The sequence below is a fragment of the Semicossyphus pulcher genome, unplaced genomic scaffold (assembly GCF_022749685.1).
Source record: "Semicossyphus pulcher isolate SPU_LCO1_2020_fin unplaced genomic scaffold, fSemPul1.0.p SCAF_20, whole genome shotgun sequence".
Taxonomy (NCBI): Eukaryota; Metazoa; Chordata; class Actinopteri; order Labriformes; family Labridae; genus Semicossyphus; species Semicossyphus pulcher.
In genome coordinates, this window is record NW_027211694.1 from 4,185,934 (window position 1) to 4,257,412 (window position 71,479).

General features: G+C 42.7%; 4 protein-coding genes across 4 annotated transcripts in view; 2 read left to right on the forward strand and 2 right to left on the reverse strand.

Annotated features, from left to right (window-relative positions):
• Nucleotides 1–297: 297 nt before the first annotated feature.
• Nucleotides 298–11,858, reverse strand: LOC138599310 (endosome/lysosome-associated apoptosis and autophagy regulator family member 2-like). Its single transcript, XM_069670910.1, has 22 exons — nt 11,653–11,858; nt 8,454–8,574; nt 8,180–8,369; nt 7,912–8,059; nt 7,316–7,405; nt 7,125–7,230; nt 6,858–7,007; nt 6,518–6,606; nt 5,888–6,068; nt 5,382–5,510; nt 4,773–4,863; nt 4,543–4,645; nt 4,247–4,384; nt 3,884–4,156; nt 3,176–3,349; nt 2,527–2,716; nt 2,357–2,453; nt 2,153–2,254; nt 1,853–1,979; nt 1,458–1,636; nt 935–1,097; nt 298–760 (listed from the first exon to the last, which is right to left on the reverse strand). The coding sequence occupies exons 1-22, from the start codon at nt 11,758–11,760 to the stop codon at nt 692–694; spliced, it is 3,018 nt and encodes a 1,005-aa protein (XP_069527011.1). The 5' UTR covers nt 11,761–11,858; the 3' UTR covers nt 298–691.
• Nucleotides 11,859–13,235: 1,377 nt separating this feature from the next.
• klhl42 (kelch-like family, member 42) lies at nt 13,236–18,430 on the forward strand. The gene is made up of 3 exons (XM_069671247.1): nt 13,236–14,345; nt 14,426–14,619; nt 15,975–18,430. Exons 1-3 carry the CDS (start codon nt 13,582–13,584, stop codon nt 16,427–16,429), a joined length of 1,413 nt encoding a protein of 470 aa, XP_069527348.1. The 5' UTR covers nt 13,236–13,581; the 3' UTR covers nt 16,430–18,430.
• Nucleotides 18,431–20,958: 2,528 nt separating this feature from the next.
• On the forward strand, nt 20,959–53,080 carry nrip2 (nuclear receptor interacting protein 2). The gene is made up of 6 exons (XM_069671419.1): nt 20,959–21,594; nt 39,972–40,283; nt 46,155–46,237; nt 46,775–46,881; nt 50,566–50,618; nt 52,223–53,080. The coding sequence occupies exons 1-6, from the start codon at nt 21,439–21,441 to the stop codon at nt 52,337–52,339; spliced, it is 828 nt and encodes a 275-aa protein (XP_069527520.1). The 5' UTR covers nt 20,959–21,438; the 3' UTR covers nt 52,340–53,080.
• Nucleotides 53,081–70,444: 17,364 nt separating this feature from the next.
• itfg2 (integrin alpha FG-GAP repeat containing 2) overlaps nt 70,445–71,479 on the reverse strand; it is an 11,305-nt gene continuing 10,270 nt past the window's right edge. Inside the window, exon 12 of the mRNA XM_069671375.1 lies at nt 70,445–71,368. Coding sequence (XP_069527476.1) covers nt 71,301–71,368 — 68 coding nt within the window. The 3' untranslated portion in view covers nt 70,445–71,300. The remainder of the gene's footprint in view (nt 71,369–71,479) is intronic.

The following is a 71,479-nucleotide window of genomic DNA, read 5'->3' on the forward strand; positions in this document are numbered from 1 at the left end:
GTACCGCTCTGAGCCGTTGCCTTCAGCGATCAATGTCGGAAAACGGTAGGATTTCATTCCAGTGTCTCTCGCTGCGCCGTTCCTTTTAGAGGGAGGGGCGCAATGCATGCTGGGTGTTGTAGGACTGTAGAATGGGTGAAACCACGAGCTGTTTTACGACTTTCTCCACAGCTATGGCGCCAATTTCAAATATTATTGCTTCTATCGATTACAGAGAACACCAGCTTTGACTGACAGCGGCTTTTTACAGGGGAGAACTGCTCCTTTAATACCCGTCATACATTTCTTTTACTGCACATGTATTCCAAACATAAATCCCAAAGTCAAACAGGACTTTAATAAAGGTTCATCAATATAACATTAATATAAATACATGACTCTGAACAGAAAATACCAAATAAAAATACAAAACATACAAAAAACATTAAAAGCATGTTTCTCTTTCAGTTGCTGCCCTGAAGCATCCACAGCGTTAAAGCAGCTGAGTGTTTCCTGTGTTTTCTAAGGGAGAAAAGCCTTTGTCCAGTTTCTGCCAGCATCCCATTTTCCAGTGTAAACTGGGGTCTGTAGTGGTGTCCCCCCCCCTCACAATGAAGAGGAGGAAAAGGGCACATTAGGAGGAAGGCAGCGTGACTGTCACTGACTCATGTTCCTCCAGTATTTAACTCTTTCTCTGTCTGTTGGCGTCTGGTTATCCCAGGACCCATCGATCAGACTGGGAGTTCAGCTGCACAGACTCGCTGCTGTCTCCATCCTCATGCTGAAAGATATAAAAGGACATATCAGAGATGTTTGTCAAATGTATTACTACAACAAAAACGTACATGTTTAACACTTTATTCAAAAAAGAAAAAATGTGGCTTTATAAAATATCTGAATACATGTGAAACAGTGTCACGTAAAGGGCTACCGTAGAAGCGGAATCTGAGTATACCTTGTTAGCGATGGCCCGCAGTTTCCCCAGCAGCGAGGGTTTCTTGGTGTAGACCACGTCGTCGTCAGGCTCCTCCCCCTCAGCCAGAGCACAGCTGTCTGCAGCCGGCAGCTCGCACTCCTTGTTAGCAGACATAACCAGACGAGAGTACTTGTACTCCAGCCTGAACACAGCAGGGACACAGTCGTCACGAGACAAGACCAAATGTCAAAGTGCTTGAGGGCAAATAGTGATAAAATGTTCCTTTTTAACCAGAAATGCTATAAGCTAATATTTTAGGACAGCGGTTAAAATGATTCTATGAAAGGTTTGTTGTTCTAAAATGGTATTTAGATAAGGATGAACCTGAGGGGGTCACAGGATGAAAGTAACAGTAGAGTAAAAATACCATAGAGTACTTCTTTAGCCTTTGCCGTCACAGATAAAAAGCTGCTGACGTCTCTACCTTTAATAACACTTTAAGGTGATCCTAATGAGTATGTTGTCCCTGACTGAGAGCGTTTGATAGGCAGGTGCCTCTGACCTCTTGTTTTTCTTCCAGAAATAGCAGGTGAGCGCGACGAGCAGCACGGCCATGAAGGCGCCTCCACCAACCCCGACCTTCAGCCACAGAGCGATGGCCTCGCACGGAGAGGAGCGTCTGGCAGGCAGAGAAACACCTTTGGTGCACAGCTTGGGCTCGTTCCACATGTACAGAGTTTCCTGGAGGAAGAGAGGTTATTAACAATTATTATTAATTGATTATATCTTTGAATGGTTTAAACATCTTGCCCTTTAATAACATATAATGAGCGTTTAGATTGGATAACGTCTCAAGTATTTTTATAAATTTTAGGATTATGTAACAGAATGAATGCAGGAGTCATTAAAGAGAGTGTAATTTAATCTGTGTTTGTATATGTGTAAGGTGTGTGTTACCTGAACTCCTCCCTTGCATGCGCCCTCTATCTGATGGTAGTCGCCCTTGGAGCAGCGAGGACAGGCGCTCGCACTCTCCCACAGGAAGTGAAACGTGCACCCGTCACATGTTCCTGCAGGACAGGAGCTGCGAAAAACACACACAGATGATCTCTTATGTTCTGGTGTGGAAAACAGTGCTTTTATATCTCATACTAGACATTTTAAAGTCACATATAACATTGTACTTTCATGGCATATGGTACCAGAAAACTACAATCGTTTGACTACATATTAGTAACAAAATAAAAACAATATTACCTGGGCACAGAGACCTCTCCTCGCTCAGACTTCTCGGGGTTACAGCGAACAGTGATGACTGAACTGCGACCCTGATCACATGAAGCTGTTGGCTGCGTCGACCTGAAAGAAATAAAAGACACAGTCAGGACGTAAACTCACAAAAACACACACACACACACACACACACACACACACACACACACTGTGTCTCTCAGCCTGTACCTGTAGAAGAAGTTGATGTCTGGAACATCCTTTGAGTTTTCAGGGAAGAGATCTGGTTTAGCGTTCACGCCGTTCAAGACGGTGTCCACTGTTGCTCCTGGAAACAAACAGACTAACATTAGCAGCTGATGGTAAGAGAGCCACATGCTGCTGTTGAACAAGAGACATACCGATGAAAGTTTCCGCGATGCTGATGGACTGGGAGGAAATGGCCATCCTGAAGCCCCGCCCATCTGCAGGGATGATGGTTGACTGACAGATGAAGCTGTCGACAGAGTTAACAAACTGAGCCGTGTCGCTCTGGTCGTCCTTGTTGGACACGTCGGTGACGTTATCCGTGCAGACAGCAGCTCTCCTCCCCTGGAGCAACGCATGCAAATTATCAGTCAGTTGCTATGGTTACACTCCATGTTTTTCTGCAGGTTTTGTTATCATTTTATCAGACTGGGGTGGCAGGCATGTGAAAAATTGGATTTCTTTTTCTCATTGGGAATTCATCTTCTGTATTTTAGCTGGATTAATAAAAGAAGTCTGGTGGAAACATCAATTATCTAAACACAAGAGGCTTTAAGGTGTTAAATACCACCTCTTATTTACTGAATATTTTAGGCTCTTGTGTTGTTTTCATACAAGAATAAGTCTCAGTTCTTCTTTGAACATCGTCTACACAACCAAAAATAGATCATCCAGTCATCCAAAAGTAGGTCAAAGATTAAAAATCAGGATAAATTAAGATGTTTTCATAAAGAAGACGAAGATCTCTAAAACTGCACTGAAATAGTGACGACATGAGATGATACCAAAGTATGTGTGACTGACCTCATGGCCACACAGGCTGATGTTGAACAGGTGAAGGTACTTTGTGCCTTTGGAGGTGAAACTCGGCCCGATGGTCAGCGAGGCAACGTCGCTCAGGGGGCTGAGGTCAAAGGTCAGCGTACGGTTGTTCTCTCTGTAGGAGAAGGAGCAGTCGCTGTAGCAGCGAGAGTGTTCCTGAAAGAAGAAATATCTATACATTATTTCTTAAAGTAGGGCATAAAAAAGTGTTGATTTGGCATCATATTCGCACTAGTATGGAATATATCAGGGTGCACGATATTGGATTTTTAGCAGATTTCCGATGCCGATATTTTCCAACTCTTTTGCTGATTGCCGTCAATCACGTCTCCCCTGTAGTGGAATCGATATCATGCCTACTCTTACTCTAGCGGCCAAAAACTGCCATCCTGCAGACATCTTGCACCCGTCTTCAGGCTTAACGGAAGAGGCGTGGTGCAGGCAGTGCGCGCGCACACTTGTGGCGAGTTAATGTAGCATTACATCAAGCTTTTTTAGGAAATCATCGAGCATTTAGACAAAATTAAAGTGTTATTAAATCAGCGGAAAATGTCGGCAGAAAAATGACGATGCTGATATGTCATTTTCAATCCATAATCTACAGATAACGTGCCGGCAATATCGTGCATCCCTAGAATATATATATGTATATAAATATATACCCAGTCCTGACCGTGGTGGTGTCTTTACCTTGTTGCTGATACTTCCAGGCCCACAGGAGACACAAGCCTCCTTGCCGTAGGTGTCGCGCCCTGCCAGGTGTGTGTTTGGCGGACACTCCTGGCAGCGGTTGGGGTCTCTGTCGATGTAAAAGCCAGCAGGACAGGGGACGCAGGAGGAGCCGGCCTGCTGGGAGTTCTCGGGTATCAGAGCGCAGGCCCGACATGACGACGCCACCCCGTCCAGGACGTTTGTCACAGTGATGGAGTACAGCTTCACCATGTCGCTCACAAAATGACGCATCTATAAACAAACAGGAAGATGATCATGTTTGCACGTTCTCCAACAAGAAGTAATGCTTGTAATGATTTGTTGCTTTGTGCGTTCACTTACATCCAGAGCATGGTTCGTCCTCTGAAAGGCCCATGTGTATGTGACCGAAGCGTTCCTGGTCATGCTGTGCGTGTACGACTGTTTCCCCTTACTGCCTTCCCAGGACTCCACCACTGTGGTGCTCTTCCTGTTCACATCCTGCAGGTGGCGTCACAGTAAAACACATGGGAATATATTGATTCACTTGGACCACAGCAGGAGACAAATGTTACTATTCTGGCTTGCTTTAAAAATGTGTCACCTAATTACTACCCTATGCTCTTAACACACAATCACACACTCTCGAGCACACACACCGTCATGAAGTAGAGCTCACAGTCGGCGGAGCAGATGGTCTCGAACACAAAGGTTATCTGGCCAAACTCATCGCCGGTCATCCCTGCGAGTGAGGCTGGGACCCTGTGAAAAAGGGCAGACAATAAGATGATACACTTTAATCATGAACGTTTCGCTGCGTCCACGTAGAAATGCAGGATTGTTAGCAGGAAATGTCCTCCTATAAAACCTCTGCCTTCCGCATACTCACTTGAAGCCGGGCACGTGCAGGCTGAGGATGAGATAGTCGTTATCTGAACTGCCCGCTCCACTGCGGATGTGGTCTCCTGCGACCTCCCACCCTGATGAACAGACATGATGGACAAACATTAGAGCTCAGTGATTGTGGATTACAGATTGCTGCATGTACAATCTTAAAGGAGCAGTTGACTGTCACAAAGCTGGTGTTCTCTGTAATCGATAGAAGCAATAATATTTGAATTTGGCGCCATAGCTGTGGAGAAAGTTGTACAAACAGCTTGTGGTTTCGCCCATTCTACATTCCTACAACACCCAGCATGCATTGCGCCCCTCCCTCTGAAAGGAACAGCCCAGTGAGAGACACTGGAGTGAAAGGCACAGAGCCAAATTGCATTTTTTTCCTACTGTAATGACGTTAGCTCCCCAGAATAGCTTGATAGGACTGAGGCTGAAAATCGGCGAACTGGCCCTTTAATTTATTGCATTGCATTGTTGAAATTGGAGTCAATTTATTGATGAGAATGGTGTGATATTTAAAGCTCCAGAAAAGCTTCCTTATCTTGGAACATTTAGTTTTATTTCCTTTATGTCTCGCTAAGACAGGTTTTATCGCTCTCACCGTTCATGTCGTCACATTTGGAGTTGCCCACGTTGAAACAGGAAGTCTTCATGTTGGACGGCAGCACGTTCCACCATTTATACTTGTAACCCAACACTGGCTCTGTACCTGCAGGGCACTGAACGCAGACTGGGACAAAACACACAAAAGGTTCATTTAAGATTACATAATGTTTACCTCCTCGATACTAAAATATGTTTGCACAAGAAGCATGTTTTCAGGAGTGGATTATCCAGCCGGGCTGCCTCTTTTAGACTCATTTCATAAAGAATAACAGACAAAGCGGATCAGCGTGAGATCAAATGAAGAGGTTTATAACTTCTATGAACTAAATTGATATTGCGAGGGAGTGCAACAGGAAGTCCTGACTGTGTCAACATGAAGCAGTGGGTGTTCAGCTGTCTTTTCTTAGATAACTACAGATTAAAAAGGTAAATTTATTCAATACAGCACCAATGCTTTGGTAACAACTCATGCCAGGTGTGGACGAGTGAGAGCAGGTTTACTGTAGTAGCCGTCTGAGTGGGTCCCGGGCGGGCAGGGCAAACAGGTGAAGTCGTTGCTGTTGTAGTAGCCGGGGTTGCAGGGAGGGCAGGGCTCTCTCTGTCCCGTCGCAGGCAGCTGAACGGCCCCGGTGACGTTCTCCACGCAGATCTTCGGCTCGACCCAACGATACAACACCTGCATCTGGAACCGAGATGGGGACCGTCTGTGATTTAGTCTAATAAATGAGCTTTACAAAAGAGACGTAAACAAAGGACGGGTGTATTTGTTTTTCGTTCTTTTCACAAAGAGCTTTTCAGCAAATGTGAATCAAAACAGGCTAAGGTCGTGGACGAGCGCCAAGGAAGTTGACTTTGGATCAGATGACATGCAAAGTGCTCACAAAGCATTTCATTGTTTCCCTTCTCATCGCATTGTGTGACTTCTCCTGTTACTAATACAATGCCTAAGAGAGCTGACAGCACGTCTACCCTGTTAATAATCACGCAAGAACCAACGCATCTCTAATTTACACCTTCTGAAAAAGATGTGTGTGTGCAAGTCAAAGAAGGTTACGACGTGTGTGTGAATCATTGACTGCATACATTATACAGTCTGTGGTGTGAAATGTGAAGCGTGTGGATGCTGCTGACCTTCCCGTCGCTGTCGCAGGCCGTGTGGATCTGGAAGTAGTCCTTCTCTGAGCACGGCGGCCTCGCCTTACACTCTGCCCACCCCTCCTCTGAGAGAGGAAGCAGAGACATGGAGATGTGACGATCCAGCATGCAGGGGGGCAGAGAAAAAACATGCATAACCAGAATGTGGCGAGACTCCGAATCAGAAAGGGGTTCACTGCCGAGCTGGTTTTCACACACATGGAACAAAAAGCAAATACTGCAAAGGTCAAGAATCATAAATATTAAATAGACAATAGTGCACCTGAGTGCGATTATGAAGTCTGAAGGTGCATGCTCTCGTTCCTAGTGTACATACGTGAGTAGTGGTGTTCAGGGCAGGGTATACAGGAGGATGCGTCCTTTATGGAGAAGGTGTTGCTGGGGCAGGGCTGACAGGACGAGGAGCCGGGGGTCGAGCTGAACCAGCCGGGACGGCACGGGAAACACTCTGACGTGTACGCTACACCTGTGTGTTCATTAAAAAGCAGCACAATATGCACACACAAAGTCTTTTTTCAACTTTTGAGCTGGATTTTTAGAAATTGCATGTTGTTCATTATTGTGTGTTTGAGTTGAGCTCTACCCTCTATCTGGATGTTCTTGAGCAGCACAGGTTTGACCATCTTCCCTCCCACCAGGATGCCGGTGGTTCTCCAGTACAGGATGTTCGTCCCGGACTTCAGACTTACCTTAAAATAAAAACGGAGTGGTGAAGCACTCTCAAACCATAAAACTCTCCCGACTCACACAAGCAGAAACATACTGTACACTCACTGTGTGTGTGTCCCATTCTCCATTGTTGGTGACTTTAATCCACTTCTGGTCGTCAGTCTGGGCCATTTCCTGACATTGCTCGTTCTGGACCTGAACACATGTAGACATGAGAGCAATTAGCTACAAAATAACGGTTTCAGACAATTTAGTAAAGTAAGCTAAGACAAGCACAAACTCTGTGATAATAATTTTACCAGAAACTAGTTAGTTTAATTTGTCCAAAAATTTAAGTGTAAAAACAACAATTAGATATATAACGTAGCAGATTTTGTTACCTTGGGACCAAGACAGACAAGCTATCCTCTTGTTTCTTTATGCTAGGCTAAGCTAGCCAGCTGTAGCTTCACATTAAGCCTACTGACATGTGTATCAGTGTATTTCCCAAAATGTATAACTATGTTTTTCATCAATTATCTCTCTTAAGATGGAAAACTGTCTGAAATCGCATTAAGAAAAAACATAGCAACCTGAAAGTCTCCATAAACTGGATAACTTGGCCTGAGCAGTTTGTTTGATGCTTTGATAGAAAGATCCCTGATGATTTCTGTTGCATATAATCACAATATATGTGATATGAAGCAATTACAGCTGCTTACATAGAACTCAAAGAAGATGTTGTTGTCTGGATACTGGTAGGTGAAGGAGACTGATCCCTGTTTTTCCAGGTGGACGGCGTAAACCAAAGACACTGTACACTCATCGCGGTTTGACTCCAGATACACTCCCTGTGGCGTCCATGAAGAGCTGCAAGGACAAAACACAACCATCAAAATAAAAAAGTATACAACCAGTTTAATTTAAGTTTAATTCACTTGAATTCAACTCCATCTGTCTGACCTGTGTGAACTGCAGTGTTTGTGTCACCTGTTACAGGCCTGAATGTCCTCTCCGTTCGGCCCCGGGTCCAAGAAGCTGGCCATGCTGGTGAATCCTGCAGGGATGGCGTCCCATTGGTCAAAACGGAGCCCGCTGCCCAGGGAGTAGGATCCGGCCGCACACGGCGTGCACTTCTGCGTGGTCATCTCTAAAAACATCCCAGCCGGACAGGAGAAAGCTGTGGCACGGAGAGGAAAAAAGACGGTTATATTTACATGTAAACACACACACACATTTGAGCACACACTCTGGCAGTGCTTACAGCAGTCTGTTCCTCTGGTCGGGGGTGGAAGGTCTGAGCAGGAGCCTGGATTGAGTGGGATGGCGACTCTCCATCGTGACCCTGTGCTGTCACACTCTGTGTACTGGTAGAAGTAGTCCGTCTGCAGAACACACAATAAGATACATACAGGGATCAATACCCAGTACAATATTCTTGTTTGTAGCCACGCTAGCAGCATGGCTAGTCTACATTCAGGTGTACTTTGTGCTACTTAGCAAATGTTACCATGCTAACGTGCTAATCTTAGATGTTGAACACGGTAAGTTCTGAACCTGCTAAACATAAGCACGTTAGATTTGTCATTGTTAGAATGTTAGCATGACGATGTTAGCATTTAGCTTCGAGCATCACACAGAGCAGCTAGCATGGCTGTAGACCCTTTAGTCTTTTTGTTCTACCGCACTAATTATGTTTATATCATTATCACCATTACAAATACAAACACATAGCAACCGCATATCTACTCTACCTGGAAAACCATGCTTTTTTTAGTCATGTACAGCACTAAACACACATGACGGCTGATTTCATATGACAAACGAAAGCCGCTCATACAAAAAGGGAACATCCCCGCTGACCCCGATCACCACGGCAACCAACTGCTGGAACACTAATGGTCCATTAAGAGCAACGACAGCGGGTCATCTGTACGATCGCTTCTTTCCAAGGACTGCCGGTCGTGACATTGTGCTCATCACTGAACTGAGTGAGTTCATCGTGTAGGGGAACATTTTGTCCAAATTAACATGAATTAATTGCTTTTATGCTCCACAGGAACAAGGTTAAGATGGCGTCATCCAGAGTTAAAGATGACATAAAGAGTTTGTTAACTCTCTCATTTAAAGTGTTTTTTTTCTAGACCTAGTAGGAGTTATTATATACTGAAGACTTTCTTCTAGATTTTCTCCCTTTGAATAAGTTTGCCTGGTTTGTTTGATTTTCTCATTATCTCTATAGTTCTTCTAGTACACTGCTTTGAATATTGCTTGTTAAATTAGGTATTTTCTTGCTCTAAAATTGTTTCCTTTTCCCTCTATTTTGCCTTTGAATATGTAAAACAGTTTCTACTTCATGCAACTGTTATGAAGGGTTTGCTTTACAACTTCCTTAAAGTCCAAAGCCCGGCTCTGGCACATCTCCATCTCCTCCCCCGAACCTGCTGTTCAGCTGGGCAGACAAATAGTCAGAGCGCGCAGGCAGCTGGCTGCAGCACAGCACTGACATCTAAGTAGCAGCTAATTAAACGGGAACAATCACAGAAGTGACCTATGTTGTTTGTACAGGGGAACAATCAGAGATAGAGAGATGGCTTGCAGTTGTATGAGTGTGTGCAGTACAGATAAGCGTGTGCTCTTTCAAATGTATAATCACCTCGCTGCAGCAACAAAAAAAGGACGTTCATGCTGCCCTCCCCCAGCACACTCACGATTTGCGAATAGGTCATGTGACATGCCAACCACTTCATTAAAATGTAAACATGGCAACCTGCGCTGTGATTCACCTGCTGATTCTTCCTGTGTAAATGGACAAATAAGAGGGTTGGTATCTGTGCTAATGTTTTGACAGTTGGGGTAAAAGGTGACTGAAAAAAGGACATGGGCTAACATGCCTCACTAAAGAAGAGAGACAGGGAACAGGGGATGAAATTCAGCACCATGACAAGACATCCTCTGAGTAAAGAGATTAGATGACTGGACGAAAATAGGCTTATTTTTTGGCCAAGAGTAAGATGAGTAGATCTCTTCCTCACTAATAACTATCCAATCAGTGTGAAGCTAAAGCAAAAAGCAGCTTAGTTCAGCAACTCTGTCACATTGATTTCTCTGTGAAAACCATAGTGAGGAAAAAACATTATTTTGAACAGATGTCACTTTCCTTCTAGGATGTGAAAAAATTCTGAAGGGGGCTAAGACACTATTTTAATCCAGCCTTTTCACATGCTGTGCCCTGATTTTCAGCATTAGCACGTCGAACATGGCCTCATAATGTTCAATCCATTTCAGAAGGAAATATGCACCTTCACTGCGTTATATTCATCTGACAACTTAAGTTGGCAGTTCAAATTATTTTAATTATACTACTTCTGTACTTTAATGAAGTACAAATTTTAATGCAGGGTTCTTTTCGAAGATCATTACAACACTCTGGCATTGCCACTTTTACGTTAGTAGAAGTAAATACAGGGCTAGCCGTTCGTTAGCTAAAGTTAGCATAAAATCTGGAAGCAGCTAGTCTGACTTGTCCTGATATAAAAAAAAATCTACTACCAACCACCAACAAATATAAAGCTCATAAATTTACACCTAACATTTGTTTGTTTAATAATAACAACACTGAACGGTAAAAACTATGATGTGGGGGCTTAGCTTTATGCTCGTCCAATTCAGAGTACAGTTGGCGGTTACCAGGCAACCAATGGCTGACTATGGCAGGCTGAAGTAAGGTCTATTTCTTGTATTTGTTTATTAATAAAGAAATACACCAGGTGAAAAATGTTGTTATAAAAATGTAGTTAATTTTTAAGAGCTGAAACTTCCATCACTTCTACATTGTATTAAAGGAGATAGGATTTGTTACAGAGTCAGAGACGTCTTGCTCCGGAAGTCGTTTAAAACCATGCAAACTGGTTTAAAAATAAAAACATTAAACAGTCCGTAAACAATGATTGATATAGTTTAGGCTGCACATTGAGATAACACCGATTCCTGACAGCACTGCCCGGTTCTCTCTTGTCCACAGCGGGTGATCCTGGCCCAGTTGGCCGGCAGGTGGCTGCCCAGAGGAGGGATGGAGGCCAGCAGACAGCGTCATCTCTTTATGGAGCGTGTTTATGGTCAACATGAACCGTATTTTAAGCCGAACAGGGCCGTCAAGAGGACCGTGTGTTCTCGTATGAGATCATTATTTAAGCTTGAGAGGAACTTGCAGTAGCAGTATTTTTTATTGTGAATTAGAAGAAGCAGTTTTAAGATCTGGTTGTTTATTTCTGCACGCATTGCCATTTTAATGCCTTGATCGCCGTGCTAAAATAGCTGATAAACAATGGTAATTTCAAGATTAGAAGAATGACCATTGAGACCCCTATATTTGCCACTTAAATCGCAAAATCTATCACAAATTTAGGCTTACAAGAGTAAGGGGGTATTAGCAGATAATGTTAATAGTAAAAAGCGCTCACCTCATCGCACGGCCGCAGCGCTCTGTCGGTGGACACTGATGATGCGAGAGCGATGATGAAGAGTAAAAGGCAGCGGGGGAACCAGGAGGCCCACACCTGCTCCCGCATCCTCAGCTCGGATCACAAACAGCCGGCTGTCCGCTGCCTGGAGTCACAAACATGAAACAGGCCGAGCGGTGAGTTTTTATGCGCTGCTGTCCCTGTCATTGATGACTCCTGCCTGCCTGTCTCTCAGTTACCCCCCGCTGTCAAAATACACGGTGTACAAATGACTTTTCCGGTCATGGCTTTCAAATTAAAAGTCCACTCATGCCGAGATTAAAATGAGAATTAAAAAAAATGAAATTAAAAAGCTAATATTCTTTGTTATTGTCCTTATTTCCCAATATTTTCTTTATTGATTTTTTTTTTTTTTTTTAATATTCTACGATTCTTTTATTTTCGGTTTACATTAAACAGATTAATCAGTTGACCAAGAATTTAGACTGTATGAATCAAGTCATTTGAACAACCCACCCTGGACTCCTGGAAGACCTATTTTCTGAAAATAAAAGTGAAAAATAAATTACACTAGAGAAAATTCTTCGGATATATCAATGATAAAAAATTCTTGCATTTGTAAGAGACAGTGCTATAAAATTCAACACCAATGTTAAATATGCTAATGAAAGGAAACGGTTCTTTTGGCTTGTTAATATCAGAATTAGCTTAAAGCTAATTTTCTTCTGCATCTGGACGATTTCTTTTAATGTATAAGCAAATAAATTATACATACAATTAAAACTAACTGTTTCAGGAGAATTCTGTCATAAAAGACAGATGATGGCCGCGTCTTCAACATGCTTTTATTTTGAAATTACCAACGCTTGTCTCGTCTATTTAATTGTTGTTCGTTTAACTACTCTGTCAGCACTAAACCTTCACTCAGACAGTGACGCCACGAGTGTGATAACGCACGTTATCTTGATTGACAGCTGAAGATAGACGCAGGCCTGCGGGCTGCAGAGCTTATTATAACTCCTGCTCCTCCTGACATGTTCACTATAGTTAATGGGTTTGAAGCAATTGTTTATAGCCTAGATGTCTAAAACATCGCTTTTCAGCTAATTTAGCCCAATGTTGTCTCAACTCTCTCATGTTGTGGCCAAAATTAAACATTATGACAAAAACGTTTAAACTGATCTCATCTTTCTGATTGAGAATCTCTTATTCTTTATGTTTCAATATGTTTTTCTGTTCTTGTGCATGAAAAAAATTATCTTTTTACATTATTTCATTATCTTATTTCATAATTATTGTACAATTTGTATTTAATGCCAGTTAAGTAATTTAATTTCGTTTTATTTTCATTTCTTTCACATGTGTGCAATTTAACACTGAATTTATGTTGATATATTTTAGTTTTATGATCAAATCAAATATGATGAGTAGCTGTTTGTTTATTTACCGTTAGGTTGCAATAGCATACAATGGCGGTACAGAATTATCCCCACGAAGAAGAACCCGGAAGTGACGTAAAGTGCGGAATCAAAACAGTTAAAATTTGACAGCTCGGCTCGGCAGCTCATAAGGCTTACAAAATGCAATGGGAACTGTTACTGCCAATGTCGGAAACGAAGTACACTATTTAGTCGATGTCTTTATATACTGGGGCGACTTTTTACGGAACTGTCGAGGAATGCTAATGAGAGGAAAATGTTCTTTTGGCTAGTTTATCCACTAGCTAACTACAGCAGCTTCATCTAACTAGCAGGTTAGCTTCTTCGGCTAACGAAAGTTGCTCCATGGCGATCTATGGGCTGAACATTACCATATATAGACCGACAACAGAGCTCCCTCGTCGGTGAAATGTAAACGGAGACTCGCCGAGGAGGCTGACTTTGGGGCAAGTAAACACAAAAGAAAAAACACTAGCGCGCCAGCTTCACCATGTCATCTGACCAGATTATCGCCATCGTCATGGATGACAAAATCTACGAGGTGAATAAAAAGAAGCTGATAGAGAAGAGCGACTACTTCCGTGCACTGTACAGCTCCGGGATGAGGGAGTCCACGGAGGACTCTGTGCAGCTGCAGGGGCTCAGCGTCCCCGGTCTGGAGCTGGTCCTGGAGTTCATCAACACCTCCAAGGTCCAGGTTGTCAATGAGACTCTGGAGGACCTGATTGAGACCGCCTCCTTCTTGCAGGTCACCTCCATCCTCAAGCTCCTCACCTCGGAGATCCGACAGGACAACTGCGTGGAGCTGTACAGCCTCTCTGAAGTCTACGGGACCCACGATCTGCGCCATGCTTGCCTCAAATACATGAGCTGTTACTATCATCCCATGGTGAGGAGACCTGAGTTCAGCAGTCTCCCCTCTGCTGTCAGAGACCAGGTGAGGGAGATGCGCATGAAAGGCACCGCCACTCTGGTAGCCATTGGAGACTTCACCTGCCTGTCCCTGGATGTGCCGGATCAGGATGAACCCTGGTCCATGCTGAGATACGGAGAGATGGAGCAGCGATGGAAGCCGCTCGCAAACAACCTGCCTCCAGATATGATCAACGTTAGAGGATATGGCTCAGCCGTGCTCGATAACTACCTTTTCATAGTTGGGGGATACAGGATGACAAGTCAGGAGATCTCTGCAGTGCACTGTTACAACCCCTGCAGGAACGAGTGGAACCAGGTGGCCCCACTCAACCAGAAGAGGTATAACCAGATATACACATTTCCTTTTAAAATAATCAGTAGCTGCTGTCATGTTTTACTCACGGTGTCCCTGGCCTCAGGTCAAACTTCAAGCTGCTGGCAGTGCAAGGGAAGCTGTACGCTGTAGGAGGCCAGTGTCTGGGCACAGTGGAGTGTTACACCCCGGAGCAGGACTGGTGGACCTGCGTGTCCTCGATGCCTGACCCGCTGGCTGAGTTCTCAGCGTGTGAGTGCCAGGGGATGATCTACGTCATGGGTGGATACACTGCAAGAGGTTAGTTTAACTCAGTCCAAGGATTCAAGGTTATATCAGTATGGAATAAAATACCTCTGCTCCATTTACATACAGTAAAAAACATGTGTATTTGCTGCTCTACAGTCATAATGTACACTGTGAACAGACATATCATATACTGCAATATATAACAGATATAAACTTGCTTCTCAGTATCAGATATCTCCCACAGGGGTGGCTCATTGCTCCTCATTATGTCCTGTTTCCAGAGTCACTTCTGTGCAAGTCCTAGGTCATTCAGTAAGCTCTTTACAAAAAGGTCCTTGAGCAATGCACTGAGGACCAAACTGCCCCTGATGAGGAAGCCAGCACATTAAGAACATAGAAGTACTTCATATGGCTGGTTAAAGATGCTGCATTAAGGGCAGTTTATCTCCAATTTCTAATTCAATAAGAAAAATTAGAAGACAGTTTACTAACAATATTCCACTTTCTTTATATTTTACATCTTGCAAAACAGGGTTTATAAAGGAGAATGTTGTGTTAGTTAATACAAGCCTCCGGCCATTTAATCCTCTGACTCAGCAGTTCCTGAGCTAAAGCTTGAGACTCGTCAAGGAGAGTTCAAATTATGACAAAAGGGATAAGAAAGAAAATGAGCTACATTTTCCCCCCGGCTTTAGTCTAAAGAAAGCTGTCTTTCTTTCATCGTTGACAGGCTATTTATAGATCTTTTCCTTTGTCTTTATGAAAAAGAAAAGTGTGTGGCATAACAAACACCTTTTAAAGAAAGCAGAATCCATTCTGTCTGAAAGCACCCACCACCTGCACTTTGACTTTCAGACCTCACCTTCCAACTGCCAAAACCAACAGATATAAATCCTTCATTTCATTGCTAAACTCTGATAGTAAAAGGTAATATCAGCTTGAGCACCGAACTACACTGGGTAAATATTGTGTTAATGCCATTAGTGCTTGTGATTTGGTTTGATATTACCTCATTGGATGCACCGTGACACATCATAAGTGATGTAACCTGGGGTCATGTGGTGCTACAGGGCTTTTTAATGTTACCACCTTCATCCAGGCGACCCCAGCAGGGTTGATTAAGTCCTGGCTTGAGTCCCAGAAGCACTCACACTCTTATACGGCTCGCTCTGTTTGATCCACAGGCATCTAAAGGATCTGTTCTGATGCCTCCTTCTGATAGCTTTTGTTTTCCTAACCCGGTCAATCCAGACGACTGAGCACTCTGCTGAGTTTGTTGTGGAGATATAAGTGTATATATATGCAGGATATGTCATTTAAAGTTTGTTTTTTGTTAAAGAACCTTTGATTTAGACTAAAGAATGAAGGAAAACATTAAACATGTTTTAATTTCTTTGTGCCGACAGACAGGAACACAAGTGTCCTCCGTTACTGCCCGACCTCCGACACGTGGACGGTGTTCCGATCCTGCACTGCTCACATCCGGAAGCAGCAGATGCTCTCCGTGGAGGACACCATCTACCTTGTTGGGGGCTACACCCACGAGCTGGAGTTAGCCCAGCGGCAGCGACGTCCCAGCCAGACGGAGGACGTGCTGACGGTGCAGTCGTACAACGTCACCACGGGGGAGTGGCTCCAGCTGAAGGAGAACACGTCCAAGTCGGGCCTGAACCTGACGTGCACGCTGCACAACGACGGCATCTACATCATGAGCCGGGACGTCAGCCTGCCCACCAGCCTGGAGCACCGCGTCTTCCTCAAGTACAACATCTTCTCGGACGCCTGGGAGGCCTTCAGGCGCTTCCCGGCGCTGGGACAGAACATGCTGCTGTGCTCGCTGTACCTCCCCAACCTGCTCTGATGGAGACGGAGCTGATTGAACACTAACACAGAGCGGAGCCATGCAGCCTCAATTCAGGCCAGTTGCTTGTTCTCGCACAGAGTGGGTTTCTGTGGCATCAGTGGGAACAGTGTGCGGTTGCCAGGTTGGAGGCCTTGTGACCTCTGTGCCTATAAAAAAAAGCACTACATTGTACATACTGCTGTGGATGCAAATACAAAAGCTACAATGACAACAAGTATTACAGTGATGCAGCACCATGGCCAGTTAGATCAACAACATCAGAGCAGCTGGCCCCAGTTTGTGCCTCTCGTGTGTTAACATAAATACTACATTCAAGTTACTGAGGAAAACCAAATGTTTCTCTAACAAATATTTACCTGGAAAGTTTGAAAAACCCAGAACTTTGTTATGAAAAACACACTTACTGCTGCTCTGGAAGTATCACCAGAATTCTCAAAGACTCTCTTAACCATCAGGATAGAAAAATACTTCTTCTGCTGCATCAATTAAAGTAGCAGTGTGTTAGATTTTAGGAGGATCTATTGGCAGGGATGAATATAAAATATAAAATATATTTTTTATTATTGTATAATCACCTGAAAATAGGAATAGTTTGCATGTTTTTCAACGTGAAACTCCATCTCTGTTGCTACATTTGCAATTCAGGAAATGGGTTAAAAATCTATTTTATTGTGCAGCACACGTTTTTCCTATCCACACGAGTGTTTAAGATTCTGGAAAGTTCTTTAGAACACCTTCTGGGTTTTTCAATCATTGTCTGGTTATTATTTTCAGAGAAACATTGTTAAAGATGTTAAAGAAGAAGAGATGTTAAAGTTATAATCTCAAAGATTTTTGTTTAAATAAATGTCTGTTAAGTCACTGTCTATCGCCGAATGAGGTAACACAAAGGTGATTGAGCCGATGACCCACTGATGAAAGCCTTTGCATTTGCAGTATTACAGACTGGGTGTCTGGGGCCCAGTTAGTGACGTGTTTTCCATCAGACAGCAGCGGTTGGTCTGCCAGAGAGGGTAGGCGGAGCTAAGCGGCTGCTTTTCCCGCTCTCTGCAAGTGTTGCAAGTAAACAGTAATCTACTATGGCTGAACAAACAAAGAACAGATGGATGACTACAGATACAACTTCAACAAGAAGTGAAAATCCGAAAAAGAAAGCGACCGTCAGCCAGGAAAATCAAGAGTTACAACCATGACAAATGGAGCCAGCTGTAGACGTCTGGTTAAATTAGGAAGTGTCCTCCCCCAGTTACCTGAAATATTTGAGTTAGTCAGTTTAAGCTTTGTTGAATGTGCTGCTGACACATGACAGGAACAAACTGGAGCTGCATAACAGCATGCTTTTTAACCTATGGGCCACAGTATTCTTGATGTTTACACTCCAAATGTGGCATTGGCGTACAAGTTTAATCTTAATCACTACAAACCTTAAAAGATCTCAGAAACGTGACGTCTTAACGTACTGTACATAGCAGATAATCATGAGAAATGGCTTTGGTTTTACACTGCCAGATTAATGAGAGTTACCGTTGGGATGAGGAGGCTCAGAGGGAGCTTCATGTGTTCTTTGTACTCTTGCACTTGTTTTATTTTTTCCAGAGAAAACACTAAGCAAAGCTTAAAGCGCAACTCCATGAAATGATGCACATGTGCCTTCTGCAACCTCAGTTTATGGGAACTTGATTAAAAAAAAAAAAAAGCACAAAATGCAAGACTTTGTTACATTGCCAGCGACTGACCAAAACTGCTGTGTTTTCTGTTTCCTCTCTGCTCGAGCAGATTTGATTTCTCGGAGGTACTTTTCAGTCCCTTGTTTGAATATTGAGGGTGTGTTGACGTGAGAAACGAGCCTCAAAGCAGATTTATTTTCCCTGAAACTCTTGAAGTTTTGGTTAAATGCAGCACTTAAAATGTTTGATTTGGTGGTTTCAGATTCTCTCTGCATTACTTCTTTGTTTGACAGTTTGGAGATTTAAGGTTATGATAATAAAGACGATGTTCAGGGGTCTGTTCTGCTGTTTGTACTTTAGTGCAACTCTTGTTATTGTGTCATTTCTTCAAGTGTATTATTTTTTATTTCAAAATCAAGCAAGAGAACAGGCTGATCAGAACACATGTAGCTTACCTTTATTATAGCCATGAGGGGAGCTTAAAGCCTTCACACAGCCAAACAGGTGTTCCCACCTGCAGAGCTGTTTGAACGCCGCCTCTCTCTGTGGAGGGAAAATGACATCATCAGTCGTGTTATGATTTTGATAACATCCTTTTTCACAGCTGACATTTTGAATTTGTCACAGCAAGATGAGCGCAGGTGTCTCTAAAGTAATGACATTAGTGATGGCTTCATTTCAATCAGGTGTCCCGGTGTGACACGACAGCGAGCCGGGATGCAGAATACAAAGAAACTGGGAATAGAAGAGGAAGTTACAGATACTTTCCAAATGTAAAAATACTTAAATGCTTTAAAATGGATCATTAAGTTATTATAACACATGCATTTGTGTCAAAGCAGGATTTCACTGTCATAGCTGATTAATGAGAAGCCCTTTTTGATCTAGGCTTTTAAACTATTAAGTATAAATTCATATTATTAAAATCCTAAAAGGAAAAGAAGCAAATTGTCACGTCTGAGAAGCTGGCACCATGAAAAGTGTGTGCATTAAAGGTCACTTAAACAACTACCAAAATAATCTGTCTAAATGTACAAGATCATTTTATTTTATAAGATTGTCATTTGTTTTTCAATGCAAACATAATAGTAATAACTTCAAAACAGATGTTTACAAAGTGCTTCGATAGGCAAACAAAAGCAGGAAGATTACAGAATATAGAACAGATTATAGAACATTAAACAATGAGGCCAAACAGAGAGGCAAACAAAAGGCAAGAACACAAGGCCGACAAGAATATGTAAATAAGAGACATAAAACAGGCAGACCTTGAAAGGCAGTTAGAGGAATAAAGCCAAACAAATAAAGAGAAAAATAAAGGGAAAAAAAGCAATTTGGAGGACGCTATCCGCTTCTCCAAAGGGCCCTGGAAAACCTCCGCCAGAATATGTAAACCCATCATCTGGAGCTCGCTAAACCACACTTCCTCAATCTAGGACGCCCGCCTCCGATGTCATGTCTCGTTCAAAATCGTCAGGTTTGAAATGTAGACTGCAGACCTGAAGATTTTTCACACGATCCACCGGTATATTCTCGTTGTATTTCAGATTCTGTACGGCTCTGAGCTGTCGCCCGCAGTGTAAACGGTCGTATTTCACTCCAGCGTCTCTCGCTGGGTCGTTCCTCTCAGAGGGAGGGGCGCAATGCACGCTGGGAGTTGTAGGAATGTAGAATGGGCGATACCACGAGCTGTTTGTACAACTTTCTCCACAGCTATGGCGCCAATTTCAAATATTATTGCTTCTATTGATTACAGAGAACACCAGCTTTGACTGACAGCGGCTTTTTCCAGGGGCGAACTGCTCCTTTAATAAACATATTTCATTTGTTTCCACCACTGATGATTTCCAAGAATATTGATGAGTCCACTAAATACAATCCTACATGTGTACAAAATCTTAAAATATGCCTCAATGTACCTTCTGGTATATTTATAGTAGTTATTTTTAGTTTTTTAAGAGATTACATCATCCATCTAAAAGAAGACATCTTCGAGGACGCAGCATCTCTCTGTGTCGCTGACATACCAGTGTTGTAAGATCAGGTCTCTGACTTCACACCTCCACAGCTGCTTTGCTGTATGAATCCAGCATGTTTGGCAGAATTTAAATCCTGATGCATCCCCAGTTAAAAAAACAAATATGTGAGAGAATAAACAAAACAGGAGGCGACCAGCAGGGGGCAGCACAAAGCTTTTTAAGCATTGAACATCTCTGAAGGCTGTCAGTGTTTTCCACTTAACCTTCACAAGGTCTCCTTCCTTCAATTAAACATAGCATATTTTAAAAACATCTTCCATTTAACCAGCTTTTTTAATGAATGAGCATGTTGTGAACAAATAAAACATAAAGGATTTACTGTAGCAGATGTAGCCATCAACACCTGTAGGCTGAAAGAGCACAGTTATAAAGTATGTGTCATCGTTTAGAGGTCGTGATTGTGATATTTTTAGCTGTTGTTGGTGCGGACAGACAGGCGGACGGACGGATGGATGAAACTGGGTTCTCTAATTCACAGCGGCCACAGGGGAGAAAGAAGAAATCAATGGTTGCCATCAGAGGTTTGGATTGATCTCCTGTGTGCGGGGTCAGATCAGAGATCTCTCTCACACCTCCACAAAGGACTGCAATCAGGCGTGGAGACAAGATCCGGACTTTTACGAGTATCTGACGTACAGAATCTCGTCATTGTGCAGCTTTTTTTTGCAGAGTCAAGAGTCTTTTTCATGTCGTTAGAGTGAAGTGAGAAAATGTGGTCTGTCTGCCGAGGTGAGCATGCGTCTGTGGCGAGTGTGTGACGGAAAAGAGGAGGGTTCAGAGACCAGAGAGAGAGAGAGAGAAAAGACTCCTGACAGCAGAGATAGAGTGTAACACACAGAGAGAGAGAGAAAACCAAGGACAGACGACACTAAGGGGAGGGGGAAACACACACACACACTCCGTCACACCTTCCTCACAGTCTCACACAGCCTCTGAGAGACACAGAGCTCATCTTGACATTGTGAGGAAGATGCGTGTCTACATCAGAGGAGCATCCAGGACGGGAGAATAGCTCAAAAAGCTGCTGAGACAAATACATGCTGAGGACTACAAACAGAGAGAGAGCGAGAGAGAGAGCAGAGTGAGCCCAGAGGGAAGGACAGTAGCATTCAGAGAGGGCAAAGAGAGAGGAAGAGGTTTGCAGGTTTATTCTGTTGCCTTGAAAAGGACCAAAACAGCTCCTTAAAAAGACGTCTGTAAGGGTTTCTCCTCCTCTCTGCACACGGACTTTCACTATCTGCTGCTGCTGTGAGGTTAAAGTCTCTCCCAGAAGAAGAGGCTGCTTTACAGACCCGACACCATGAGTGAGGCGAAGAAAGGTGAGCTAGCCATCCGGGATAAAGCCATCCTGCACCAGCAGAGGCGTCTCAAGCAGGCCACCCAGTTCACACACAAGGACTCGGCTGACCTCCTGCCCCTGGACGGGCTGAAGAGACTGGGCACGTCCAAAGACCTGGTGAGTGGACTTTCAGAGAATCCAGATGAGTGCTTCATAAGTCACTTGATTGGAGAGGCTGTTGTGTTTGTCGCGGGGGATTTAGCAGGTGTTAAAGGTTGAGTTGGAGTGGAAGTAGGTGCAGCGTGTCCAACGGCATGTCGAATAACATTTAGAGACAGTAAGGTGGTTAACTCCTGCTTAAAGACTACAATATTAACAGTAATAAAGAAAGATTAAAATCCATGCAGCTTTCTTGTCAAAGCTTTGCGCTTACGTTACCCACAATGCCGCTCAACCACCTGCAGTTTGTGGGGAGATTAGGGTACGGTATGCTAGTAGCGGCTAGTGTAGCTGCAGAACGCTAGCCTCAAGCAGAGAGTAGTGTGCTAAAGAGGTCTAGTTGCATCCCTTCTTTCAAACTCAACACCTTAAAGTGTTAATCTGGGAGATTTTCATTTGAATAAATGTCTGTTATAATGTCATATTAATCCTTTTAGATCACATCCCCGGTAATATTGTGCATGTATTTGACAATATAGGCCAAAAAAATACAGAAAATCAATTTCTTCTTATTCTTATATCAAAATCTGATATTTTTTTCTCCCTGTAAAACTAAATTTCACACATGCTTACGTAAGTTAGCACCAAACAATTTCAACCAATCAATCTGCAACATTCAGCCGCAGAGCACCAAGAGCGCTCGGTCAGTTAGCTAGCTACTGCGCTGTGGAGAACGTCTGTCTACGCCCACTACGATCAAATCAAATCCCTCTAATGATATGTCCCGCCTGCACGTCCTGTTTCACTCAGAAATACGTCACGATACGGAAGATAGATACTCTTGAAATGCTGTTTCAGCTGGACTTAAAGTCACTATCTATCGCAGAATGAGGTGACACAAAGGGGATTGATGAAAGCCTTTGCATTTTCAGTATTACAGACTGGGTGTCTGGTGCCCAGTTAGTGACGTGTTTTCCATCAGCCAGCAGTGGTTGGTCTGCCAGAGAGGGTAGGCGGAGCTAAGCGGCTGCTTTTCCGCTCTCTGCAAGTGTTGCGAGTAAACAGTAATCTACTATGGCTGAACAAACAAAGAAAAGATGGATGACTACAGATACAACTTCAACAAGAAGTGAAAATCCAAAGAAAAAGAAACAAACTCGACGCTCAGATGAAGCAAACAGTCTGAAAAGGAAAGCGACCGTCAGCCAGGAAAATCAAGAGTTACAACCGGAGCCAACCGTGGACGTCACACATGCAACACTGTCTGGATATCTGGGAAGTGTGCTCCTGCAATTACCGTTTATCGCCATAAGGTGCCGCCAAAGAGAACGAAACTTTGAGATCATAACTTTAAGCAAACATGTCTTTTGGAAAAAATCAACAAACCTACACCTGGTTTGTTTTTTTCCGCCATCATTACCACACGCCACACCTTTGTTGTATTAGCTCGTTTCAGTTAATCGTTCTTAAGTTAATTATTAACGTACAAAGTGATGTTGTGATGTTTCCTTATTTTCATGCTGATGGTCTTCTTGATTTATATATTGATAATTACGTCTTCAAACGCAGAAAACAGTCTGAGGTAGTTCCCCAGAGTCTCAGGTGACGTCTGCAGATGACTAAACAACAGTTAACTTCCTGTTCACAGTGGTATTAAAGAGAGAAAAGGAGCGAATCTTAACATTGAACAAACTGCAAGTTGTGAATTTTCTTTAAAACTTAAACAATACATAATCTGTTGGTTGACTTATTTATTGACGGTTTAAAGGCTTCAGAGAGCGGCTGCAGCATGCCTGTAAACTCTCAATTTTACTGTCAAAGTCACGCGGAGGAAGCTATTTGACTATGAGTATGTCCACCATCTCCTGCAGGCACTAATGCACTATTGCATTTATTGCATGTCGTAAAGTGCAGCTTGAAATGGAAATTTATCATGGAATGGGTCATGAAAGATTCAGAGTCTTGTGTTCTGCATACAAAGGAGGGAAACACGAGCCAAAGCCTGTCACATACACTGAGCAGAGATGTCATACACTCAGGGACACACTCACATTAGGGCTGACGTACACGATGAAACCCAGTCCTGCATGTTAAGTGAGACCTCTTCACCTCCCCTTCCTCCATAAACCCACTAAACCGAAGCAGTTATACACTGTGGAGGAACTCCCTGTAATAATCTCAACAATTTATTACTCCACCTCTCCGCTGACACAGTTCTGGTTTGATGGCGGCTTCCCAGATTCCCCAGAGCTCTCCAAGAACCTCGACACAATCGCTCTGGCACCGGGAAGCAGCACTCGCACGGCTCTGTGCTCTGCAAATATCACACTGTGATGCATTTATGTGTCTGCCAGATTTTAATACCAACATTTGCTGCTAGAAAAACACCCCAATCCCCCCGTCCTTGTTCTCTTCGTCTTTGGCTGAGTCACATATTTTGTGATCTAATGATAGATGTCTCCTCTTTTACCGTCTCTGTTCTCCTGGGGTGACATATAGGTTAAAACTCCAAGTGTGGCATGAAGACGTAGATGTTATCTAAGGTGTAAAGGCTTATTTTGTAACCCTGCGAATTAATTAAATAAACAAAATTAGAAACAGACATTCATATCCCTGTCAGGATAACTAACTACCTCATTAATAACTTGGTGAACACTTTACCTTCTTTCAAAGCAGCTTTGCTACACTTCAACTGTAGCGCTAATTAGCAGTATTAGCATGCTATCCCGCTAAATTAAGATGCAAACATGGCAAAAATACCTGCTAAAGACCACTATGTTAGCATTGTCATTGTAAGCCTGTTAGCACACTGATGTTAGCATGTAGCTAAAGGCAAATCTGTGTCTATATACAGCCCCGCAGAACCGCTAACATTGCTGTGGTGTACAAATCTTGTTGGACATAGGCAGGGCTAAAACTGCTAGCTATTTAATTGCTTAGATGATCAAGAGAAAAGTAATTAGCAACTTTTTTAACCCAGTAAAAATGCCAATTATTAACTAGTTACTGCTTCTCAAATGTGACTAGTCAAGCAATTTAAAGACATCACTGTGTTTAGCGCTAATTAGCTCATTTTAGCTTCCTAACATGCTAAACCCTGAAGTCGTAATTTAACGTTGTAAAAGATAGCCCAATATTCTCGTATCTTGTATGCACACGTTCATACACTTATATGTCAGAAAATAAATCATGTCATGCTTTGGAAACTTCCTCGCATTTAATAGACAAAATATGAATCAACCAATCAAAAACAATTGACAAATTATTTGACTCAGCGAATAAACAAGCTGTGTGCATAAAATGTAATAAATATTTTGGGACTTCTGGGGGTCTAAATATGACGAACATAACATCTTATCTGCTAGCATTGTTATTGTGAGCGTGTTAGCATGCTACCCACAGAGATGCTAGCAGATTCTTCTTATTCCTGTGATGGCAGCCGGAGTTTCTTGGATCAGTCTAATTCTGCACAGCTAAACATTATTAAAGATGAAATAAAAACATGATCTAAGTCACAATAAAGATTCCCTAAAACTCTATTAGGTTTAAGGAGCGTACTGAGAGAGGACGTCTCCTGCAGGGGCCTGAAACCCTCTTATAATACCAATTATCTCATCCTGGAAGACAGAATGAAGCTCATCTCGGCAGTTATCTAAAATCTGTGGCGCAGATGTGGCCACGGGGAGCCCGGCACGATACGCATGGCATCTGGAACAAGTGATTTTCGATGTCGGAATAGCTACGGGAACTTGAGGGAGGAGTGGAAATTGCCTGTAATCTCTTCTCTGCAGACAGCCGGCGACGTTATGCGGGCTCTGAATAGACATGGAGAAACTCGATGAAAAGAAAGCATGTGTTTGTGAGGCGGCTCGCATGCTGAACCCTCAGAGACAAAAGATGATTTAGTCTGGAAAAGGCTGTCAGATCCATTTTATTTGTCCGTAGGCTGTCTGACTATGAATCAGTGTCTGTTGTTTTCTTTATTACATTTGTATTGTCTTGTTTTATTGAATTACAATACTGCTGAAGAGTTATTACTTTCCTTTTGGCTTGTGGCCTCCAAAACAAAGGTCATACCTTAAAGAGAATAATCTATATAAAAGCTACATTAATATAGAAGGCTGGTATTTTTCTATTTAGATGACATTGTCTTATAGGCAGAGCGTATATGTTTGGAAAATCTATTCATCCTTACAGTCATTGTTGCCCAACTGTAGTTATAAATGTTGGAACTACTAGTCGATTAGTTGCTTAATTAGTTTTATTTTCAGACGTTTTATAGGCTAAACATTCAAAACAAATAAATAACAGGAATATTAAGTTAGTGATCTGCATGCAAATCTTCCTTCCTGCCATCCTTCCTCCAAATTTGTGCTTCCTGGCCTGTCCTGTCCTGTGTGTAACACAGCAGCAGAGCTGGTTATGTAAGAGTGTTTGTTTTGCTGCTCTTTAGCCTCAGGTCCTCTCACTCTCAGCAGCAGCGGCAGCATCACTGCAGCCATGTTGTGTTGCGGAGTGAAGGGGAGCAATGAGCATGAAAAGGGCAAAATCTACAGCTCGAATGCAAGAGCGATGAAGGGGAAGGGAAGAGACGGCTGGAGACGTAAAGGGTCAAAGAGGACGCTCCGTTTGGAGTGGCTGTTTTATGTAACACAATTTACACGCATGTATCTACACAGAGTGAACAGGACAGGATGAAAGTATATATATATGTGTGTGTGTGTTTGGGGAATTGCATTAACACCTGAGCTCAGCATGGACCAAGTTATTGTGTCGACGTTTTCTATTGCACAGACTCAATATTTGTTCCCCAAAGCTGCAACACAATGAGAGAAGGAAAGAAGTCTTTAAAGCAGCAAGGTTGGCTTATTCAGCAAAAATACGACAATCAGATGTTTGAAAAGGCGATTGTTATTTCTTAGTGTTAAGGTTCCCTTCATATATTCAGTTATTTTCTACACTCTTTTCATTTTCATGCCATTCATTTAAAGTTTTATAATGTTTTAAGAATTTTAGCCTTGTTTGCTTAGAAAAGTCTTTTGTAAAACTCACAAATTAAATTATTTAATGACAAAAAATATGACACCAAATAAAAGGTTTGTTTTCAACATCTCTTAAGTACGAACGTAGTGAAACCGAGTTGTACTAGAGAACCGTTCTCTTGGCCTTTTAACCTCCTGCCCCAAACCCATTTCCCTTGTTCCTCTCCAGTCCAGTTGGTGGCAGTAATGCGCCTCCAAGCTGGTTACCCATCTCCAAACAAACACGAAGAAAAACACAAGAAATGTTGTGCTCATTTCAGATTTTTTTAAATCTCTAAATACACATCACACCTGGTATTGTTATGCAGTTAATGAAACCACCTAACAGTTAATAAAATTAGTAGAATTAGCTCTGCGTTAGCCGGGTACAATATTAAAATTCTGTTAACATGTTGCAGGGCAAGTACTTCCATTTAACACTTAGAGTACATACAAGATGTAACTACTTAGCTTAAGAGATGCTAGTTACATTCTGACTGAGCCGGGCTAGCTGTTTCCCCATCTATCAGTCTTGATGCTAAGCTAAGCGAAGCTAAGTTGTATCAATCATCTCATCTCACACTATGTAAAAAAGTATTGCTCCTTTGTGGAATGATATCAGCTAATTTTGAATGCTAAAGGAGCTTGTGTCACTTATTTTTAAAGACTTCAACTAATTTTCGACATACATTGTTTAAAAATAAATCATATTTAAATGTGAGACAAACATATTGACACGTACGAAGCTTTGAGATAAAAATATCTTCTTTTTATGTCTCTATTGTTCTGATTTTGCTGCTGCTACTGCTGAGCTTCGCTGTTCTTCTCCCTGCAGCTTAGCTGTCCGTTAGCTGAAGTCCCTCTCTAACAGATGAGTGAGCTTGAATGTGTGTGTTTGTGTGTGTGTGTATGTGTGTGAAGGCCTGTCTAATGGAGACACGGGAGTCTCCAGGTAATTCTGAGGATGATCAAAAGCTACAGAACTGGGCCTGAAAGTAGACATGTAGCATAGAAGGAATAAATAGATGTGAAAAAGTGAGCAGTACTTTTCTGGGGTGTGAATTTGATAAAAAATACTGAAGAGAGATTGTTGATATTTTTCATAAATTTGTAACTATAAAACCCTATTCAAATGTTTTAAGGAATAAGACCATGATATAACTCCAGAGTGAACTACGACTCAGCAAAAATTTAAGCTAACGTTAGCTAGGTGGTGGGTTAGCAGAGTCGCTACAGTTGCTGCTTCAAAGCTAACACACAGAGAGAGTTACACGGCATCACAACAGGATATATCTCCACAAAAGGGAATATAAGATGAATGTCATGGGCATGCAGCCTATGTTGTAGTTTGTTTCCCATTTTAAGAGCCAAGAAATGTAAAAAGCAGCTTTTACTTTAGCATACGAGAAGAACCGACAGCTAGCAAACGCTAAACTTGAAGTGTATTGGATTAGAATCAAACAACCCACCTTTAAGTCTTGATTTACTAAACCTTTTCGACCAAGTAAAGCTTTAAAAACCCACGTTAGTCGCTTAATAAACATTTCTAAATCAGTGTTTAAAGATGTTGCGCTCTTATTGAACCAGATTTTCGTGACTTCTGTGACCTCCTGACCTATTAGAAAGTCGTGGGTTTGAACAAGCAGATGTTGCTCTGTACAAAAGTTTTTATATTCAAACGTATTTCGTTTCCCCACAAAAACTCGACTGTTTATGATTTTCCCCACAAGGCAAAGGCGCACTTCAAAGTAAAGAGCAAATGTGACAATGTCACTCAGTGTGATCGTCGGGCTCTCGGGATTTGGACTCTTCCTGCGCCTCCAAAACAATGCGTGTTAAATGGCTTCAGATGCAGCTTCATTATTAGCTCCAGGACAATTAGACAAACAGGAGAGAGGTTAGTGTGAACCTGTCTCTCTCTGTCTCATCTGGAGCGGTGGATGGGCGGCAACAGACCCCCTCAGCTCTGGGTGGAGATAAAAATACCAGACAAAAACAAAACAACAAATACCCTCTAAAGCGGTAAAGAAAACAATCTGATGTAGGATTTAGTGAAGCCACAGAAAGTGATGTAAGAAAGTGAAAGAGGAGACAAAGAACAGAGATGTTAAACAATAAAGAGGAGGAAGTGGAGGAGCAGGAAGGAAGGCAACAGATGTGAAGCCGCCGGGGCCTCCTGCTCGCTGCGACAGGAAGTGAACCGCTGGGGACCTCCATCAGAATGAGAAAGAGGGCATTAGAAAGGTCACGTGATGGGGCTGGATGAGCGAGAGGAGCCTGTTGAAGTCAGATAATTAGTCCACATGGCAATTAGCCTGTAATCAGACTCACAGAGGGAGAAATATAGAGAAGAAGAAACGGAGACAAAGACACAACAGTTGTCTGTCTGTCCCACTGGCAGAGGACTGGTTTGGACTGGTTGGTGTTCAGAGGTCACAGCAGGACTCACATCAACAACATTAGCATCAGACCTCGTATGAACACAGAGTCTGACCAATTTTAGCTTGAAATAAACCCCCGTCACAAGATCAGACATTTAAGTATTTACGGTAAAATACCAAATTTATGCATACTCAGTTTTTAAAACGTCCACGTTTTTCGGGTCAACTTTCCATTCCTTTCATCGCATGATAAATAAATACTTCTACTCTGCTGCTGTTATACGTAGCAGACAATTTTAGTTGTAGTATCTTAATCTAAGTATTTGATCAGATGGGGCAAGTAATGTAATCTATATGTAATCTGTGTATGCCCAAACGGCATGTTAAAGCAATGACTACAGCGGCTAGCCTACTTTCCAACGACTCTGTTTAGAGTAGTTGTTAATTAAAAGGGTACAAATCAATGCAACATTAGTAAAAACACAACAAATATAGATTTTAGTATAATTAATTCCTCCTGAGACTGCAACAAAAAACCCTGCAGTTGTAAAGTCACATCTTGCAGGAAATATGCTAGAAGATTAGCTCGCTAGCAGTAGCGATAATTCGGCTAACCAGTGTGAATGTGTAAAAAATAAATACTAATATTTGCTCAAACAGCGGGGTACTTTACTTTTAATCAAACGTCATACAAATGGGAAAGAATAGTGCATTTGTTGGGGACTATTTTCTGTTGCGGATTAATATACATTTGATGCTTTTTTGAGTATTTGCAGCAGCAGGATGTTTGTGAGTTCACAGTGATGAAGGAAAATATCACATATCTACGGTGGCCCTGAAGTGCAAAACAAAATTACAAAGTCTGAAACACTTTGACAAAAGCTTGAGACAAATTTACATTCTGGAAAACATTTTTACATTTTAGAAAACAAAATTACATATGCAAAACACTTTTACCAAGGACAAAACTAATTTACATTTTAGAAAACAAATTGGCAAATACTTCAGGGCCACCGTACATATCGCTTCATACACAAAAACTGAAGATAATGTTTCAGCAGGACAAAGACTGTTAATTATCTGGTGAGAATAACACGGATGGTGAAAGCTTGCTTCAGCTGACGTAACGTCTTTCATACATCTTACAATCAGGAGCGATGAATTTTCAAATTAACATCCTGAGAATCCCTCCGCCTGCTGTGAAAAATGAACAAACAGACGAGACCTCAGCGACGCCAATTTCACCTCGGCTGCTTCGACAATAAAACGATTCACCGTCAGATGAAGTGTCACAGCAGGAAGGGTCTTACACAATATAAAACAGCCTTAATGGGACGCTGCTGCCTGCTGTCTTCATTAGACTTCATGATAGGAAATCCTCGAGGAGGCTGCGTGATTAATGACAATTTCACATTTTCTCAGCCTGTTAACAAGCTGCCAGTGGAAAGTTCTTACTAATTATCATCCTTTAAGTTCTGACACTACACGCCCCATAATGCTTTGAGGTAAACAGAGTGTTAACAATAGCTTTTGCCTGGTTTTTAGGCCCAAATATGTTTGGCGAATTGGTACCATTTAATGTTAGCCGAATTAGCTATTAGCACGCCCTGTTAGCAGTGAACCCATGGCTGTACATTTAACTATCACTGTAAGATATTTCCAGTGAAAAGAACTTGAAAACGTGATAATTCTCAGGCAAGTTTGGATGTTTTATGAGATCTAAGCAGATTCAAGGAAGTATTTTCAGAGTTAATGATATTCTCGGAAAGAATAAGCCACTCTGAATCTAAAAAACTGTGTATCATGAGTCATGCCTCAAATGAGGGGTCTTTTCACGAGTGAGGGTAAAATGGGTCTTGAGATTGACAGACGGATCGGTGCAGTATCAGCAGTAGTGAAGGTGTTGTACTCGACCGTCGTGGTGAAGAGGGAGCTGAGCCTGAAGGCAAAGCTTTTGATTTACCAGTCGATCTACGTTCTAACCCTCACCTGTGGTTATAAGCTTTGGGTAGTGACTAAAAGAATGAGATTGCGGATACAAAGGGCCGACAAAGGTGTCTGGGCTCAAGCCTTAGAGATCTGGGGGAAGCTTGGAGTAAAGCCGCTTCTCCTTCGCATCTAAAGGAGCCAGTTGAGGTGGTTCGGGCATCTGGGAGGAGACCCCGGGGCGGACCCAGAGCTCGCTGGAGGGATTATATATCCTCGCTGGCCAGGGAATGCCTCGGTATCCCCCAGAAGGAGCTGGAAAACGTTGCTGGGGAGAGGGCCGCCTGGGTCACCTTGCTTAGCCTGCTGCCACCGCGACCCAGCCCCGGATTCACCTCACGTCGCATCTTTGCCTCACGTCCCTTCCTTTGCGCCTCCCCTTCAACTCTCCGACCTCACAGTTCAGTTACAGCATTTAAATGAGATCATGTACAAATATAAATGGCAAGATCGTCAAGGACACAAGTAGCAGCAGTGAACGCAGCCTGCTAGCAGCCTGGAAGTCGCTAACTTAATTTGTTTGCGAGCTGACCCCGGAGCAGCCGAGGCTCGAGGAGAAACAGACGCCAAACAGAGGACAAAAGAGAAAGACTCAGTGAGAAGAAAGGCTGAAATTACACGTCAGATTCAATCTTTGCTTCCCTGAAGTCTCATGAGAGCATGGGGAAGGAAAAATATCCTCGATCTAACTCCTCCTTCCTCTCTAAACGGTTAAATCTGACATGATTTCCTTCCTTCCATCCCTCGCCTGTTAATAAAAGCACTGCAGTAGGCCACCAGACGTGATAACTATTATCAGTTAGATTATATCGTCCATGCATCTGCTGATTTGCACGCTTGCAGATGCACATAATCTTGAAGAGAGGCTGATGTCCAGAACAACAACAGAAAAATAACACTGAAGTGCAGCTGCTCTTGATTTTGATTAGTTCACATGTCGAGGAGCTCCACGATAAAAAGCTCCTCTTTTATCAGAGCTCCTGCAGAGAGGAGACGAGAGCAAATCTGCTCTGAGGATTAGGATTACTCTTATCTCAGGGCTCGGGGATTGTGTCGGAAGGAAGAAATATGGTTTAGATTTGCATTGATTGTGATGAAAGGGAGGAGAGATGTTGTGAGGAGATGAAGAGGAGAGAGGACAGAGGTGAGGGAAGGAAGGAAATGAGGTATGGGAGAGGAGATGAGAAGAGAAGAGAAGAGAAGGGAAAGAGAGGATAAACAAAGGAAGGAAGCGAGGAGAGGAGAGGAGGAGAGGTGTAAAGAGGAGAAGGGAGATGCAAAAGGAAGGAGAGGAAAAGGAGGAGAGATGAGATGTAAAAAAGAAAGGGGGTGTAGATGTAAAGAGAGAGCGGAGATGACAGGGGAGGAGGGATGTCAAAAGAGAAGAGGAAGAGACAAATGTGAAGAGGAGAAGATGAGGGAGGTGGGAAGAGGAGGAGAGGATAGATGTGAAGAGATTTAAAAAGGAGGAGAGGGATGAAAAGAGGAGGGGGGAAGAGATGTAATAAGGAAGGGGAGATGGTAAGAGGAGAGGAGATGTGAGATGTAAAGAAGAGGAGAGGAGGGACATGAAGAGGAGAACAGGAGGGATGTAAAAAGGGACAGAGAGTGGAAATGAAAAGAGGAGCAGAGGGGAGATGTAAAGAGGAGGAGCAAAGATGTAAAATGGAGAGGAGGGGTGAAAAGAGAGGGAGGGAAGAGATGTAAAAAAGAAAGGAGAAACAGAGAAAAGGAAATAATAAAAGAGGAGGAGATGAGAAGAGGAGATGTAAGAAGAGGAGTGGAGGGAGGCAAATAGGAGGAGAAATTAGAAGAGATGTAACAAGGACGAGAGGAGGGGTGTAAATAGGAGTGATGGAGGGATGTAAAGAGGAGAGGAGAGATGTAGGGTTAGAAAAGAGGAGGATAAGAAGGAGGAAAAGAGGAGATTGGAGGAGAGGAAAGGAGAGGATAGAAATGTAGGTCTAAAGAGTAGCAGAGTAGAGAGGAGAAATGTAAGAAGAGGAGAGGAGGGAGGTAAAGAGGAGGTGAAATTAGGAGACATGTAACAAGGACGAGAGGAGAGGTGTAAATAGGAGTGATGTGAAGAGGAGGAGAAGAAGGAAAGTAGGAGAGAAGGAGGAGAGGAAAGGACGGGATAGATGTAAAGAAGAGGGGAGGAAGAGGAGAAAAGGGATGTAGAGAGGAGGAGAGTGCAGTTGTAAAGAGGAGAGAGGAGGAGAGGTTAGGAGGAAGGGGAGTGCAAAGATGTAGAAGGAGAAATGTAAAGAGGAGGAGAGGAGGGTTATTAAGTGCAGTGTAAAGGGGAGGAAAAAGAGGGGAGATTTCAGAGGAGCAGGGAGGAGTAGCGAGGAGCAGGGCCATCATCAGTCTCACAGCTGCTGGGCCACAGCTGGAGCTCAGAGGGGAACGAATGGGCTGAATGTGCTCAGTGTCAGCTGGTGATTACTGCCTGTGAGTGTGGCTGTTCTGGGCATGAAGCTGCCGGCCTGACGGAGAGACGGCTCTATGAATAGACTCAAATCTAACACACAAATATGTTTTTTTTAGCAATATTCGATTCTTTTTAACTCAAATCAGGTGGTTTTGATCCGACGAGCTGTCAGAAACGTCTCCTCGGAGCCCCGTCGAGGTGTTGGATTGAGCTGCAGATCGACAGATGGACCTCTGACACCGAGGGTCTCTGAAACATAACGACAGGTCACACAGACCTACAGACATGACCAGACTTCAGATGACACCATTACACACACGTGAGGGTCGTCTCTTCGGCCCCGAGGTCATTTCTTATGTTATTTTCTCTTTCTATCTCCCCGCTGCCCGTGATATCGTCCTTTTCATTCAATTTCAGCTCAGGATCACTTTAACAGCAGCGTGTAGCTTTGCTGTGCGCCTGTTAATCAGAGCAGAACATCAAATAATGACCAGTAACATGAGGAAAAAAGAGGAGAGTAGCAGAGTCTATCTTTAAATCCCATTTGTCTGCATTAGCGATACAATCACAGCTGCTGGATGGAGTCCCCTCACAGGCGAGCGTTTGGTCATTGAGCATTGCCTTTGTGATAAAATACAACGCTATGATGCAGAATGTAACGTCTAAAAATAAATCCAGTGCCTCCTAAAAAACAAGACTAGGTCAAAGCCTAGCGTGTGGCTGACCGCATCAGGTCAATGTGCGCTTTTGTGAGCAATGTGTTACGAGGACTGTCCTTGCGAGGCCGATGACAACGTGTTTGAAAGCAGGTGCACGCTGCAGACGTAGATTAGGACAGCGGACGAGCAGCGGGGGAGTAGGCGGGGCCAGAGCCAGAGACGTATAGACAGAGAGTCGCGTCAGGGGAGGTCCAATATGCTCCATGATCCATCATTGCGATGTCACAACTCTCTCTCTCTACGGCTGTGAAAGTACCGTCACTCAGTCAGTCAGTCACATACAGACCCATGTGTAGGGCTGACACCGGCGGTCAGCCAAAAATACAGCTTTAAGAGACCAAAATTAGGCCTAATTTTAGTTAGACAGCGACCTCTAGTCACTGCAAGAATTATGACAGGATCACAGAGGAAGTCAGGTGATGCAGTAAAAAGAGCGGGAAAGTTCACATAGGGAAGAGGTCGGCGTGGAAGCGTTGGCTGAACTCAAGACGGCCACCCAGGAGACCCGTGTTCGTGTCCTGGGTGTTATTTGCGTTACGTACTTAGCAACTTTGAAACATGTAGCCACTCTTGCTAATTTCTCCAAAGTATTCAACCGAATAAATAGGCCACACCCTCAAACACATGAACATAAACTGCCGACTCGACCGTGCATCGTTACTGCATGAAACTAGCTTTCTCTGCCATGCTAGTGCGACGAGCATGCTAGTTTAAGCTTGCAGTAAACCCTGCTCATTCGCCAACTGTGAACGGGCGCAGTGGGCACAGGATGGTAGGTAGGTAGGTAGACAATCATTTTATGTAGTGTTAAAGGAGCTCAGACTAATACTGAGCTACTGAGGTGGCTAACCCAGGAGTGAACTGGCCCTGGCTGACGTGCTGTGCTTTAGTTTGCCGTCGACGTTCACGGATGCAGGTTTGAGGTGCGTTTTGACATCATGAACTTTCCCTTAGAACCTTTTGAGGAACTCGTTGAGTGCGTTTCGATAGCAGGAACCAGGGTCTAAATTTAGTTCCGGGGTAATTGATTTACCCCCTGAAAAGTCCCTCCTCGGGAGGTGGTATTTTCCAAAGGTCGAGGAACTTTGCGAGTGCTGATCATTTCTGATTGATTGTGGTTATGAATCGGCTGTAAGAATTGATTGCATTAAAATGGACTCTCCTTCCAATCTTACATTCACACACGGATAGCAAAGGCCTAAGTGCCGATCTCCAATCAGGACCTGGGCCCATTCATACCCGATGGATACGCCTTTGGGAGCAATTTGGGGTTCAGTGTCTTGCCCAATGACACCTTGACATGTGACTGTAGCAGTCATATATGTTGCTTTAGAAGTCACTTGCAATTTGATCGTTTCTGTCGTTTAGGTGTGCAGGCCTGTTGAACAAACCGCACATCTAGTCGTACTCACATACCTTTCACACCATGCTATCATCCCCTAAGACACGAGGAATCTCCGGCATGATGGCCCATGATGCCGGCACAATGTGACGGTCAAACACCATCGAGCCAGAAAGAGCCCTCCACTCTGTGAAAATCGTTGTCACCACTTACAATAACAGCAGCATCAACTGCGATGTTTTAAAGGTTGTTTGCTCCAATAGGAACACAGTGAAGTGCACACACAAAGCAATTTCTGTAAAAGTGTAGTGACTGCAGGGGAGTTGATTGCGTTCAGAAGGGAGGTGGAGATGGAGGGAGGCAACGGGGTGTAGAAATGGAGGACTGTGTGGCTGAGTAATATAACACTTGTGGAGAACAACAGGTAGGCAGATGGGGATGTCCTCTGTGAGATTGGCACTCAACCAAGGTGCTTAAACCGTGTCTTTATGACTCTACAGCTGCTAACGTTGGCAGGCAAGAGGGCTACTCAGCCAGCTGTTCCAACACTTTGCCAAATTCTGTGCAAACTTCCTCTTTGGACCAAAGACTGGATAAATCATATTGACTAAAGTTACTCCTTGATTGACAAACAGGCTAATTGCTAATGTACATCATGCTATCATGTGAAAACAAACTCATATTCTACCTAAATAAAACCATTTTCTTTTTAACTGTAATACCTTATTTTGGGCCGTCAGGAGGCAGTGTTAAGAGGACACTATCAAATCATCTTGTTTTAAGCTAGCTTCAGTCAACTTGTTAGCTAACAGTTGCTTATTAACACATAGAGCAACATTACAGGGGCAGATCCAGAGGGGTGGCCAGGGGTGCCCTGGCCCCCCTTGAAATCTGATTGGCCACCCCAAAATCCTTACCTATGATTGGCTCTTTGCCTTGTCAGAAGGAGGATGTTAAAATCAACGTGCTGTGTTGCAACAGGCTGCTCGTAGCTTTCTGTGCATGTCAATGTGGCACATTTCCTTTTGTTAGTACTTTAAATTGTTACTCTGGACATATTCTAAACTTAATCCAAAAGACAACTGGACTTGGTTGACTGGTGGACCTTTGGATTAAGTTTAGAATTACCATGACCTGGATGACTGAGAACCTTCACAGACATACTCTGGACATACATCTTACTTCTGAGTCCTTAAAGAATTTTGCTAACAAGATTTATACTGGATGTTGGCACTCTGTTGTCTAGGGGGGGCATACTTTATGCCACCCCTGGGCCGACCCCAGTCAAAAAAGTCTGGATCCGCCCCTGCAACATTTAAAGTCATGCATGTGTCGACCTGATGAATGTAAGACCATACTCATTCACATTTTTGCTCTGTTTTGGTCTCCACCAACTCCTAAGGAGATTACCAGGCTCTTTAGCTACTAAATGCTCCGCTAAGTCCGGCAGCTAGATGCCAAATTGGTTAGTTTGGCATTTGGTCGTGAGCAGGTAGTGTTCAGTTGGGAGGGATTTTACCAAAAACAGCTGCTTTTTGGTGCAAATGTGCAGCGAGAAGGAACCAACACAGTTAAGTTGTGGGCTGTTAAACCAAAACAACTCTGTAAAATTAGGGGAAATCATGTAGTTGGGTAAGAAGTCTCTGTGGATTCATTCTGAGAGGTAGTTAGCGTGTTGTTTTGTGGTCCATTGGTGCTATAAAAATATTGTTCACAGCCACTTTAAAGCATTAAATCTGCTTTCGTTAGACGGTGGAGGAGCTATTTTAGTCATCGCTACTTGTCTTGTTGTAAACGTACTTTGTCACCTGACAAAGGACGACAAAGCTGCCTCTCTTTCACCTTCATCAAGCACATACTTAAGTCTCTCTACTTCCTGTCTGCTGAACAGATGCACTGATCTATTCTGGACTACTTTAAGCTCACTGACTTTGAAAACTGTCCAGATGTTACAAACCTATATGTCTTTTTTTGTTTAGAGATAGGAAAGACAACATATAAATAGTTGCGTTCTATCTCCCACATTAACGGCGGTACCCGAGAGTTGACTTTCTTCACCTTATCTATAGGATTACCCTGTTTTGTATATGTTAAGAGCTAAACTAAGATCCTGGTGATGTTAGTGTTAAAAACCACCATGAAAGCAGAGAACATGCTTTGTGTTTGCGTCGGCTGTGCTGGTGTTAGGTGACCTGCTCTTTTCGAAGCGTGCTGTCTGACAGTCTGAACCCGGACTCTGCACTGCTCAACAGAAATGTGATTACAGAGGAACAGGCAGCTTTAAATATAATTTACTTTTTTTCTACGATCCCGAAAGAACAGCCAGACACCGACCACATGCCGTTTTAACAGAGTGGAAATGTCAATCAAAAGCCACACACTGCCATTTTCTGTACGCAGCAGAGTTATGACGGACGAGTTGTATGTGAAAAGCTCCTGACTGTTTATGTAGCCATAAAGAACACACTCTTTAAGTGCTTTGTGCATCGACTCTGCAGGGTGTTTAACTGCGGCTGACACAAGGAAAGTATGTGTGCAGAAAGAGCAACAAGAAAACCACAACAGAAACTCCTTTATGTCTGCTGACAGCGATGACCTGCGAGCGATGACATATCACTCGAATGGCTGTCATGACATGATAATGTGACCTTCATTTCAGGTGGTTTGGGGAGCGATGTCTCTTTCATTGCTGCTAACGGTTAACAGTTTAGATCTGAGTTATTTTGCGTGGGGGGGACAAGAGGAGGGGATGGACGGGAAGGGGGTCCTACAATGCCACGTTTAATGCTATGCTCCTTAAATCGCAAACATCCATTGTTTAATGGCTGCTGCTTCCTCTAGTGGGACAACGTGTGGCCTAAGAATTGGAAGGAATCCCCTCCCCTTGTGCCTAATACTCCCAATACGTATGATTAACTAACCACATGAGCCTTAGTAGTCACTGCAACCCAAGCAGCATTGCCACCTTCAACAGACCAGACGGGGAAGGAGCTTGAGACTCTACCTAACTCTACTCCCCCATTTTTATCAGGGAAGAGAGAGTAAGGAAGATGGGGGGTTAAGGTTAGGGTAGGGAGAAACCATAACCCTAAGTCGATACTACCTACCCTGCCACATGGCTTGTAACGGCCCCTATAACTCAAACGTGTCGTTAGATGGGCAGCGAGAGCCACTGGGTTATCAAGTGGGCGCCTCCCTTCAACGGTGTTCGTCAAGTCAGGCCCACGGCACCTCGGGGAGGCTCAACAGTTAGCCCTGGCGTCCCTGAATCTATTGCTATTGCTATAACATAACATTTCGTCTCACAACTACAGCTCTGTATGGACGACAGTCTCATTGATTTTCCAGACCTGATACTGTGGAAAAACTACAGTGCTAAGTTCCTCCCAATGTTACAGCTTGTTCCGTTGTACCTACACGTATCAGTACATGCTGTACTGGTACACCAATAACTGCACTTCACATTGAGATTGTGCGTTGTAGGCGACAGTCTAACTCTTCTTTAAACAATCATTTTGCGAGTGTGGCTCCTCCAATGTCTGCACACTCTTACTCCCAAGGCCAGCGCTCCTATTTGAATAATAAGCGATGTAAATGAGCCTCCTGCGTGCAATATTAGGGTCTGAAAGCAGTGTGCAAGAGTGATTGATTAAAGGGTAGAAATTAGTGGTTGATAACGAGATTCACGGCTGCTAATCTGTGCAAACAAATGATCTCATTCCCAGCTGAATCAGTGCTAATGTGAATGGTGTGACAGTGTGAGGACTAAAGTACAGCGTCACACAGCAGCTGCACATTTTGGCCTTTTCTCTCAAGACTTGTTTGAGTTGGATGCAGGACTATTTTGAAAGTACCGAGACTCAGACAGAAATCTTACGTGCATAAATAAGCCTAATCTTACTGATGTGGTGGTAAGATATCTCTCTGTGAACGCTCAGATAAAAAGGAGCTGCTCGAGTTATGCCGACATGTTTCTTTAACACAATGACCTACATCAGATTGAATGTATCATGCGTCACAAGCTGTGTGTGACGTACTCTGTGAGATAGTAATACTATAAATATTTATCATTTCACCAAGCAAGGGGTGGTCGAGCGGCAGACGTCACGTACACTCTGATATGCATTTAGTTTACTCACCCTACAACAGTTTGCATCTCACATATTCTGGATTTTATGATGCATTTAATGTCTCGGTTTTTTGAGATTTTTCACTCTGTAGGGGCAAAAATTTGAGGGTAACTCATATTTATTTAGTCTTGATCTTAACCTTAAAAAAGCAGTCATTACAGTTTCTTAGACTCCAAAGTAACATCTCTAAATGTCTTGTTTTGCCTGACTAACTTTCCAACAGCCAGAATATTCAGTTTACTGCAGCATAATGTCAAGATGTCCTCATTGCATTTACATAAACATCAGTATCAGCCCTCAGAAAACCCTTCTTTGGACAATCCGAGCCTCCATGTTGCAAAAACCCTCCATCTGACCTTTAACCCTCTGTCTCTCTCTTTAGCAACCTCACAGCATCGTGCAGCGCCGCCTGCTGGAGGGAAACATCACGCGGCTGCGGGGGGACGCCAGAGACCCCGGCAGGGTCCGCTCCCCGCTGGCCGACAATAAGGACGGAGCGGCGGACGCCGAGGAGAAGAGCGAGAGCACGGCGGACGACTCCACGGAGGAGAGGGAGTCTCTGGAGGAGAGCGAGCGGAGCCTACGGTCGGACGAGGAGGACGACAGCAGCGAGGCGGGAGCGAGGCAGTCCGCGGAGAAGAGCGAGGGCACGGAGAGCTCGACCCTCCTCACAGCTCTGGTGGTTCAATGCAAGGTACTCTCCTCGCTCTATAGCGCTGCATAAAACTGAAAACAAGAGAACACAAAGACAGCACCTTTCTTCTCCATGACTCACCACTAAGAACCCACTCTTCAGTCTTTCTCCCTTTACAACACATTAAAAGCTTCGCAGAACAAACAGCCGTCTGCTTTCAGAAGAACAACAGATAACTGAGTCAGAACGACTGAGAGTTCACCAGCAGGTCTACACGGCTCTCGCATTCTTGAAATGTAGGTTAGAGCGATAACAAGAGCACAAGGGCACGAAAAAGACAAACAGTGTGGGCTGTGGGAGGGAAACATAAGAATACACTGGCATTAAAATGAGTGCTTAGCTTGCATGCAGTACGGCAGGTAAGCCTCTGATTTCGGCTTTAGTTTGGAACACTTGTGCTCCACGTTGGCTCTTGTAGCCCCTCGAGGATGACTGTACACCTGCGCCCACCTGCCTCTTGTATCGTCTTACGTACAGCTACAGTTCTGCCTCTTTTCTATTTGCATCGGAAGGCTTGACTCGATTGGAATCGCTGTGCTTGGAACTTGGTGGAAGTTGTAGATAGTACCTGGAATTTTTTTGGTGTCACCTGAGTTGTGGTTCTAACTGAGCTGAGCTGATATTAAATGGCTGATGCAGCCTGACTGGTCTCAGATAATCAGCACCTGTTTCAAAAGCTACCATCAGTGGTGTCTGTTATTTTTGTATTACCTCAATTCAGAAAAAATGGTAGCCTGCAAAAGTACCAAAGAACAAACATTCTTCCTCCAAGCATCCTGCCTACATTGACGTGGTATTGGGAAAGTACCTTGCTTTTAAAGGTCGAGCAAAGTGAAGCTGATTTGTGTCATTGGAAATGAGGCTTCTTGCAGAAGAGAGAACAATGTTCGGGATGGCTGTTGCTAAATGGGTCATCTACTAGTCAGAAGATTGGCTGTCTGATCCCTTATGGCTCCTGTTATCAGTTCAGTATCAGAACTTGTACAAAGGAGAAAGCCTTACAATGACAGAACTGAAAATAACTGTGGATTCACAAACACATTGTGGACATTTTCAAGACGTACAAAGATGAGTTCAGGGTTCTTTGCCGCCATCACAACGCACCGCAGCTTGCAAAACACAAAGAATGACCTGCAGCACAAAAACAAGCTCCCAGCAGAGAGGTAGAAAGAAGCGGCCCTGAGTCGAGACAGGCACTAAGGTCTAGAAAGGGAATCTCTGATGGAAGCTCAACACAATGCAGGAGAGCATTGAGAAGAAGGAGAGGAGTTGCTTCAAAAGTAAAAGGACCTGAGGGACCAGAAGGAGACCAACAGCTCGAGGGGCTTTGAGATACTGGAGGATCTCCAAGGACTATTCAGCTACAGGCCAAAATACTCTTGTCCCTAGGTTGGCAATGGAGAAGGAGAAGCAGACAGGTCTCTGTTACGAAAATATAGTGGCTGTTTTGAGTGCTCGAGAAGGAGATAGATTTGAGGACCGAGGCAAAAACAGACAAACTTGAGGCCTTTTAAGTTTTAAAAAATATAGGAATGCAAAGTGTGCCCAAAGTCCAGAGAAGGTAAAGCTCGATTCACTGCCAAGACAGCGACAAGACCAGCCAAATGAGCACATGTCCCTTTTATTTTTAATTCAATATGTATAATAAAAACGTAGCCTATATCCAGGGGCTAAAGAGCTCATATTTGGCAGCCATATGACACCAAGAACTGAGCCATGTTTGTCCCTTAAAAGAAAACAGTGCAGTGTTCAAACAACTGCTATTCCCTGTGCTGTTAGAAGTTTGCAGCACCACCTTTTCTGCAAGATTCAGCATTTTCCCCGATCACTCATTGTCCTCTGCTTGGTTTTATCATCAACTTATTACATTCGAAGTGTTCCTCAGTTACTCCTTCGGCAGCTATTTTTACACTTGAGGGAGAGAGAGAGGGATTTTTGCAGCGCTGGGACAGAGACAAAGGAGCAGGTTTGTGGGCTTGCTGATAAGCCAGTGTGCCTGAGAGGACAAAGAGGGCTCGGCTCCGCCTGTACAGAGTGTGAGGGATCAAAACAAGGCTCATGGAAACTCGACGTGTTTATTTCCAAAGGGGGGAAATATCCTCTCGGTCAAGTGGATAAGGTATTGATTTATGTTGGGATGACGGGGAGAGCATGAAATACAGACACAGGAAGCAGGATGGGTGAATAGTGATAGCAGTCGTGGTTAACCATCCAACTTGTTATAAACAATTTAGGATGTTTCCATGCAAACTCTATCCAAAGTACATGAATTACAATGACTGATAATACACAGACAATGTAACATGAGATGGATCAGTCAATTCAAAATATATCAACAAGATGAGGCTGTACAGAGATGCTGTACGCTAAATGCTAACATGCTCATGTTGGGCAGTTATAGACTGAATCACTGTGACATTGTACTAACAACCAAAGGCAATCACAGGTAGATAACATCGCAGATAACTATTAACATACATTAACATATTCCTGTTGTCATTTCTAGCCATAACAGACATATAGTTAAACATGGTGGTCAGACCTAGCTTGCGTTTGTGCTGTGTAATGCTAAATGCGGTAAGCTTTGCTAGCATCTTTGATAAACAAAATCTACATAGTCTACACTATTGTACAGTGTCTTTAAACCACAGCCACTGATTATTAAATCAGAGTGTCTCTGTTTCAACTAGCTAATACAATAGTAGTGTCTCAATTTGGGGGCTGCATCCTTTGAAGGACACAGGCTACAAAGAACGAGTCATTCGTAGCCTGTGTAGACGCGAAGGCCGAACTGCAATGAGACGGTCTGGTCTACGGAAGATTTCCTGTTTGCGTCACCAGCTGTTCCTGCCCTTAACCTTACCACCCAAAAGCCGCTCCTGTCGCCTGGCAACAGGTAGCTGGCTGTCTAACTAGCTAGCATAGCTATCATCTCGTTTGAATTGGCGCGCAATGAATCTCGGGATGCGTTGTGTGGCGAAGGATGCACCCGATGGATCCTTCGTGGCCCAGGGTGCATTTGAAGGAGCCTTCAAAATGGGACAGCCTTTGACGCGCCGCTGTGACCCAATCTGTCTTCAATTACGTCCTTCAAAGGATGCAGTGCCTGAATTGGGACACAGCAATTATTAGTTTAAAAACTAAACGTTGGCTAGCAATTTAACGCTCAACAGGAAGTAACATTCGCCTAGCTAACAGATGGCGAAACCGGCGCCATCTTTGACATGTTTGCTCTTCGCAGATGGAATCTAAAAAACCTGAGCCCTCTTAACTTTTTATTGTTATTTGGCACCCCAAAACACTACACCACTTTGCTTGCTAACATTTGCTAGTTAGCAATAAAGACAAAGTACAACCGAAGATGATGAGAATGTCATTATTTTATTACCTATTGGGACACATTTGGCCCTGGTAATGGTGCTAGATGAAAAAACTGAAGGAAAAAAGCTACTATAATTAATCCTGAGTGGAACATGAATGCTGCACCAATTGTTTTTAACATGCTCAATGTCATTGTATCATACCTAATAGAGGGCACCAGGTGTGACGTCCCTAAATGTTCTGTCTTTCATGAATCCAATTAATCTCCTTTTTTGGCCCTTTTTTTCAGGCATTAGTGTGCAGGTGGTGCTCTTTTCATCAATACTAATTTCCAAAATAGCTTTGCACTTGTATGAATATAAATATGCTCCTTCTGAAATGACTCTGTGGTCCCATTTTGAGAGTTTGAAATGGCTGCAATTTCAAAAAGCCGCTCTGTCCGTATCTGCCTTCTTGTGATATTAGTATTCATAGCCTGCCAAGGTCCAGTGTTTCGCCTGCTCCATCTGAGAGGACTGTCACCTTGTTCCATCAATATGTAAACAACCAAATTCATATCAAAAATAACACGGAGATCTCTTTGCATTTGATAGTGGAGAAACATAAATTATACATGGTCTGATTCACGTTCAACAGTGAGGGGGTGGTGCCAGCATATTGCTTATCTCACATGCATGCAGAGCTGCCATATGCTCTATATACAATCCCTTTCCTTCCATTAGTTTATTCTCTTTACTACAAACATGTTTCTAATTGTATAAAGGTTACATGACATCAAGTAAAAGGATATTAAATAAAGGCCCATTACAGACAACATTTCCCATAAACCATCACACTCTGCTGCACTGTAGACTTTCCTCTGCCTCCCATGAAATGTGTCTCTGTGACATGAAGTGCCCTGCAGGCGACAGAGCAACTGTGTGATGCAGAAGAGTAGAGACGTCAGTTAAGATTAGGACAAGCTGCCTGTTAGCATTACTACTGTATAGCACGAGCTTGAATGATGGGAAAATCACATTAAAGACTTTTTGTAAATAAAGTACTTCTTTAAATGTTTGGAGTGAGTTAGATGAGATGAAACAGCTGCTATATTTGTCTGGGAAATAGCCTCTGAAGCTACATCCAGGAGATGGCTAGCTTACATGAGGTTAGCATAAAGACTAGGAGCAAGGGGAAACAGTTTTATGACTTTACTTCAGTTTTTGAAAAGATTAAAAAAACAATATAACAGGCTAATTTGTGGGCTTCAAAATTGTTGGTGTATTCTTTAAATTTGGGCTGACTCAGGCTAGCTATTCTTTTAGCTGCTTCTTTTAGTCTCTGTGCTAACATTAAACCAAGCTAACAGTCACCTGCCTTTAGCTTTGTGTTTGACCGACAGAAATTAACGTTATATAAATCAAATCCTCTTTCTCTTGGTAATAAAATGCAAACAATTACTCAAAATGTCAAGCTAACACTTCAATCCTGTAATAACTTATTTTTGGGCCATTTGGGGGCAGCGGAAACAAGCTAATAGCCAAAGCTGCCAAAGCTGTTAGCATACAGTTTCCAATAGATCAGAGCAATATTAGCATACATTTTTTGTTGTTATTTTTTTGTCCACCTGATGACTGTTAGTCAATTTTCACTCTCTTAAGCTGTTCTTGGTCTCTATCAACTCCTAAGGGAAATATCTGGCTTGTTAGCTGCTACGTATTGCTATGTTCATGGCTAGCTGCTAACTGTCTATCTTCTGTTTGTTGCTGAGCAGAGTAAACTGAGGATTTGGAGCTTTATTGCTTAAAACTAAAACAGTGCTACGCGAGTGGAAAGGGTGAAGTAAAACAATAAGTTGGTGCGAGAAAACTTAAATAATGAATTGAAAACTAGAAAGCTTCGTACAACTGAAAGGAGCTACGAAGTCAAGTTAGCTAGTGACCGCAGTTAGCTAGTTAGCTCGTGACCCTAACCCTGCATTAAAAATGTAAATAACTTTAAAAATTCAGTTAGCAAATCAAGTCAAGACTGCTCATGATTTCCACTGCGTTATCTGGTTAAATAATGAGTTACAAGCACAGACTGCATGACTCTTAGTTAATATGTATGCTCTCAAAGCAGAATCAGCATCTTGTCAGGAAACGGGGTCAGCAACTTTAGCAAAACAGATAATCAAAAAACAAGTCATGCTTGTTAAAGTTAACAGAATGTTCCTGTTGGATTATTTTTAGCTTCATTATTAACTGTTAGCTTGTTGAACCGGACGCATGCAGCATGTAATGCAAGTGTAGTAATTTAAGACTCCAACACAGAATCAATACAGATAGAGCTTCAAACAAACTCTAAAAACAAAGGCCAGTTTGGAAGCAACAGTCGACTTGGACTTTATTTTTCAGTGTGTGTGAGCCGATTGGATTTGTTCAAAGGAAAACACATCAGTGTTTTTCAAAGGCTCCCCACAGTTGTGTTAATGTACTGTTATGACTGGCTGTTTCCTGGCGTGTGGGGGTGCCAGAATGAAGTGGAAAATCACACTCTGACATCAAAATACCCCCTCTGTACTCCCCACAGTGCTGCGAGACTGAAGTCAAGGCGTCCATCAACACCGGCAGCCAACATAACCACATCTCCACCTCCTGCTGCCAGAGGCTGGGGTAAGAAACACTCTGTACTGAACTGCAAACACACTAACACTACATTCACCCTGATAGAAAGAGTAAAAGGAAAATTAAGGCATTTGAAGATCACGGGGTGAGAAGGTAAAGAATTAACATTAAAAGGTTTAAGTAGAGATTAAATAAAGAGAACATTTAAGCTCTTTAAAGAGGTTTTTCCAGATCCCTACAGACCTGAAATTAGCTTTCATCTTCAAGAAACGACAAAAAAATCTCAGTCTTAAGATCAGAGTTTGTGCCCCGGGTTAAGAGTGAGAGTGACTTGACATTTTGTTCTCATCTTAATTTCAAATAAGCTCTAAAAAGGTAACAGGTAAACAGTAAAGGCTGATGAAACTGCTGTGCTGATGTCTTCAAAATTCTACTTAAATAAGCTGCATAAACTCTGACATTTAATAAAAAAGTTTTACAATAAAATATCATAGGGAAATCTACTCCCAGGAGATATGTATGTTATAAAATAAAAGTTTTTTATATGTACTGAAATAATCATTCTGTGTCTGTGTGTATTATTAGACTGGTGCCCAGCCAGGACAGTCCTCCATGTGGTGTGAGCGGCTCAGTGACGGATCTGCAGCTTCAGCTGGGCAGACAGAAAGTCCAGTGTTCAGCTTACGTCGAAGGTAAGAGCAATTTATTTAACACTATAACAGTAATGACACAGATGATTAACTATTTGAATGATGTGGATTTGTTAGCTAATGAGAGTTTACAGTTGTTCTTTCAACTCTGTGAGGATGTACTTCATGGCTAAATGCTAATGGCGGCATGCTAGCAAGCTTAGAATGACTATGCTAAAGTGCTGATCAGGTGTCATTTTCATCATGTTCACTACCTTAGTTTAGGCAGTTTCTTCTTAAACAAGGGTTAAAAGAAAAGGGGGAAAAGATTTCAGGAGTTAGCAAAACAACAACCCTAATAGCTAGCTAACTTGTAGGTGCTGTTTGCCGTTAGCTAGCTTAAGTTCTAGCCCAGGGGAGGGGCATTAAAACATTTTTAAAAGCGTTTCATTAGATTCAAAAGTTTGTATACACCGCAAAGTCCTAGATAAGACTAGAAATTAACATTAGCCTAGCTAACTTCTTCCTTTTCAGATGCTTTTTCAGAGCTAACTTACTAAACTAAACTCAAAACAGAACTTTTATCCTTTTCCAAAATTTTTGAGTATTTTTTACTCACAACCACAAATCTCAACCTCATGGTGCCACTAGATTCAAAGTCAGGGTATCACCAAAGTCAGTGGGCTTCAACATCTGCAGAAAATGAATATGTGTACCAAATTTTAGGCCAATCTATCCAGTAGTTCCAAGTGCTGCTAGCAATGCGCAATGTTTTGATGAGTGGTTGAAATGGTGCTGGTGATTTTCCACTTGTCAAAGCACACTGGAGTGGCTGTGATTTCTGCAGAGATTATGTTGAGAGAGATGTTGAGTTATGCGCTCCAACATTCAGACAGTGCATCCTTCTATATGTCCTCTTAAAGCACCTGGCAGAGATTAGCAGTAAATAAAAGGAAAGCAAGGTCGACGAGAATCTGTTTAAGCAGTAATTAGCAATATGTTCAGGCGAATAAATGTCTGTTTTGTTACTATTGCCAGTGCAACACAACAGTGTTGTACGCACTCTTTATGAAAGCTGTAACAGCTGTTATACTAAGAGTGTCAGGTTCCTCTTTTGAGGGAAAATTCCCCTGCTGCAGAAAAAGAGCAAGTGGGAGGATAATTACAATGAACAGTAATTACAAGCACAGCAGAAAGGACGAAGAGAAAACACACCAACCAAACTTCACCAAAAAGAAAGGTACTAAAAGCACGGTTTACTGAGGAATGGATTCTTATGACACATTTCTCTGATCATTTCTCGATATTGCAGTGTTTTCCTGTCACCACACACTGGTCCAAAGACAAACTTTATCTGTAGATGTTTAACAAATGAGAGGAAAAAATAACTCTGCATCCTCTGTGACCCTTTGCATCACTATTTATCTCTGGAAGGGAATAACAGAGTTTATTTTTATCACCAAGACTTCCTTTTAAGGACACTCACATTAAGTTGACATATCAGTTTGTTTTCAGTTTCTTCTTTGGATTTTCAGGGTCACTGAAGTATCACTTCCTGTGTAGGTGAGCGTTTGTTTGGATTGTAACTTCATGGCCACCTCGAACAGCAAGAATCAATGTTTACAAGAAAGGAGGCTATAATAACAGATCAATATACCGTGCTGAAGCATTGTCCTCCTTACTGGTACTGTAGCGAGAACCAGGAACACAGCACAGCAGCCTGCCTTTAATAGTAGTTTGATTTTTTACAGGCTATATTTGGGCAGGACGGCCATGATGCTTGTCTTTCTAGTTTTAGCTACTCTGGACTTGCTATGCTAATGTTAGCAAGCCGACTGCAGCGCTACTAGTCCATCAGCGAGTTGTAAGTGAGGGGGAGAGAGGCCACAGCCCGTCACTATAATGTTCGTGTCTGTTTAAGTGATTTTAATCATAAATCATCACCCGAAGGCAATTAAAACTTGGATAAGAACATGAATTATAAAGACAAAATAGTCAATTTAACTTTCAACGTTCAACTTTTATCATCCAACCTGCCTTTCGTGTCTCACCGGCCACTTTATCAGGTACACCTTGCCTTCAGAACTGCCTTAATTCTTCGTAGCATAGATTCAACAAGGTGCTGGAAATATTCCTCAGAGATTTTCGTCCATACTAACATGATGGCATCACACATGCCTTTCTTTATTTTTTAAAGATTATTTTTTGGGCTTTTTGCCTTTATTAGATAGGACAGCTGGTGTGGAGAGTGGGGGAACAACCATGTCATGTTCAAAGTGACTTAAATCGCCTTCTTTCCCATTCTGATGCTCGGTTTGAACTTCAGCAGATCGTCACTTCACTATAGGGCTTTTTACACTGCCAGTTCAAGGCGGGATTATTACGCCTCCGTTACGTTCCGTCTTGTAAGTAGAACGCACGGAGGCTGAATGGTGAGGCAAAGACGCTCCGCCTCTGAGCCGGCGTTGGAGGTAGTAACAGAGGCAGAACGGCGTCTGTGTAAACTGCAGAGCCGACAGCGCCGTGTGTGTGTGTATTTGATGCACGCGCATGCACGTTTGTTTACACCTCACGCACGTTTTGCTTGGCAAGGTGGCATGAGGGCGGAGCTTCGTTACAGCGCTGAGGCGGAACTGCAGTGTAAAAAAGGCTTATGTCTACATGACTAAAGGCATTGAGTTGCTGCCACGTGATTGGCCGATTAGATGCGTTAACGAGCAGTTGAACAGGTGTACCTAATAAAGTGGCCAGTGAGTGTGTATAGTTCACTGATTAAATACAAGGCAAATACAGAGCTGCAGAGGGATTTTACCTTATTCCAGGGACATATATGTAAGATTGATACTTCACCCACATTTGTTCCATCGTTGGAGAAGCTGAAGTTGTATTTTGAAGAAATTGTTGCATTTTATGTGGAAAATATTTCCCTTTTTTCTGAGAGTGAGATCAGAAAATTGGTACAACTCTCACATTTGGATGGTAAATATGAAGCTACTGCCAGGAGAACAGCTTAGCAGGAAAACTTGGAGCCAAAAATCAGCTTACCAGCACCTCTAAAGCTCGCTCATTAACACATCATACATTCCTTTTACACTTTAGCCTTCATCCGGATTAGAAACACTAGTTGTCAGGTGTTAATTCACAAGCTTTAGAAGTTTTGTCACCTTTTGACTGAGCCAGGGTTTTTGTCTCTCCTGGTCTGCTGGCTGTAGCTTCATTAGAGTGATATCAAACTGTTGACAAGAAAGTGTTATCATGTTTTTCCATAAAAAGTCACATTTTATCTCCAGAGCCCCGAAGAATAAAACGATACAGATATTGTGTCCTCTCTCGGGAAATAAAACGGCATTTCTTTGAAGATTTATCTCGACCTTCTCTCTGTTATAAGGTCATTTGGTCCTCACAGAGATACAAGAACAAGGCCACAGTTATTTATGTTGCAGTTGTTCTCTGCAGCAGTGAAAATTTAATCTATTTCACTGCCTTAACCCGGCGCCTGACTCTTTCACAGATATTGAATCCTCACTTTAAGGCAACAAAAGTCGTTCCTTTCATCACGTCTACATATGCTCATCACCTTCATTAATAATAGAATGAATAATTTAGCTGTGTTGGTGATTTAACCTGGATTCAAGCTAATATATGCATGTTAAAACGAGGTTGTTCAGTCGCTTTAATTTTGTATTAAAAATTATCTTCTTTTCACTCCCTCGCTTCTTATCTTTCTTCTCTCTTCTTCCCCTTCAGAGGATGAGGCGTTCGAGCTGTGCCTGGGTCTGCAGACTCTGCTGGAACTTAAAGTAAGGCCCTCATTTGCTTTGCTAATACTTGCCGTGCCTCATCATGTGTGTTTCAGCCTGAAATTGTCACACTGAATAAGCAAAAGAGGAAAAAGAAACAAACGCTAGTAGAAGAGTAAACATTCAGGGGGGGGGAAAGATGGCGGCGCACGCACAATCTCTCAAAATCAGATGTGGCGTTATCGAAGGGAAAGGCTGGGCAGCTTCATTTTGGTGTCACAGCTGTTGTTAGATGCCCAGTGTGCTGGTAAGAAACAGATAAGAGCGAATTAAAGACATCCTGTAAGGTTTGGAAAATTGCCCTTTTGAAAATGCAATTTAACCCCCTGAAAAGACCTGATCTGATAATCTGCAGGTAGAGCTCTCTACAGTTCAGACCTCAGGATCTAACTAATATCTGCCCCAAAATCTAATTAAATTAAGACTTGAGGGTGTGAAAGGAACATCATTTTGTGAATTAATCCTGAAGGACTTTGTAATGCAAGCTCACTCCTGCACCAAGCTTCCTCTGCAAACTTTATTTAACAATATGGCAATTAGGATTAATTGGGTTTAAAATCTTGTTAATCTTATTTCTATTTACACTGCAGGATTTAGCAGATATAAAGCAGATATATCTAATGCAATAGACACGTTAAACCATATGTTTGTGTTGTTATTAGAGGATTAGGAGCAGAAACAATCAGTCTGAGCTTATTTTCCATTTCAAGATTTGCTGGTCGTCTTTTCTTTATATTAATAAACTAGTGATGTGATACAAAAACATGATTTAACCCACTCTCAGTGCCCGAAGAAGAGGGTCCAGTAGCAGCTTAGAGACAGGAATTTTTAATGTTTGTTATATCATCACGAATGTTTTAATCGAAACTACGATCTTTTACCAAACGCAAACAAGCTGTGTTGCATTTTTCTGAGACGTCTGTCCACAGTACTCTCTTAAGGCAACAGCCGTCATATACATTATGTTGTTTTCACAGTCGTTTAAAATCGAATGGTTTGTGTCGTCTATTAAATCGGAGCTTACGAGAATAAAGTCGTAATTTTCCGACAAAAAAGTCACAAGAATAAATTGGTAATAATATGAGAATAAAGTCGTTATTTTAGCCTATGGTTAGCTTGTATGTTATATTGAAGGGAATATCAGAAGAGCAGCAAGCCATAATATTGTTAGTTTTTTATCGTAATATTCCGACTTTGTTCTCGTGAGCTCAGATTTTTCTTCTTTAACGTGGCCCTAATACTGGAGCAAAATACCAGTTATTTGGCTGATTGACTCAGCAATAATTTGAAATCTCACACATGAAAAATTGCCAACAAATGATTTGAGTTGAAAAATGTCCCTGGATTGTATGAGAGCTGTTTACTCTCTCATTTTATGTAAGGTACTTGACAGGTGGTATTATCGTCATCTGCTTCAACTACAGGGCTATTAACTGAGTGATTGTCCTTTCATGATAATTAACTTTTAACTTATTAAAGGACTAAAGGGTAAAAGTATCTAGTATTTCACATTGCAGAGGATATTTTTATTGTCACTCTATATTTGTCTCATTGGGAGCCACTGAAGCAGTACTCCTTTAATTTGACCGTGTCCCCTCTCACAGTGCTGCGTGGACCTGAACAGCCGGGTCCTGAAGCTGCAGGGCTGCGACGACGAGCTGCCCTTCCTGAACCCTTCGACCGACAGCCAGTGCCAACATGACACTAACAAGAACCTGTGAGCCCGACCCGGCGGCAGCGACCACTTTCCTCGACTGGTTGCAGCGATGTGGCGTGATGCTGTCCGTGTCTGGACTGTCCGATTACAGTGTCTAACACACTGCCAGAACATGGACACTCGCCACCGTCGTTCTTGAGTTTACATCATTGTGTTTGTAGAATTAAGACATTCACTATGATTATCTCTTATATTAAATTAGTCTAGTTCACAGCGCGGATGAAAGTCAGTTATGAGCCAATCAGATCTCCGTGATTCTTATTATTCTTTGATCGGCTCTAAAATGGAAAAACAATCATTAAAAGTGAACTGTTGTGGATTTTTTTCTGATCTGGTTGTGAAAAATGAATTTAAATCAATAAGTTAATGAAAAGTGTTATTATAAATCTCTTCAGTTTAAACGGTGTTCAAGGAATTGTTTTATTTTGGGACATATGCTAGATAATTTTCTTACCAAGTTACAAGATAAGTTTCCCCGTTCAAGTCTGTATGGTAAATATGACGCTACAGCCAGTTAGCTAAGCCGAGTAAAACGACTGTATACTAGGGAAACAGCTAGCCTGGCTCTGTCTAGCAGTAACAAAACCAGCCTACAACCACTTACTAATTAAACTTACTTATTAACTTAGCTGGACATTTCAACTAAATACTAGTTAAATACTAAGTAGTAGCTAAATACTTTCAGCTAACTATTTCAACTGTTAGCTAAATATTTTCAGCTAACTATTTCAACTGTTAGCTAAATATTTTCAGCTAACTATTTCAACTGTTAGCTAAATATTTCAGCTAACTATTTCAACTGTTAGCTAAATATTTCAGCTAACTATTTCAACTGTTAGCTAAATATTTTCAGCTAACTATTTCAATTATGCAAGCTAACTGTTTGCTCATTAGTTTTAGCTAGCTCATTCAACTTATGACTCATCACTTTTAGCCTACTATTTCAACTGTTGGCTAATTACTTTAAGCTAACAATTTTAATTGTTTGCTCAATACTTTCAGCTAAACATTTCAACAGTTAGCTCATTATTTTAAGCTAACTATGTCAACTATTGACTCATTACTTTTTGCTTATTTTCCAAATGTTAGCTCTTTACTTTTAGCAAACAATTTCAATGATGGCTACATTAAGCTTACTATTTCAACTGTTAATTCATGATTGTACAACTGACTTAAAATTTGGATTTTTCCTCCTAAAGAATATGTTAGATTAACTTTTCCTAATTAGTAGAGCTAATTCACCACCTACCCCCTCGCAAAGGGCTGGAGTACCCCTGGTTGGGAATCACTGGATTACACAAAGGAGACAGAACATTTTTATTAGTAAGCTTTAAAAGTGATAGGAGGTATATTTTTGTATCTTTGGACAGAGCCAGGCAAGCTGTTTCACTAACATCAGCTACATTTACCTGACACATGAAAGAGCGGTATTGATCCTCTCGCTGAACTCTGATCAGGAATACAAATAGGCGTATTTCTCAAAGCTATTCCTTTAAGAATCAATATGACTCATTTAAAGTGTCCGTACTCAGGATGCCCTTTATAGTCGGGTTAAGAGGACATTTTTAGAAGCCTTGGAGATTTTTAAAGTCTAGTATATTTAGTTTGGGGATCAGGCTACCTCTTTAAGAGATGAGGACCGGTTCTCATCGAGAATTTTAAAAAGAAATCCAAGTATGTCCTTATGTTCAGCTTTGTAAAGCCCCTTTGCTCTTTCTTCCCACATCAGAAGCCTGATTTGTTGAAATTTTCCAGGAGCACACTTACAGTCTGTCACGACAGCCTGGACTGAATTACTATAGTTCCCTATTAATCCTCTGTAATAAAAATAGACCTCAGGCCGGCCAGCAAAACATATTTGAGTCAGACGACAGAAATATCAAAACATTCCATCTGCATGACTTTGTAAAGTTCTGCCTTTGTATAAGTCTGCATGTTTGTGTTCTAGTCTGATTGTGTCACGTTGAGCGTTTGAAGGGGCTGTACGTATGTGTTTGTGTGTGTGCGTGAGGAGTCGAAGCAGGGTTTTTCTGCCTTGTTTTGGCTCCTGTTTCACGTGGGAAAGCAGTGGAATATCTTCCCCAGACCGGTCCACCGAACTCTGGTCAGAACAAGCTGCCAAAAGCCAACCCCAGCTGCCTTCCCTCTCTGCCTCTTTCAGGAGATTTTCATCACTCGGCTGAGGTTGCTTTCTGTGCCAAGGCCCCTCTACAAGATCATTTTCGTCATTATTGAGAGGACCGGTCTTTTTTTTGTGTATTCACCACCCTTTCAGGCTGATCTTATTAACTTTGACGCCTCAAGTTTGCTGATTTGCCCGTCACAAGAGAACGAAAATAACTCCCCACTACAGTGCCACCTGCCTCTGTTGTTTAAGTGTTTTCATAGCGTGGAGAATCAAGAACTGCCTCAGACGTGCAAACCGAGGGCCATTTTGCTCCGCTTTAACAACACCTGAGCCGTGACGTGCTTTTGACTGTGCTACAGTACCCATCAAACCTCCTCCGGGAGGTGATCCACGCATAGTTTTGGCAATGTTTGTTTCTCTTTGATGTACTTGTGACCTTCCTACGCCGTATGAGAGGAGTGGATGTATGACAGAAATTTATTTTTGGTGTTTCTCTTCTTCTGAACAGTATTTTCTCTGCCTAATAAAATATGTATTCTGGCTAGCTCTGTTTGCATTCATACTTTTTAATATTAAATGACACCGCACAGAGTTCTGGGGCTATTTGGAAACGAAGAGCAACATTATGAGGAAGGTTAGCAGCTCTAAGCCTCTTATCTCCGCCTGTCTGAGGAATATGACTCACCAGACTGGTGGTGGGAGGCTCCACTAGAAGACAGCCAGAGCAGCCAGTTCGGAGTTTTTTTGGACCTCACATTGATTCCCAGGGTCTGTACTCCCAAAGCCCCCCCGTATGTGCCATCACTGGTACATCCTGCTATATAAAGAACCTTGACGTGTCCAAAGAGAAGGAGCAGATGTTCCCACAGCACCGGGGTGCATCAACAGTCGAGCCCTCTGACCAAAGAAGGTTTCAATCTCGCTGGTTTGCCCTTCTTCCATTACACAGAGAGAAGACAGTCTCAAGTCTTACGTCCTGAGATCTGTAAGTCCAAGTCAAGTCTCTAAAAGCCTTTAATTCTGATCAGACATGTTATGCAATTTAATATTTCACTTACACTTTAAGTTGAGGGTGTTTTTCAGGCAACCGAGACAAACATATTTGGTCCAAAACAAGGAATTTAAAGGCTTCAATTTAGGCGTTGGGATATTGGTTTAGTAATTTCCCCTTTTAACATTTATAGACTTCATTGAAAAGTCCACCGACATAAAAACTAATCAACTGATTCAAGCTTTATAGCAATGCAAGGACTAATTACCTCAGCCCAGGAAGACATATTTCTGGTGCCATTTGACTGTTTTTCAGCAACATTACTGAAATAGAACGGGCCCGATGTTCATGAAACTTGGCAGAAGATTAAAGTGACGGCCGGGGAAGAACCAATTAAAGTTTGGACTGGATCCAACTCAAGGAAAGGCAATGACACCTGTGTCGAAATAAAAGCAGATCTGCCTCACTAAACACGCAATTAATATATTTTCAAAGAATAGGTAAAGACACAGGCTTTCAGATTCACAAATTATAGACTACTGGACCACTGACGTTGTTCGACATCTGCACGTATCGAGTGCCCTTCCAGTTTTTAATATTTCTTGGAATTTAAGCAGGTCAAAATACAAAATGTTTTTGCTTTTAAAGATCATTTTTATTGATAAGACAGCTGAAGAGAGACAAGAAATACTCGGAGAAGACAGCTGGGGATGACATGCAGCAAAGGGCCGAGGACTGTAGCCTCTGTATACGTGATGCCTGCTCAACCCACTGAGCTAAACCAGCGCCCCAAAGTTTCTGCTTTTAAGATTCAAATAGATATTCAAAGTCCTAATTCTTCCTGACTCCTGCTACAAGTCTATGTTCACGGACACGTCTGCATTAGTTGTATTTCATTTCTGCTTTGACACGTCTCTCTCCTCACAAAAAGGCAAACTGCATTCATCTTGTCAGAGCTGTCAGGCGCCGCCGTGTTCCGTGACATCGTGTGACAGCTCCGTGCACGGGTAAGCGAGGGAACACCACAGAGAAAGAACACGACAGGAACACCAAATTACAACAGAGGCATTGTTAGAGAAGAGCCCCCTCTGTACGCCCCCTCCCGTGTTTTGAGTCACCACATCCTGTTATCACTCCTGCAGGTAACACCTCTGCTTGGAAAGTACCATTAGTCAGTGAGTCTCTATACCGGTGTTGTTAGACAGATGCACATACGGATCACTTGCGACGCCACCGGTCATGAAAAGGACAAAGAAAAAGGGTAAGTCTTGACTTTTTCACCTTTAAGTGGAGCTCAGGCGGCAGCGAGCGCTTCTCCTGTCTGTGCAGTGGAGGTGTTGCATAAGGCAGCGTGTCTATTCTTATTTGGAGGGCAGATCTTGACTGGGCAGTGCAGCAGAGGGGGCACGCTGATCTGCTGCAATGACTAATATAAATCTCCACCCAGAGGAGTAAACGCACACATAATAACAGGGTGATCTCTTCAGGCTTCTGTTCCACGGAGGGATGAATCATCTGAGGGCGCACAGGCAGCACAGACTTACAGTAAACTGGCTGTGTGCTTTAAAACCCATGAAATTATATTTATGGATGATTATTGGAGACGAAGGTCGGGTGTAGGGGAAGAATATAGGAATGTCTGCACAATAAAACAAATTAATAGGAAGGAATTAAAGTTACTGCCGTCTCTGCTTCCAACAGACGATCAAACAGATGAAGTGTCGTCTTTTCGTTTTAAGACTTTGCATTTAAAGAGTCCGCTCAGTGTTATTCTGAATTATACTTTCTGTCAGTATACAAACCACTCAAGGAGCTTTACACTACATGCCCACTGTCACCCTGTCAACACACATTCATACACAACTCTAGTGTCATTAAAGGCAACAGTTCAGCTACTCATTTACACACATTTACACACTGCAGGCTATGCGGCGTCTGCGAGCGATTTAGGGTCCAGTGTCAAGGACACTTTGGCATGTAGACTGGAGGAGCTGGGGATCAAACCGCCAACCTTTTCCTTGGAGGACGACCCACTCGACCTCTGCGCCACAAGTACTCAAGTAGTAAATCTTGAAAATGGATCACGAATACGGTCTAGATTTGATTTGCTGGACACTGTAGTTTGTAGGGATGCACGATATTATCGGCACGTTACCGGTATCGGCCGATATTGGCTTAAAAATGAACTCTTGGATAACGGCGTGTTGGCCGATATCCGCCGATTATAATTAACTGTTAAAATAATAGGCTGATGAATACTTGATTAAATGCCCGACCTCAGTGCAATGTCCCTGGCGTGAAGAAGACCTGCGCGGCGCAGCGTGATGACGTCACGTGTGTCTACCTGCAGCATGAGAGAGTTAGAAGCCAAAATGTCCGTGGTGTGGAAGTTTTTCAAAGTGTCCGAATAGATACAAAACTGCTATTTGCAATGACTGCTCAGCTTCGGTGATGCGAGGAGGAGCCAAGGCAAAGTCTTTCAACACTACAAACTTGATTAACCATCTCAAGACCCGTCACCCCCACCGTTGTAACTAATGTGATAAGAGTATCACCATTATACTGTACGCTAATTCCAATACAGAAGAGAGTTGATGATCTCTGCAATTAGGTGTGCGGGAAAAAAATATCGGTATCGGTAATCGGCTAAATGAGTTGTAAAATATCAGCATATCGAATATCGGCAAAAAATCCAATATCGTGCATCCCTAGTAGTTTGTTCACAAATGTTTTTCCAGTACGTGTAAAAAGTTAGAAGCAAAACCGCATTGTATGGTGGTGGCACGAGTTACTACAGCCTTCGGGTCTTTCTGCCAGACAGCTTTTATTTTGTGACAAAGGAGCCAGGGCTTCGTTTTCTGTGTGTAACAGGCAAGTCAATTTGTGCTTGATTTTAGCCCACAGTCAGATCTCTTTCCAGTCTAAGAAACGAGCGGCAAACTCCGGTGTTGAAAAATGAAGCCAATGTAGAAGTGCAAAAAACTGCAGTTCCTCACTTGAGGCTCCAGAAAACAAGAAATAACATTACAGCAGATGGGAAATTCCAATTTTTACAGAAGAAGAAATAAACATTTTATTGTTCAAGACAACTGTACGGGGGTTAAATTTGTTTTTATAACACATCGGTTTTGATTAAATTAGGCCTTAAATCATAGGGGCCAGCTCACTTGATTGACAGGTGGATCCTGCTGGACGTCAACACAGACACACAGACACTAAGCTTAACTTCACCTGTTTGTGTTGTTGGAGCCTTTAGAGGACAAATCATCTGTCTCTGTGGGATTTATGGACCTTTATGGGCGTGCAAGAAGTCTGAGCTCCAGCTTTTCGGTGAGTTAAATGTTATTGAAATATTTGTAGCACTAAGTAGCAGGTATACTGTGCTCGCTAAAGCCGCTAGTTAGCCTGTTCAGTGTTTATCAAACATTTATTTAATCATCGGCCAGTAAAAAGGAGTCAGAAGTTGTTGGCTTTACCCCGGAGAGATTACAGCGGACCGTAGTGATGAGAAGATCGGTTATTTTACGTTTCCTGTTACGTGTCAGCTCACCGCTCTCTCACCGGGCGAGCGAGCAGCGAGTCCGCTACTTCTTTACTCTGATAACTAAACACCTGCAGTCAGTCACCATCACAAATAGAATCTCCTCCTGTCAAAGTCAAACTAGCTCATTCATTATTTATACAGTCTATGGATAATAACCGCTAGCTATGCTGAGGAGCATATAGCCTAGCTTCATAGCCGTAGCTGGCTGATACCAGACAGATGACCGCCGAGCAGGTTCCCCCCGCTTTTCCTCTTCACACAGACTGTTTTTCCTGCATACGCCGCTGCCTGCTGATACCTGATTGGTCAATATAACTCGGACTACAACCGTACTACAAACGGAAACCAGAACACTTCCTGTATTAAAATCCAGCCTATATTTATCTTTCCCTAACCTTAACCATAGAGTTTTAATGCTTTGACCAAATCTGGATATTTTACAAAACTGCTGTTTAGTTTAAAGTCGAGCTGAAACATTTCGAGAGTATCTAGCTTCTGTATCGTGACGTATTTCCAAGTGAAACAGGACGTGCAGGCGGGACATATCATTAGAGGGATTTCATTTGATCGTTGAGAAGTGGGCGTAGACAGACGTTCTCCACAGCGCAGTAGCTAGCTAACTGACCGAGCGTTCTTGGTGCTCTGCGGCTAAATGTTGCAGATTGATTGACAAGTGGATGTCATGATATTATTGGTTGAAATTGGTTGGTCCTAGCTTACGTATGCACACATGATAGTTTTGGTAAAAATTTGTATTTAACATGTATTTAAAAACTTCCATGGCAATCCATCCAAAGTTGCTGACCAACATTTAAATCTTGGTTTAAAAGTGAGATTTTGAGCCTGAATTTAAACTCTAATTGCAGGGTACTCTTTGATTTCTCTCGGCTTCACTTGATTAAAAGCTGCAGAGAGCTTGTTTGGGCAGGAGGACTTTGCCTTTGATCCAAGCTTAGCCTTCTACTTTCAGACCCTTATTAAAGCCTGTTTATTTACTCTGCCTGCCATGAGGGATAACTGTCCCTGTCTTTGTTCTTCACTTCTAACAATAGCATCTCCTCCTTCCATTAGGGCTGCGCACACACACGGTGCAACCCTGCAGTCTCGATCGACTCAGTGGGAATGACCCACAAGGTTTAACCCCAGAGAGAGAGAGAGGTAGGGATGCTGTGAGGGGAATATTGATCCAACCAGGGTGCTCTGTGTGAGGCGGCTATTATGTAACGCAGCGGCAGTGAGTGGGAGATCCTCCAGAGAAGAAATTAAGAAATTTAAGCTCTCGCCTGGAAAGAATCTCAGGGAAATGAATAAGCAAATACGGGAATGATTCTTATTTTACTTTGTCGGGAAGAGGGCAGACAGAGATGAAAGCAGCCTGAACGTCACGCCAGAGCTTCTGTAATCACTGTCAGTGATCTAAAGAGCATCCACGTCAGCGCCCATGTCAGAATCACGACAGGACTACGCAATATCTGACGTGGCACTAAAAAAAGGAAGTGCCTGAAAAAGCGGACACATGGCGGCATGCTAAGCTAGCATGTTTGTTAGCATTTAGCAGCTCAATATCCATGTGACAGGCAACTGCTGACAAAAAATTCAGAGAAGAAGAAGTTTATTCTGTCACATCCTCAAGTATTGGAACTGGTTGAGTCAATGGTGCAAAGCAAGACATTTTAACAGCCAGACAGCATCAATCAATTAGGGTCCAATCAAAACAATAGTTATCTTATTATGCTTAACATAAAGAGCAGGTCGAGATCATCCATCCATCTATCCATCCATCCATCATCTACACCGCCTATCCTGTTCAGGGTCACGGGAGGCTAAAGCCTATCCCAGCTGTGATTGGGCGAGAGGCGGGGTTACACCTTGGACTGATCGGCTATCAGTCCCAGGGCGGACATTAAGGGTGCTTTTCGACAGCAGGAACCTTTTGAGGAACTTTTGAGTGTCTAAATTTAGTTCCAGAGTAATAGTAATTGATTTACCCCCTGAAAAGTCCCTGCTCGGGGGGGTAGTACTTTCCAAAGGTCCAGGAACTTTCAGGGCGGGGCCTGCAGTGCTGACCGTTTCTTATTGGTCGAGTACTCACAGCATTTTATTTAAAAGACTGCAGCTGCAAGTTCACTGTTACCATCGTGCTTCGAGATTGTTTATCACCGTGCTTTGAGATGGAGTCAGAGGAGAAAGCCTACGACAGATGGACCGACAACGAGGTGCCGGCCTTGCTGAGCATTTATGTGGAAGAGGACATCCAGCGGAAAGTGGAAACAGCGACCCGACGGTGCAGTGCAGTTACTTTTATTGCTTCTCCGTAAGTCATTAATGCATAATCTTCCCGGGACTTTAGGCCACTGTGGAAACGCAGAAAACAATGGGCCACAGGAACCTTTTAGTTCCTTGAAGAGAACTTCCTGAAACTAAAAGTTCCTGGTACTTTTGGTCGAAAAGCATCTATAGACAGAGACAACCATTCACACCCACACCTCTGGGTGATATAGAGTCACCAATGAATGTAACAAGCATGTCTTTGGACTGTGGGAGGAGGCCGGAGTACCTGAAGGGAACCCACACACGCACGGGGAGAACATGCAGACTCCACACAGAAAGGCCCCCTACATCCGAACAGGGATTCAAACCAGGAACCTTTAAGCTGTGAGTGCTACAGCCGCAGAGGGCTGGGTCCAGAGAGAGAGAATCCAGAATCTCCATCGATGGCTACAACTACAACTCTTTACCATCTTTCAGTGGGAGACATTCTTACTTTCTGTGTATTCCTGTGCCGTAATTGATTCTGTCCTTCATCCTAAAAAGGTCAATAAATGTGGCATAAATCCCACATGCAGAAAAATGATGTGGGATTAACTCAAACGCAATTTTTTACTCAGCTTTGCATCGACTTTTCAGTCCCACTGAGAGTTGAAAAGAAGCATTAGCCGCTCACGTTTCAATGGTAATGTTCCTCTGATCAATTTTTAACTGCGTCAATAAACTCTACTGCAGACTGCTGTGTAAAACCATCAGCCAATCAGATTGAACCCCTCTCTGCATCTGGCTATTAAAACTTCCTGTTGTGCTGTTCGCCCTGCAGCACCATCGTGCTGCAGGGCGGATGATGAAACGTCGCAGTATTGAACCCGACGCTGGTAAAGTCGCTCCCCATAATCAGCGGTGTCAGTTCCCTCGGCGGCTCGGAGCTTGTTGATGGAACGTGATGGAGCCCGTGTGAAGTCTCCTCTCCCCTTCAGAGCTTGGGCTGCAGCTGCCTGTCAGTCAGGATCAGTAGATATTTCTGCACCAACCTCCCACTGAGCAGCCAGGACCGAGCATGGGAGCTGGCTGAGGCTGAAGAGGGGGATGCTCAGAGAAACTGGCAGGAAGGGTGTGAAGAAATGAAGAGTTTGCTGCACAACATGATCCAATTTAGTGCAGAAACATTGGCCTGAAAGATGAGCATCATGATCTGTAAGTAGTCAGATCCTTTCTGTTTGCAATGTTCATCTGGGGCCAACAAAACGTGGGACTTTAAATCGCCATGCCGCAGGTGATGACTACATTTGTTCCCTAACGTAAACCTTCTGGTTTCTATTGTAACTAAAATGACTCAGGTGCCTTTAAAAAGTAGAAACTGTGACCCAAACTTACCAAGTTGTTATGGTGCCTCAGCCTAAATCATCATGATTTGTTCCAGAGGCGACAGAGCAAGGACATGTTTCATCCTTCAACTGCATCTTAGTGTCACGACCAATGACTGTAGATGAACGACTCGTCTCCATCTGCTCTCACTGTATGAAACTGAAGCCAAATAGCCCCCGTGACGGGTGCTGCCATCTTGCTATGGTGACATCATTTGGAGCCAGAGCTGTGCAGTAGGGGGAGCCACTAACCAAAACACACACTTAACTTTGACGAAAAAAACAGCAAGGATCCTGCACGCCGGCGAGTTTAACAGCTTCTTGAGTTGATCTGAAGCAGACATTCACAGATATGTAAACTTCAATGACTGTAGTGTTAGTGTTAGTTTCCTCTTGCCGTTCCTCCTCTACTCTGCTAATCCAGAACGGATCGGCTGCAGGAGCCAGATTTGTCAACAGAGCTGTCAATCATCATTTTTATGTTCCTTTTTTACTATAATGACAGAAACCATGTTTGAGAAAAATGTATTTGACGTGTATTTTAATTTTGTAGTTTGACTCATGTCCCACCTGTTACCTCGAGGAGGCGGGCTTTATGAGCTATACTGCAGCCAGTCAGCAGGGGGCGATAGAGAGGGTTTGGCTTCACTTTTAGGGAGCTGTCATGTCGGCCATCTTTTCATACAGCCTGTGGTCACCACAGTTTAGAAACTTGTCACAATATTATAATATAAAGAGACATTGACACTTTTTTTAAAAAAATCCTAATTTACTTCAATTGTAAATATATTTAATTCCTGCAACATAAAAGGTTTTTGCATCCGTCAGCAGAGCAGCAGGAGTTACATGACGGTGGCACAAAGTGAACGCCCTGCAGCCTTCAGGGCTTCTGCCGGAGAGCTCTTTGTCCTTCACCCAGGAGCCTGCTGATCGTTCAGCCCGTGAAACCAGCAGTTAATGATGAGGTTTTATTTGAGCCCAAACTGTGATCTTTTCTTTACCTTACCCAGAAGTTTGGTTTGGTTTTGCCGCCTGATTACTTGGTTAGGTTTAGAAAAAAAAGTTTGAGGCTTTGGTTAAAAATATGGTACCTTAAAGTAAATATAAGTAAAGGAAGTAAACGTTCTCTACATGACTTATGTGAGTGAAAATACTTTGACTTTTGGTTCCATACTGGACGTAAACCATCCTGGATTAAAGTCCTGGGTTTGTTCGACCCCTCAATCACCCCACACCGCCACCCCCACCAGACTTTATGGCTCTTTGTACTCACCTGATTTCCTGAAGAGTTTTGAACAGTATTTTATTTTGAAATTTAATCAACTAGTAACTAGATGTTAGGAACAAGTAACTACAGCCTTCTGTATATATGTGATCTTGAGTCAAAAGTTAAATGTTGCTCTGAGATGTAGTGAAGTAAACGTATAAAGTAGCTACTCTTCATTAAATCACATGAAGCGTCTCACGAGTTCTTGTCCTGTCTCCCTCCTCCCTCACAGCTCTGAGGACGAGCTTTAGCTTCAGGTCCTTTCAGAGTGTAATTATCGTCGTGCTCTGAAGCTGCCATTTGTGATTCATCAGCTTTGTATTCAAGGTGTCGGAGACGAGTAAATGGATGGTGAATGAATCACGAGCCTGTTCGGATTGTGCAATCAAACATAATAGCCGAGTTTATTTCTCTGAACTCGTATTCAGCATTTCAGGGAAAAGGACGAGAATCATAACCGAGTCGTTACGACAGCGGGACGAATGAAAAGAGCTGTTCAAACTTTGTTTGATTCTAAGGAAGGAAAATTAAGTGCTTATTTTAGTTATTATCTAGAAACACACGACCGTCCTGTACTGAAAAATGTACTTTTTCTGGCTGCCCGCCGGGGTCTGCCCTACACATGGGTCTGTATGTGACTGACTGAGTAACTGAGTGAGTGAGTGACAGTACATTGAGAGCCAAATAAAGTTAAAAAAACAACAACAACGGCCCGGGAAACAATTCAAAATAAAAGCACTGTGTACAAACGAGGGGAGTTAGAATTCCAGATCGGGGTTTTACTTTGAAAAGGCATACAGGAAGTGTTGACCTATTTTACTCTCCATGCCTGTGACTTTTGCTACAGGAAGAGATGTTAACATTGCTGTCAGAGATCAACAGGACTCATCACACTCATTGACCGAGAACCGCGCCTCCTATTCTCTACGTTTTCGGCGCGTGAGTCAGACTCGTCTGTTTTCATGCATTTCAAATGAAAACGAACGCGTCCCGCAGCCGCCACGCACACGCCACGCTTCCAGTGTTGACCACAAACGCCTCAGCACATGGGGCACCACGCTCCACAAACTGAGCTGAACCCGCCTCCCTCCAATACATTTAAAAAGCAAAAAGAAGCTCCAGCTCAGGTCGACTGATCAAACAGAGTTGTGTAACAGCAGCGCAGACGGTTATAATCTGTAGATCTAACACGGACACATTCTGTGTAGTTGCGTGGTGCATTTACAAGGTTTTCTGTCATCACCTGAGAAGGATTGTGGGAACTGTGCAGAAATCTGAAGGTAAGGTGTGAAGCTGGACAGGATACGATAACACCACTTTACATTGTAATGTTAATCAGACAAGGCTTCACTGCTGAGATTATTGATCATATTTAATTTATGTATTTATTTTAAACATTTTATTTTAAAATGTTACAAAGAGTGAACATGAAGTGTTAAATGAAGCTTTTAAAGTATCGGATCAGATGGTTACATTCTTTAGGAAACAGCCAACAAACCATCAAACTGCGTAGGAAGTACGAGCGTGTGGGAACAGTGACAGTGGAGCAGCTCGGCCTCTCCTCCTGATTTATGGATGCTCTTACTTCCTCACACAAACATCACGACTACAGATTGTCTGCGCTCCCTTCATTTATGTTTAAAGACATGACAGCCACCGCCCGACCGCAGAACCCTGTGACCCGACGCCGGAGGATGTGGAGGGTGCTTTAGGAACGGGTGGGCTGTCAGTACGAGTTCGAGTCACAGAGGAGATTTTATTCTGTTGAGCAGCTACATTTAAGCTTTAAAGAAAGTTTAAAAAGGCCTTTAAAGTCGGATTAAGTCTGACTCTATTCAGGTTTTTAAAAAGGAAGTCTTTAATTTATTTCTTACTCATACGGAAATCACCTTCGTTCTTATACTTGCCATTTTAAATGAGGCCCAGCTAAGGCAGTAAACACCAGCCTGATGCTTCATCTTCTATGTTAAATGCTGCAGCGTTTATATAACATGTGCAGGATGCAGTCACTCACAGTGAAGCATGTAGAGCGCAGCCTGAGGGGAGAGTGTTTTCATGCTGTCAGCCTCTATAGACGGGGTCCTCATGATGGGTTCATCACTCAGTAACAAGCCTCATGGCGGTGCTCTTTTATAGACATTAAAGCTAGCGTATATATGTTGACGCTTTAACCTTCTTGCCTCCATAAACAAGACATACCTTGAATGTTAGACGGTGATCTTTGACAGGAGCGTAGACGTGCAGAACGGCTCCCAGAGACGTCAAGGCCGGTCTGCTGGTCTGTTGATGCATCACTGAAGTTCATACTGAAACACACAAACTGTTAGATGGATGGACATGAAGATTTGCACAGACATTCAAGAGGATGAATCCCAATGACTTAGATGAGCCATAGGCGTTTCCTGTAGTTGATATCTTTGTGGTTTTGAGTGAAATGTCTGAATAACTGTTGAAACGATTGCAATGAAAATTTGTTTAGACATGCATTGTCCCAAGTTTATATATCCTGATTATTTTAATGATCTCCTAACTTTTTCAGGACTGTTTAGGGCTGTTAAAAATATTCTAAATTCGAATATATAACGGATGTACGTCGTGCACCTTCGGATGCACACAATGTCACTTTATACGTTAATAATCAACTTTAGTCTAGCTGAAACGAGTCGTGTGGCGGACATTTCAAATCCCAGCCCGGCCGGAGAGAGAGAGAGAGAGATTCTCACTGCCAGCGCAATAAATAGGTAGAGGTATTAAAGGCATGTTTATGTTAAAATAATTATATCTTTAACTCTCGTTGTATTGGTATGCCCTATATTACATATTGCGCTACAATAGATATTCGAACAGTTCGAATGTTTTTTTTAGAGGGAATAATCGAACGTCATTTTTGACCAATTTTGACAGCACTACTACTGTGACAGTGATAGATGATTTGACCCTAAAAGTTGTACAGACATGCATGGACCCCAGATGATGAACGCTAATGAGTTTGGTGATCCTCTGACTTTCTTTACAGTGCTTTAATATTGTTGGAGTTGTAATTTTTTCACTGGAATCTCTCACCAACTGTTGGATGACATTTATTCAGCCATTCTTTGTCCCTGGATGATAAGTCCGACTGACATTAAAGTGAAATGTCTCAACAAATGGACCACAGAGAAAATACTTTTATCCCCCCGATGATGAATCATAGTTTCCATCTTTGGCGATCCTCTGACAACAACATGAGAATGATAATTACACTTATTACTTTTAATTAAGCGCCATCATTAGGTCAAATGTTTACTTTATACAATATTTTGGTTAATGGCCAAATATCTGCAAAACAAGAACACATTCCCGGGAGCCTCAAGCTGTTAGCATGCTAATACAGTGAAGTCAGATGCTAGACGTCAGCCTGTTAACACGCTTTTGTTAGCATGGAGTTGCTAGCATGACTGCAGACGGCTATTTCCCCCCTTTTCTAGCTTATTAATACGACCTGTACTGGATAATTCCGAAACAGAGAGTTTTATTTCAGATTTCAAACCTCTAAATGTTCCTCAATAAACAGACTTGTGTTGTTTACCTGGTGTGTGCAGTCAAGCTAATCCGCAGCTCCATCTGAAGTTAAACGGTTCACACTCAGTCCTTTGAAGATGACATTAGCTGAATCGTGTGATGTTGGAGCCTGAACTTTTCTGCTGATGCTTTCCTCAGTGTGCAGGCTGGGAAAATTCAAACCTCCGTTACACAGGTAAACAGTGTCAGGTGCACGTAATACGGACGAATTAAATAGTCATAGAAATAGAACACACAGAGCAGATAACATGGGAATAACGAGGCATTACGTTGACTTATGGTTATAGAAGGAAAACGAGATAAATGCAGAAAATCTAATGAATATTTCAATAACAAGAAATAAAAGTAAACAAATAAAGTCAATGTGAGGAAAATAAAGTAAACAACAAATTAAATATGAATCATTATCAAAGAAGTTTTAATATCAAATAAAATACTCCTGCTGTTAATAAAGATTTATATGCAAGGAGCTTTGTTCCCTCTCATGTGTTTTATTTAAGTATTTATTTTGAAAAAAAATTTATTCTATAAGTCATCAAATTGTTCTCAAAAGCCATGAGCCCATAGGAACCCAAATAATGACTCTGTACACCATTTGAAACTTAAAATATGCTCTGTTTCCATGAGAACATTTTACGTCCTTAGAGAAGTGAATTCAAATATGGATCCAAACTGTAGAACAGCAAACTGTCCAGAGACAACATCTCTGATGGGACATCTTCCACATGAACATAATGCTGCTAAAAAAGGACAATTTACGGCAAATACAAGAAATAAAGGGTCTAAAAGAGCAGCAAACAAATCTGTACAGGGACACAAACAGACACAAGGTCAGATGGATGATGGCGAGGCCGCTCCCCTGTGTGGTCGTGTCGCAGGGTCAGATGTCTGAGACGTGTTTTATGTCCAGCCTGATCGCTCGGGGGGAAAAGTCAAAGTCACACAGGAATCATTACCGAGCAGGACTCTGCACACTAACCAGGCTGTTATTATCTCTGGGAGATCTGAATGAAATCAGGAGGCAGATGTTGATTTAAAACACAAGCTCAATCTTCGTATAACAGACGGGATCTGTAAGGACAACAATGTGATGTATCGGCCGATCCTCAATGTCCATTAATGGTCAGAAACACAGATCTGAGCTAGGAGCAGAGGAATGCGCAGCACTTATAAGGACAAAGTGCAGCGGAGCAGAGCATGTCCTGATTTTACTGATAAACAGGAAGTGAAAGGTTAACTTATCATGATTCATCTACAAAAACAAAGGACGACACACGGCATCTGTGAGGTGAACATTAGCATTAATATTGATGATCCTATTAGAGAGTGGTGGAGGAAGTTTGCAAAGCCTTTAATAGTGTTATGACACTGAGGAGGACAATACTTCCCTCTCAATAGTGGAATAGAAGAATTGAATTGAACTTACTAATTAGGGTTAAAGTCATTAGCCCTTATTGAGATCCATCATTAAAGTGATAACGACAACAAACGTGCAGATGGAGAGTAACTGAACAAAAGGGGAGGAATTCCTAATATGTAGCTTTGTATGTTTTTTGTTTGAAGTTTATTTCAAGGGCGCTTTTTTGCATACATTTTCTTCTCACTCTTAACAGCATGTTGGTACATAAACCTGACTCCCTGCATCGTCTGCATGAGCAATAATATGATCTGCAATTATCTAAGTGTAGGTGATTCAAATCAGACAGAGATTTATGTATATATGTGTGTGTGTGTGTGTGTGTGTGTGTGTGTGTGTGTGTGTGTGTGTGTGTGTGTGCTATCTAAGACTAAAACAAAAGAAGATATTTGTGCTGAATTTTGAGACTTCAATAGTTTTTCCACACTGATACCTTGTGTCATTTATGGCTCCTAAAAAAGTGTCCTTTTAAGAGTTTAAATTCTTAGGACAAAAACATTTTAAAGTCCTGAAATGTGGTAGCTGCAAAGTGTTGAACCCAAGGTACAAATAACTGAAAGGCACAAGGAGATTTTCTTCACCGGCTCTCAGACTTTGAAACACAAAATGCAACACAGATGTTTTTTATTCAGGAGGTCGCCTAAAGTACATTCATTTGGATGCTATTTGCATACTCCAGGCTAAAAACACAGCATTTCATTGATTAATTTCATCCATCCATTGTTTATACCACTTATCCTGTTCAGGGTCGCAGGAAAGCTGGAGCCAATCCCAGCTGTCATTGGTCAAGAGGCATGGGTTAGACCCTGGACTGATCGCCAGTCAATCACAGCGCTGACACGTAGGCTGTGTTCGAAATGCTGTACTATATACTACATACTATAAACTGCATACTGCGTTCAGCGTAAGTATGTAGTATGGAGGAGCTTTTCAAATTAATTTTGCAGTATGCTACGCCAGGCGGAAGTAAACAATACACGCTGCCTCTTCAGCTACAGCGCCCCCTTCTGCTGCTGCTGTCCGTCATTTAACCTGCCGCTGTGACGTTCCAGCACTTTGCATTGTGGGATACAGTAGGAGAGGTAGACTGGTCCGATGCATACTGGAGATTTTTTCAGAATCAGTACGACATTCAGGCATTTTTGGCATACTGCACATTTTGCTTTTGTTTGCATACTATACACTACATTTGGGCCAAATCAGTACGTACTGCTAGTATAGTACGGCATTTCGAACACTGCAACAGACAACCTGCCACGCTCACACCTACACCTACGGGCAATTTAGAGTCCCCAATGAACCTAACGAGCATGCCTTTTGACTGTGGGAGAAAGCCAGGGGGAACCCAGGCATGCACAGGGAGAACATGTAAACGCCACACAGAAAGGCCCGCTACGTCTGTGCCGGGATTCTGACCAGGAACCTTGTAGCTGTGAGGTGACAGCGCTAACCACTGCACCACCTGTTGGCATCTTGTGTGTCAAGTTGTAAATTCTTTCCATGTTGCCTTCATGTTTCAATCAAACACTGGAGGCTTACTCGACATAAACATTTGGACATGTGTTGTAGATACTTTTCTACACCTCCTTACAGAACCTTAAAAAAAAAACAGGACACTTAATGTGACGAGAAATTCAGTTTAAAGTCTGACAAAAACAAGTGAAGGCGAACTCTACATGAACGGTGGAGCTCAGCGAGCTGTTGGGGGTCCTATAGGTGCCACCTTCCCCCCGGCACGTCTCTAAAGGTTAAAAACACGGGAGACATGAGAGGCTGAGGCCTACCAGGACACCTGAGCCTGCGTTTACCCCGAAGGCACACACACAAACACACAGCTCATCTATTTTGCATGAGAAAAAGAGAGGCTGTGTACATAGGAGGTTATAGGATCCTCCCAGTGGGAACAGTGGGTGATTCCCCCGACTACCTCCAATCATCACACCCTGCAGGTGCTGACAAACAAACACTGTGACATTATGCAACACCTGTATATGTATTATGTAACATGTTTAGCGCCTAATATGAGAGATCTCAGTGGATAAAAAGTGTGAAGGTGCTCAGTACGTTTGATCGCAGAGGTCTTTTCATCGGCTCTTCAGCTCCGACTGAGTGACAGCAGCGTAATGCCTCCGCTGATCCTCCTCGCTCACAAACAGCAGGTTGAACAGGATAACGTTTCCTCCTCTTTGTGCCTCCAGCTTTCATCCTCTCTCGGCCTCGTGAGAAGCAGCCCGGGCAGACAGAATACCAATGACAGCCGGCGTGTACGGATCAGAAACCTAAAACCTGTCACGTCCGTCTGCGGGGAGCGCGAATAACGAGGCGGCAGCAGCAGCACAGGAGACGATCAGAGTTTATTAACAGAGTATTTACAGTCGTGGGGGGGGAGAGAGGCAGCGGTGTGTTGATGTGTGTCGCTGTGTTAAGGCTGCGAGTCCTTGTAGAGGATATCTGACACCCGGGCTCTGACTGCTGCTGCGTCCTCAGTGTCTGTGGAGGGAAACACAAACACAGCGATGATCAAAGATGGAGGACTCTCCAGTGTGACCAGATAAACATAAGGAGGACTTTCTTCTTCTTTGGTGGGAAGTCAAACTACAG

Bases quoted from the DNA above. Each gene is read 5' to 3' on its own strand.
- nrip2 (XM_069671419.1), top strand. From the start codon at position 21,439: ATGAGTGAGGCGAAGAAAGGTGAGCTAGCCATCCGGGATAAAGCCATC. The intron at 21,595-39,971 runs GTGAGTGGACTT...CTCTCTCTTTAG, and splicing joins TGGGCACGTCCAAAGACCTG to CAACCTCACAGCATCGTGCA. The intron at 46,238-46,774 runs GTAAGAAACACT...GTGTATTATTAG, and splicing joins TCCTGCTGCCAGAGGCTGGG to ACTGGTGCCCAGCCAGGACA.
- klhl42 (XM_069671247.1), top strand. From the start codon at position 13,582: ATGTCATCTGACCAGATTATCGCCATCGTCATGGATGACAAAATCTAC. The intron at 14,346-14,425 runs GTATAACCAGAT...CCCTGGCCTCAG, and splicing joins GCCCCACTCAACCAGAAGAG to GTCAAACTTCAAGCTGCTGG. The intron at 14,620-15,974 runs GTTAGTTTAACT...TTGTGCCGACAG, and splicing joins GGGTGGATACACTGCAAGAG to ACAGGAACACAAGTGTCCTC.
- LOC138599310 (XM_069670910.1), bottom strand. From the start codon at position 11,760: ATGCGGGAGCAGGTGTGGGCCTCCTGGTTCCCCCGCTGCCTTTTACTC. The intron at 5,511-5,887 runs GTAAACCTGCTC...GTTTTGTCCCAG, and splicing joins CCACTCAGACGGCTACTACA to TCTGCGTTCAGTGCCCTGCA. The intron at 1,637-1,852 runs GTAACACACACC...CTCTTCCTCCAG, and splicing joins CATGCAAGGGAGGAGTTCAG to GAAACTCTGTACATGTGGAA.